Source organism: Alligator mississippiensis, chromosome 2, assembly GCF_030867095.1.
Source record: "Alligator mississippiensis isolate rAllMis1 chromosome 2, rAllMis1, whole genome shotgun sequence".
NCBI classification, from domain to species: Eukaryota; Metazoa; Chordata; order Crocodylia; family Alligatoridae; genus Alligator; species Alligator mississippiensis.
This window is the reverse complement of record NC_081825.1, coordinates 68366245-68438333: the sequence shown is the minus strand read 5'-3', so window position 1 is coordinate 68438333 and position 72089 is coordinate 68366245.

Here is a 72089-nt window from a genome sequence, read left to right as displayed (position 1 = left end):
TCAGAGCCAGGGAACCCAGTACTACTCCATCATATGAACATAAATAGTATCAAACTGGGTGAGATCAGTGGTCCAGCTAGTCCAGTGTTTTGTCTATGTGGTAAGAGTGGATGCTTTGGAGCATAGTTTCTCAAACTGTGGTACATGTACCCCTGGGGGTATGCGAGACACAGGTAGGGGGTATGCGGGTACCCCAACACTTTCTCTCTCTCTCCCTCTTTTCCTCCCAAAAAAATTTGATGTGCCATGCAATGTGTGGTGCTTTAAATTCCCCAGTAATAATCTGGTGGTTCCACCCTCCTAGCTCTGGACAACATCACCTCTAGCCCAGGTACATACTTGAGTTGTGCACCCCTGGTGTAAAAGGTGGCAACTTTACCCACACCAGATCAGACATTTGTCATATCATGGCTTTATATACACAGTCCTTCTTCCAACATATAGCACACATTAGTCTGTAAATATAAAATCCCCTGGAAAATTAAGTTTTGGTGTACTTATTAAAACTTTCAGAAGTTAGGGGGTACTTGATACTTAAAAGGTTGAGAAACACTGCTTTAGAGCAGTAGTGTCCAACCTTCTGGCCCTATGGGCCAGATGAGTGGGGTGGGGTGGGTCTGTGGGCTGGATCCAGTCCATGGGCCAAATCTGGCATGTGAGGGACTGGGGCCTAATCCAGTGCATGTCATGGTAAAGAATCATGCCCAGACAGGCATCTCTGTCCTGCAGGGAGAGCCTCTCCTCTTCCAGTTTTTTTAGGGTTGCCCCTTCACTTTTCTTTTCCTCTGCCTTCCCACTTCTCTTTTCCTCTTCCTTCCCTCTCCCCCACACCCCTCTTTAGGCAATCTATTAAAAACGTGACGTTTCCACCAAGCTAAGGAAACTGACAATATATCATGTTTTGCACAGGTCTTTGTTCCCAGAATGAACCTCATGTTACAAAAATTCAAATTTATAGACATCCACTTAAACCCCTAAGTGTCACTTAGGCAGACAAGGTTCTTTGGGTGAATCTGATATCTTTTATGTCCTTAGACCAACATGGCTACAACCTACACCCCTGTAAGTATCACTTAGACATTTTCAGAGTGAAATGGAATCTGACCCTTCCTCTCTGTGCCTCATAATATGACTACCTTGCCTTAGGATATTGCTCCAAGGATAAATACATTATAGATTTGGAATATGTAGACCTCAGGGTGACAGGAGCCATGATAGTACACAGTCATTCTCAACCAGGACACCACCAGACTCAAGTGTGCCATTAATTATAATATTATAATGTGGTTATTCATACTTTTTCCAGTTTGTCTAAAAAGTGTGTTTCCAGACATTATTTTTATACACTGTAATAAATACATAAGTTTTTTTTAAAAAATGGGGTACTGCCAAATTCAGAAAAATTATGTAGAGTTGCCTCGAGCATAAAACAGGTTGAGAACCACTGTTCCAACTTATGCCAAAGACTGTTTTTATCTCCAAAATCTTGAGAAGTTGAGAAATGATAGAGAATGTTTCTCTCCTCTTTCTGCTATGATGAGTAAAAATTCAGTGCAGCTGAAAACTGCAGTAAATATATTAAATTTCAACAGCCAGCACTTCCAAATAATTTCCCATTCTTCCAAATACAAATAATACACCGCAAGCTCATATTACTGACAACAAGTATTTATATGCAATAGGACTATCAACATATCTACTTTAATCACATGGAGTACATATGTCGTCTTGGTGGAATATGTGTAGTAGCAGCAGGGAGGAGATGGGAGAAAAAAAACCAAAACTGAATATGGACTGGCTACCTGGAACTTGTCATAAATCTTAAAACACAAAGTAGTATGGTTTCTAGTGATCAAAGTAATGCAGTATATTTATAAGTAGAGATGAAAGAATCATCATCATAGCATGAAGGCAATTCTGGGGTTGCTATGATATGGTAAAAAAAAGAACAACAACACTCCAGGGGATTTTTAAATTAACAGCTTGTCTGACATTAAATGTTCCAAGTGCACCCAGTTGCTGAGCAGGTACATAATAATATTCCATTGATCATAGCAATAGGTGATGACAATATAACAGATATAGAGAGTGGTTAAAGAGCCACTGGCTTTCAATTGATGTATAAGGTTTTTTCTTCTATTTTTGAGATAAAAAAGCAAGTTTAATACAGTTTCTTCTGTTTTTTTCTCAATTTTTTTCAGTTTGTTTTCTCCTACAAACTCCTAACTTCTAGTGTCACTGAATTTAATATTGTTCTACACAAAGTTTTTTATTTGTACACCAAACTCATTAATAATGCTACTAAGCATCAGAGTTGTATAAATTACAATTTTTTTTTTGGTTATTGAAAAACCATGGCTATTTATTTGTTTCAAAGAATGTGCTAGGATCATTGAATGATAACGTTGGAAGAGACCTCAGGAGATCATTGAGTCTAGACCCTGTTCAAAGGAGGATCATCAGTCATTGTCCATCTAACCTGCTTTTAAGCACTTCTGACAATGGAGATTCTCATATTGTTCGGAGACATAGGGAGTGTTTCCTGGATGGTATCATGCTGCGCTTACTATTGAAATATAGGCTGCTGGGGTCTGTGTGTTATGGAAGGCTGACACTAGCAAGGAGTCTTCCACATTCCAAAGGTGATGAAGAAAAAATTACACAAATCTGGGTTTGGTGGTGAAAACTCAGAAAGGTTTATTGTCCTTGGACAGTCCAACATTTGGTCTGATTAAAAGTCAGCCCGACTTAGTGAAGCGTACCCTTGATTGGTAACAACACATTGAGCGTGTTTAGATGTGTGCTCATGAAAGGCATGCTGAGGATAAAAAAATGTTCTCCTCTAAATTTGATACCCACCTCCCACAGCCCTTTTTCCCCTGAACCACCCCCCTACAAATCTCACACCCTGCATGCTCAGCTGGCCAAATGGGATGGGATGGGATTTGCTGGCAGGAGCTGTGGCTGCAGGAGTAACTGCCACACTGCAGCCCTGCCCCATGCCCACACTGGTGATGGGACATGTCACCCCAGCCTGGGGGGAGGGGAGCACTTGATCCCAGGAACAACTTGGGGGGTGTGATGAACGGTGGGGATGGGTGGAGGTGGCAGCAGGGAGGTGTGTGAGAGACAGAGGGAGATGGGGTCAGGCATGGGGGAGTGCTCCAGGTAGGAGAGGCTGCCAGAGCCAGGCTTAGAGCACCCCTGCCTGCCTAGAGTAGCTTGTGTAGGGAGACGCCAGCTTGGAAGGGAAGGGGCTTTCCCAGCCCAGTCCCTGAGCCCCAGTTGGGGGCTTCTCAGGAATGGCAGGGGACTGCTGGGGCTTGGGCACAGGCACAGGGAGCAGAAATGCAAGGGCTGGCACTGTTTAGTGCCACAAAGCAGCAGGTGGAACTGCTGCCGCTGCACTCATGTCCTGGTGCTGGGACAGAGCTGCTGCCAGAAGGGAGCTAGTGGGGGGCAGACAGGGGCTGTGAGTTAAGAGTGAGGGGCAAGGGCAGGGGAAGGGCATTGGCATATGAGTGCTGCTCAGTGCCCCACACCCTGGTGAATGAAGGGGACAGGGGCAGCTCTGATTTCTCTATGATAAAAAACCCAAAAGCAAATGCCAAAGTGTATAGGCATTTAGAATTAATTTTATTATGATGATAGAAGCATGGGGTGGCTTCCCAATTGCTTTAAATTGTAAATATATTAATAACACATTGCCTAACTGATCTCTCTCTATATAGTGAAATTTCATTTGAATCATGGAAGAACACAGATTTGGGGGATTTTAATGAGAGAATTTAGGTTTTCTATCAGAGAATTTGTAATTTTTAACTAGGGAACACCAGGATCTCTGCTGGTGAGACAAGTTGCAAGACCTGGGCAGAATAGCCTGCCCAGGACTAGCACAGGGACCCAGCTGGAGGGCAGATGAGGTGGCTGACCTGGCCATTTGTGGCCAGCAGGGCATGCTTTGACCGTTCAAAGCAGGCCGCCACAATGAGCACATTTTCTGGGTGCTAGCTGCCTAGATGGCAGGGCAGGGGCACCAGTTTGACCAGCACAGGGACCCAGCTGGGCATGGGCATTTCCCCAGGGACAAGTAGCTGCAGCACAAGGTGCACCACTGTTACTTGTCCCTGGGGATCCGAATGTCCACATGCTCCTGCATGTGACCATTATGTGTAGCCCATGACTCCCTAAGTTGCTACCAGATACAGGTGTCACAGTCCCTATATTTATATTTGAGTGTCCCTCCCACCCATCTCTTATCAGTTCTTCTCTGTTTGTCAACTGACATTTTCATATCTGTTTCTTTTGCAAAGTTTACACACCTACACTTTGGTTCCTGTTATCTTTGCCTCATTAGTTAATTCTTGAGTTTTTCAGTGGCTGTTTTCTTTGTCTCTTCTTTTAATCAGTGTCATTTTGCTCATTAGTATGTTTTGATTTTTTTCCTTATTAGGTTCTTCAGTGATCAGTTATGCCTATTTCTTCTAAGCTCTTTTTCAATACCTTATCTTATTATAGCTTAGCCCAACCAAAACTCTTACATCTACAAACTTTCTGGGTTGTTGGGTAGCCTATTACAATGTAATTCTTCAGTAATAAGAATTTGCAATGTATAGTATACATGCACAATATATGCAGAACTGTTTATTTTCAATTAATGCATTTTTATAATCTATTACATTATGAAAATATTCAGTTATTGCTATGGACTGTAAAGTAAATGTTTGGGATTGGTAATTTAAGACCAATTATTTTACTAAGTGATGACCTTAAAAGGATTGCAGCATTGTAATGAATATAATCAGGGAAACAAGTTTCCTTACAATTTTATGAGTAATATATTTTTAACACTGAAGTTCAATAATCCTGATTACTGACATGGTATGAATAAACTAGTGGAAAACAATGAAGAAACTCTAATTTGAAGTGATTTCTGTTAAATGAAGACTTCAAAGAAAAGTCATTCCGGTCTTGATTCCATTGGAAGAGCTGACTGCTTCAGGAAGAGCCCCAGCCTAGTTATAAATTATTTCCTCTTTTAACTTTTTGGCAATGGCTTTTGAAATATTTTGACTACACCCAACTAAATTTTCTTCATACTGTGTCTTGCAAAGTCTTACAAAATACTATGGTACCTACTTTCACTTGAATGGGACTCTGAACAGAAGGGCCTGCTTGTCTGGATCACTATATAGGACAAAATCACTTTTTTCTCTTAGCTGACCTCAGGGTGGCTAAGATTCTGGGGTCTTCTGGAAAGCAGCTCCTGTTGGCATCAACATGAGTTCATGGACCAGAAAACTCTCACAAAATATAAAAAGACTGTGAAGCCCAGCTGTGTGACTTTGTTAGACCTTGGAATAGGTGATGATTATATAGAAGGTGTGGGGAATGGTTAAAAAATGAAGGGTGGGGAATGCAAAATTTAAAAAAATATATTGGAAGTTGCCTTCAGATAGAATTGCTGTTCTCCATTAAATTCCAATATGTAATGTTGATGCTGGATCTGATGTTCAAGACATTTTAGGTAGCTATTCTTTCATTGCTGAAATCTTCCTCAGTTACAAAGAAGCTACAACATGAGGTCAAAAGTGTTGGCATAGTCTTTAGTACAATTCCTTTGCTCTTCTGCCACCATTTTTCACAAGAAAGTGAGAAAAAAATTGCAGTTCAGTGACAAAATTATAGGTACTGCCTTAGAAGAAGAAAAATTATCTTAATAAATCCAGACTGAAACCATAATGAATCATTCTGCCAAGTTGCTTGCTCAGGTGTTTAGGGCTTCTCTAACCTTGCTAGCATTTCAGAATCTTAGGACTGTTCATCAATACCAGAAACCCATATAGAATATTTAATATTAAAATGTATGGTCATAGGGATATGGATGCCCTCTTCTAGAAAAGACTGAGTAGACCTCTATCAGATCTGTACTTTGGAGAGGTGACTTTTAGAGCTTTAAGTAAGTCAGGTCTATTAGCTGTCAGACTCATTGGGTACTTGTAGACATGTGGGCACGCTGTTCCGACACGCTATAATTACCATGAGTCAGAGCAGACTGGATTAATTAAATCTGTTGGCGCATGCTAATTAACGCGATCCAGTTGCCTCCGTGTCTCATGTATTCAGTGTCCCTGTGCTTCACTATGCCAGTGGGGGCACCTTAGCTAAAGCTCGTTAAATGAGCTTTAGTTAAAGCACTCCCACTGCCATTTTGAAGTGTGAGATGCTGAATACATGAGACTCTGTAGCTGCTTTAATTAGAGTGGCTCCAAGACCTGCTTTAATTAAAGCGCCTCCCACTTTGCCCCAGAGCACACATAAAGATGCCCATTAAGACTGTTCCTGGAAGAAAGATCCTTTGGCTATCCAGGAAGATTTGCTCCCCTACTAGGTTTTATGAAGAGCTTACTTGGGTTTTCCATACTTCTGGAACAGACTATTTTCTTGCTTTTCCCTCTTTAACTGAAAGGCAAGGTGACCTTACCAGCAAGATCTTTTTACTCATCATGGGGCTTATAGGAATTCCTTTCTGCTTTTCCCAAGATAGATACAGTATTATTTCGCTGTTCCCAATTTTAGAATTTAGCAACTAATTATGTGTTGTAAAGAATGCTATATAAAATACATTGACACTAAGTCTGTTATTTAGTGGAGAGAGTGTTGGGTTTGATATGGTAGTAAAATCCATTCAGGAGAGAGTGTGTTGGATTGGATATGGTAGTAAAATTATCAGTAGTTAAGTTTTGTAAAGTGCTGTCTATTTATAGATGATTCTGTGTCTTGGGTTGTGTGTGGAGCTACTTAGGAATTCCTGTTGTTTCTTTAGACAGAAGTGTTGATTCAGTGAAATAGAAACTTTTTGTAGCGAAGTATCAATTTCAGTATGTTTTTACTTTAAAAATGTTATGAGATTTTCATAACAACAAATTTTGTTTTCAAGTTCAAAATGACAGTTTAAAATATTGTAACAGGTAGAGTAAAAATATAAAATTGCTTCAGATGAAGGAATTATTTTAAAATGATCAAAATGAAATGCTTCATTTGACCTGAACCATTTTGTTTGCTTTGCTTTCTTGCTTTTTGGTTCACAATATTTTTTGAGATTACAATTTTTTTATCTAATTCATGAGAAATCTAATAAAACCCAACCCATATAGGATAGGAAAATGCACCTAGTTCTAGATAAGATATCTGAAATTTTTTTGCATCAGATTAGTGACTTCCAGTCCTTAATATGTAAATTTTACAAAACACAACTAGCTATAAATATTTTTTCTAGTTCTTCTGTCTTCTATTATTCTCCTCAGTTCTTGAGAAGTATGTTGCTACTGTTAGTAATCAACTTTTTATTTGAAACAATCTCCCTCTTCTGTTCTGGAAGTCTTCTTACTGAAAGGATGAGTTGAAGTGAAATCTTATGAGCTTGAGTTTGACAGATATTTTACCATCTTGCTTCCTGGTAGATGGATCCACAGTGATGTCTGGCTTGAGGTATCTCTGTTTTAAGGAAAGATGAAGAGAAGACTAGGACAAAAAGAATTAATGTTTAGTAATTTTCTCTTTACAGAACAACTTAACATATGTATTCATTTTTAATATATGTAGTCATTTTTTCTAACCCTGTATTGAACAGGTTGAGAACACAGGGATATGAAAAGAAAATTTCCAATACATCTATTTCACACTTTTTGCCTTTGCACTTTGTACCCCTTAAATGTGAAAACATAGAACAGATGTTTCATGAATTATGTATATTGCATAACAGAAGACAATTGCCACATGTGTATTTTGATACTGAATAATTCATGACTAATCTGCTACAACTGCAGTGGGACTGATCCACTCCTCGTTATAAAAGACACTTAGATGAACAAAATTAACAGAGTTAATTTTGGTTTGCTCTTTGAGATACTTTAAGCATACAATAAACTGAGTTTACAGCAGCTTCAGAGGTCACTGGGGACAATATAAATCAGCAAAAAACAATGAATTGCTCATCCTAGCCCCCAAACCTACCTTGGGCTTTCCCCTTAATTTGTATGTTGTTGAAGGTTATTAACATTTTATTCGGCCCTGTCACATTAGCCATGTGTCACATATAATTATTTCAGTAGCTAAAGTACACTCAGTTGTATCCTGATTCATGTTATATTCCTGGGCCTAGTGGTGGTGGTGATGCCCCCTTTTCCATAACAGTATAGTGGTTGCAGCACTCATGAAGTAGTGACCTTGGTTTGAATTTCTTAGCCATCTGAGGGAATTCAAGCCAACACCTACTTCCCAAGAGTATGCCTTTAGAACTACAATGTAGAAGAGTCTTCATGGGGGCAAACTCCAACTTCCTACTACATGATTAATATACAAACATTTGAATCCTGACCCATGTCATTTTTTTGTCTGTAAGTAGGAAATTAAGGTTGTTCTCTTGATCTAGTTCTGTTTCACAAACTTAAAAATTATATCAAGACAGAATCTATTTTTTCTTGTAAAAAAAGACATTTCCTAACCTCCTAAGTCTAGAAGGGCATCTGGCCCAGATTTGTAAAGGAGGGTAGCAGTTGTCTGTCAGGTACAAACGTATTGGAGATCTACAATGCATTCCACAGGGTACATAAAGGAAATAACAACTTGATAGACAAAGTAGTTCAAAACCACAGGAACACTTGAATCCAAACAAAGTTCATCTAAAAATGTTAAATCTGTCAGAACCCATTAGTAGCTGGATGCCTATGGCCAAGGTATCAACAATTCGACACACGGAAGAAATCGAAACCGTCACCCCAGAGGACGCCGGAGGAAAGAGCCATGTTTGGTTTCCTCCTAAATCACTCCAAGCTAACCAAACAGCAACTACGCGTCCTGGGGGATGCGGGGCAAAGGCAGCTAGCACACGAATTAGGCTTTCGAGGCTTTCAATATAATGAGAAACCAAAAAACGAATAGCTGCCGCCGGTCAGGCCAGTGGCGACACCCTTGGACCTGACCCCACAGATCTTTGCCCGTATACTAAGCTTATCATTTATAACCCTACCGACCCAACAATACAGCGTGAAGTCTCCTTCCTTCTAGATACAGGGGCTCAAGTTAACGTCATCATTCCATCGACGCCCCATACGAAAACAACGAAGGTTATCATAGTACAAGGGCTAAATGCCACGGCGACTACTGCAAAAGTAAAGTTTTGGGTGGTCAACCATCGAAAAGCGCTCGAAGCAGTAATAGGGAGCATCAACATCTTGGGAATTCCCGGCATCAAGACTCTTCAACTAAAAGAACAGATATTGCAAGCTCTCCCGCTCTCTATAACCGAGCGCAACCGCCACCGACCTACACTTTGCAACACATCCGTATGGTGCTACAAACCAGTCCCGACCAAGGATCCCCTGAAGGGGGCATTGACGGATCTCCTTCGGCGCCTAGCTCGTGTGGATCACCATCCCACATCCGCGTCAATCGCATCCACAAGTATATAAAGGAAGAATCCTCCAAGCAGAACCATATCCAAACACCTATACTGTGTGCTTTGAGGAAGACGGAAAGCCGCAACAAATCCTTGCCCATCATAATTGGTTATCCTGCCACTCACAACTCCACACAGACACTGTAACATAAGCAATTTTACTGCTCAAGTTTTTCTTCACAGGTTTGAGACCCGAGACGCGCGACAGTAACAGAACCAGAGAGAGAGCACGCCACCGTCGATACAAAAGCCGACAAGGGACGTCACCATGCCAAGACCCAGGGCACGTGGCGGCAATGGACCTAGAGAAAGAGAGAGAGCGATACCTGGCAACATCTTCATGCTCGGACTTTTGTTAGCTAACCCAATCTTAATTTTTCCACTAGATGTAGGAGACCCCTCTCACCCTAATACTGTTTTAACTCTCCTATCAGTCTGGGCCGGTGCTGTAGATAACAACACAGGACAGAACGGCCTTACTGCTTGCCTACGTCCCCCTCTCTCTGTCACCGATCCCATTTTTAACCCCTACTTAACACCCTTAAATGTCACCGGGTGGTTTGAAGCCAGATCCAAAGAGCCGCGCCCCTTTGTCAGTGTAAATCAACCTGAGCTGGGGGCGACCACTAACTACGGTTGGCCAACAAATTTCACTTTTGCCCACTTTAATACCACCGAAAGAAACTGCACAGCTACATTCATAATTTCTGTAAAGACGGGCTCAAACGACCGGGAAAACGTAAACATTTCCAAACCACTCCAATGCTCTGAAGTCCCATGGGGAATCAACCCCCAAGGCATAGATTGGTCCAGGCCAGATGACTCTCTGACCTGGAATCCGTGGACCATAACTCCCCCCTGGTACCTCGCACTCCCACCTTGTGCCACTTGTTCAGGTCGCGCCAACCCCAGAATCACCACCTCGCCTCTTAGTAAGCCCCCACCGATAGTTATTTGGAATATATCTTTAGCAGTCGACATATCCGATAACCAAACATGGTATTCATTTTTTTACCCCATTTTGCGTGCAGCATTAACAAGTTCTGCTTGTCATGGCATAATCCTCAATGTTAGTGAACCCAAAAGGGCTTACCAAGCTAATGTCTTGGGTGAATGCGCAAAGTTGTCTACTCCTGCTCCTTTGGGATTGTTATGGGCTTGCTCGGACAGTCGCCTACATACGACCCTCCCAGCTACGCTTTCAGGAATACAATGCTTTTTGACCACTGTATCACTCTGTCCCCCTTTATATGCCAATACCTCTAAGCCATCTAGTCCAATATTGCTCTGCCATCACAAGCGAGAGCAAGTCTGGAGTTCCCTCTCTTCAGAAGAAAAGAGGAACCAATTCCTCAACTGGGGACTAGAAGGTGCCTTTGCCTGGGGAATATTCGGAATAGGCAAAGCCCGAGTAGCTATCGCTCAACTCGCTGAACAAGTAGAGTTGCTTGCCAATCATACCGCCAATAGCCTAAATTTAATTAATCAGCAGTTACAAGCAACGTCTCATATGACTATGCAAAATCGCCTCGCCCTAGACGCAATGCTCCTCCAGCAGGGAGGCTTATGTCAGTATCTTAATTTATCCCGTGACCTCTGCTGTATTAGCATCCCTAACGTATCAATACCCTTAAATGATCAAATCGAGGCAATCCGGAAAATCGCCACCGACACAAACAAAATTTCAGGTATTGGAGAGGGATGGCTATCGAGTCTCTTTAATTGGTTTGGATGGGACACATCCTCATGGCTTATGTATGTTTTACCTCCTCTTATTACCTTGTTAATGCCTTTGTTATGTATTGGTATCTGTATATGTGTAGGTTGTTGTTTTGTACAGTACCTTAAGAACAAACTTGTTTCGTTATCAGCTTTTGTATATACTTGTTTGCCTTATGAGTCTCCTGAACAAGACGACGACAACGTGACCGGCTTGTAAGTGTTATGATTCCAACTGTGCCATCGGCAAGGGGGCATGTCAGAACCCATTAGTAGCTGGATGCCTATGGCACAGTGGAATCTCCCGCCACAGTGGAATCTCCCGCCACAGTGGAATCTCCCGCTGTCAATCATTCTGCTGTCAATCATTCTGAATGCTATGGCACAGTGGAAAATTCCGCTGGTGGCAGTAACTAGGTCACGGTGGAAAATTCCGCTATGTCAGAACCCAATAACTATATGCCACAGTAATGGAAAATTACAGCTTAGAAAAAAGTTCCCACCAACTTTATGCAAACACGCACACCACCATTGGCCGGTTCCAAATTATTCATATTTGACGACTAATGATTGGCTTGCTAGCCATACAAACGTTAAAGCAGTTTCCGCCCACGTTGGAGAACTCCGTGCATTTCTCGGAGTAAACCTGGCGGACTGATCACCCACCAGCGACTCCCCGTCACCGACCTTCCCGACGTACCCTCCGTCCCCGCGCGCTCGTTAAGCTGTTCACAGACATCTCGTACATTCTCAAAGAGCTCTCATCTCGTTTGCAACTGTAACCTAAGTCAGTTTTTGTCCTGCACTGTAACCATCAGCAGTGTAAGTAAAGAAATCTTAGTTCAACCAATATGCTTCGGTGCCTAGTTTCTCTCCGTCTGTCAAAAAGTACCCACCTGCCGTTTCAGGCTACTGACCATAGCCTTGGCCTGCCACTCGACCGCCACAACATCAACTTTACAGGAAAGTAGCTGCTACTGACAGTTGTTATATACCTGAATAGCAAATCATGTGAAGATGAATGGTTATCAAACAGAATAATAACAAACCAAATCATTAGTTATTGCTTATACCTAGAGAAATGCAAGGCCTAATTTTCATGGAAAGTATAATATCCAAATAAAAGTATTAGCAAGAAATGAAAGAACTGAAGTATATCTAATTTAAGATGTATAGCATAGCATAAAGACAGAATGCAGTGGTAAATAAATGGCAAACAGACTTATTGTAATAAATTTAGAGACAGTTCCAAAATAAAACAGATGCCTCACACAGGGTGGAGGGCCATAAATGCAATCTATTTGAATAAAGAATACAACACATACTCCAAAGAAATACAGGTTTAAAGTTAATTAATGATGAATTATAATTCATCTTTGTAGTTAATCTTGAAGAAGTTTTAGAAAAGCTATACATCAAAGTAGAACAGAAGAAATACTAGGACAAGTATGTCAAACATTTGCATCCACTGTTTGTTAAGATCCTCAAAATGATCTAAACCAGAGTTAGGTATTCAGGTTGTAGCCGTGTTGGTCTAGAGAAAAAAACAATCGGGGCTCATAGTAGAGGTGATATCTTTTATTAGACCAACAAGATTTTTGCAAGCTTTTGGGCACAAACACCCTTCATCAGGCATCAGAGAAAAGATTGTAAAAGTCCTCCTGGGTAGAAATGAAAGTTCGTATTTCATAAGATTTCACAGAGGAGTCAAAAGATGGAATACTGACTCCTCTGGGCAGACAGTTCTTAGCTGATAGGTGTCTCTCAGCTCTCTTGTGAAGCTTTGTGGTACAGTTGAACAAAATGAGCAATTTTGGCCACCTGTAACCTGAGATACTGCTCATGCCTTTGCTCAAGGTAATTTGCATCACCACATATGAACTTTCATTTCTACCCAGGAGGACTTTTAAAATCTTTTCTCTGATGCCCAATGAAGGGTGTTTGTGCCCAAAAGCTTGCAATTAAAGATTTTTTTTTGCAAAAATGTTGTTGGTCTAATACAAGATATCACCTCTACTACGAGCCCTGATTGCTAAACCAGAATTTTCGTTGTGCCGTGTTAGTGAAAAATATTTTAAAAAATGTTTTGTTACCTAAAATTGTTTTGGGTCTATCAAATAATTTTGTTTTTATTAAATCAAAATGTATCATTCCAATTTTGACATCTGGAGTTTTTTATTTAAACACTTAAAAAAAAACAAAAATGGTATTTCACACTGGAAAACTGACCCTTTATCTACAATGGTTGAACTGTTGACCATGTCAAACTATGTTTTCACTTTGTCTTTTTAATATAATCTTTCACTGAAATCAGCACATTTCCATAAAGTGTTTCACTTTTTAATGAATTGGCTTTTTTCAAGTGGAATAACATCCATTGAAAAATTCTGACCAGTTGTACTAGCAATTTGTCAAGATTTTTATATGTGTATCATCTTCATCAGGGGCATAGTACATAACCCTCTTTGGGGGTCAATTCTATAGAAGTTAAAGAAGACACCCAGATATAACAAAGGACACCTGTTCTTTGCTTAATCATGAAAACTAGAGTACTACTGGTGGTGCCTTTGTATTATCAGAAATACCACTGGGTGACAATGGCAGAAAAGGCAGGCAAATCTCCCATGTCTGAACAGACCACTGCAGAAGAAATTCCTTGGAGAACAAGTGAAAGTGTGGTCAGAAAATCATTGAAATTAAGAGATGGTAGTTACTCTCAAATATCCAGTATTCTGAACCCCACACTAAGACCCTGATCTAAAATTTAGCATCTGGAGACCCCCCCTCCCTTGTTCTCCTCCTGCCATGGAAAGATCCTAAAGCCTTGAAGGAATTGATGGGTTTTAGATTTTCCATCACTATGATAGCTTTGGATGTATGCCAGAGAAATTAAAATGAAATAAATAAAATGAGCGTTTCCGTGTTTCAAAGCTGGGACCAGCTGTTATTTACATAAAATAAAAGGAGCCATAAATATATAACAAACATGAAAAAGAGCTGAGCGTAATACTGAGGTCATGTATGCTCTGTCTGGGAGATAGGCTAAGGATATGTCTATATTGATGCCACAGCTATCCCCAAATCGTAGTTGAGTAACAAGCCCTGCCTACCTGCTCCCAATTCCATTTGCTTCATGCTGGAAAAAATGTCGTTCCTAAAAGTTACCTGATATGTCCTTGTTGTTACCTGGCACGTTCTTGTGATCATAGTCTTGGGCATGCTCCTGAGAACAATACTGATCACACTTTGTACTCCTCTAAATAGAGAACACATTATGTTTTTCAGTATGTGTCATGTGCAGACAAGGGCAGATCTAGAGGGGACACATTGGCATGGCTGCACCCCTCGTTTCAGACCGTACCGGGGGATAACATCTAGGAACTTTTTAAAGTCCCAAAGCAGGTAAAAATTCCATCTCTCTCAGCTTCCTGCAAATGCTGAAAAGATGTGGTGCAGCAGTGACAGGCGGGTTCCTTCCTCCTGCCCGGTCCCACCCCCCAGGGTGTTTTCTGCAGGCTCATGAGCAGGTTCAGGGACAGGGAAGCTTGCCCACCACTGCTAGCGCTGCTCTTCCCCTGGCTCTCCATACAGCTACTCCCTTTAACACTGGAAGTAGCATCCAGACCATCAGCAGTAGTGGACAAGTCTCCCAGCACCCAGAGGCATAAGTAGAGAATTTTTTAGATGCAAAGAATGTAAATGGGAAAGCTTTCTTAGGGTGATATATTTCATTGGACCAAATGTATTTTGGGGATAGAGTTAGACAAGATTTAAGAATGTCTTGAATTTAAAAACTTGTCAAACTCTATTCCAATTATGCAGTTGGTCCAAAGTATATTACGTAAGAAAACCTTGCTCTCACATAATTCCTAGACTATCATGGCTACAGCACCATTCATACGCTACCAAAAATGTAAGTATCATTTTATTGGTTTTAAGGTAGGCATAACTTTTCTTGAAAAACAAAACAAAAAACAAAACAAAACTCACCTAATTAATTGGATTTATGCACTGTGTGAACAGATTGCTGTACTATATACCCTTCTATAATAAACCCTTAACTGAAGGTGGGATTCAATCTATTTGTTTTAAGCAAAAGTTGAAATTTTCCTTTCTTTCTGGAATAAAAGTCTAATGATCGGAGATCACAGATATAAAACCAGTCTGATACTAATTTTTTTTAATGAGAAATGGCTGACGGGGTTATGCCATTTCTTATAAAAATGGAGACATTCTCCAATGCAAACAACTGAAGCAGTTATACAACCCTGTCTTGCACAAGACATTCTTGTTTCACCTGTGACAAAAATACCCTTTAATTACATACTTTGCAATAAACTTCTGTGCTATTTAAATTTTTTTGGTTCATAAGATCTTATAATGAAGCTGGATTGTAATTACATTTCTGTCTGGGGAAGGAAAACCACATTCATTTTCACTTTGAGGGCAATAACTGATCCCCTGAAACTGACATAAAATGAGTATTATAGAACTACTAAATTTAGATGCTCATATTCTCTGGGCCTATAAACAGTATTTACCAGTTAGTCCGATGCCATAATTTTTTATGAGAACAGACACTTGGCAGAATCATCATAGGGCATTACCTCCGATTGCATTCACTTTTTTGAGTAGATGAAGCAGCCCGTAGCATTTATGAAAACACCCCTTCAAGCCAGAATTAATTTCACTGTAGTTAAACTACCATGCTATGAGTGAGGACCAGTAACAATCAACATATTTTACAAGATAAGTTTCCAAAAATCTATCCTGAATGCCCTTGGACTTCAGTTCCTTACTATGACAGGTGACCTGCTCCAAATAGGAATAAGACATGGCAAATTTCAGTAGGTTCTCTTGACATCTCCCTTACTTTCTGGCAAGATTTTCTCACATGAATTCAGAATAATATGAATGTTTTCCCTTCTCTTCTCTTTCAAGTTCTTTCAGTCATGGAGTATATCCCTGCAGTGTGTCAGACATGTGCTCAAGTACTGAGCTAGGATCAGCACCTATGTAAGCAGACAGAGTTTGAAAGCTTCTCTTTTCTGCTTAATGGGCAGTTCCAGGAGAAAAAAAAGGATGTCAACAGTTAGAGATGACAAATGGAGATAATTGAATTGAGCAGTCTCAGCTTTTGATGAGGTATGTGGATAAGAATGGGAATATAAATGTTGGGAAGAGGTTTATTATATAAAGCCGAGAATCATAGGACAGTGGAAACAATACCTTTATGATTTATGTTACTATCAACTACCTGTACAAATTGTAGTGAACTGTGGGCAGTCACTTTTAAACAGTAAAACATATGCAATAAATCAGAGTATATTTGAATAATGTATACATTTGAGGAAACTGTGAACTGTTTCCAGACAACATCTGGTGATAACCTACTTAAAATGAATATTAATGGGTCATTTTTCTTCTAAATCAGAGTTTCCTGATTTTTTTATTATTTAATTGGAGGGACTCTGTTTATATCTTCAAGAGGTCAACTTTTATCTTAAAAAAAAAAAAATAAGTGAACATTTATAAATCTCATTTGTAGTTCAGAAACAGAGCAAACTTTTTATTTAGAAACTTTTAACTTTTGTTGCTTTCTTGGCTAATACTTCCAGAGAACAAAGTTGTCTTTCTTGGTCTGAATATCTAAAGCAAAATTTTACAGCCGGATAGTCAATACTCAGAATTATAGGTTTTAAACAAGGATGTGAAAACAGCACAAATTTGTAGTTGTTGTTACTGTTTCACTACCAACATACATATTCTGCATTCTTAACAGAAACTGGTGACTCTGCATACTATACGGAGAGATGAAGTAGGAAAAGTGCAAATGCTGAAAAGATGTGGTGCACACTGTTAAAGTTACATAGCAGTTATCTCCACCAACTCATTACCCCAAGAAAAGAAATTCCACCTAGCAGTTGGAATGGGAGTGTTGTTGAGGAACTAAGAGCAAGCAACAATTTTTGACAAAGTATGTATTCACATATTATATTTTTTTCAAATTATAGGAAGTGGATGACCTTGCTGTCTGTGCATTCTTTTTAGACCTTAAAAGATGCATCAGACATTACTAAACAGCCAGGACTGCAAACATCTACTCTTTTCTATATATATGACAGAAATTGCAGTATTTTATCATTATTTAGAAGAGAGTTGGATTTGGGTAATTTGTCTGGTATTGTAAAGGTTTTAAAACTTGAAGGTGCAATAAATGCTATGAAATAACAATAGAAGTGTATTATTCATAGATTCATAGATTCATAGATGTTAGGGCCAGAAGAGACCTCAATAGATCAGTGAGTCCAAACCCCTGCATAGGCAGGAAAGTGTGCTGGGTTCAGATGACCCCAGAAGATGTCTATCTAACCTCCTCTTGAAGACCCCCGGGGTAGGGGAGAGCACCACCTCCCTTGGGAGCTCATTCCAGATTTTGGCCATTCTAACTATGAGAAAGTTCTTCCTAATGTCCAGTCTAAATCTGATCTCTGCTAGCTTATGACCCCCAGGGGCACCTTGGTGAGTAGAGCCTCACCAATTCCCTTCTGTGCCCCCGTGATGAATTTATAGGCAGCCACAAGGTCACCTCTCAACCTTCTCTTGCGGAGGCTGAAGAGGTCCAGGTGCCCTAGTCTTTCCTCGTAGGGCTCGGCCTGCAAGCCCTTAACCATACGAGTGGCCCTTCTCTGGACCCTCTCCAGGTTATCCACATCCCTCTTGAAGTGTGGCACCCAAAACTGGACGCAGTATTTCAACTGCGGTCTGACCAGCGCCCGATAGAGGGGAATTATCACCTTCTTGGCTCTGTTTGTCATGCATCTGCTGATGCATGATAAGGTGCAGTTAGCTTTGCTGATGACTTCGTCACACTGGCAACTCATGTTCATCTTGGAGTCCACTAGGACTCTGAAATCCCTTTCCGCTTCCATGCTACTGAGCAGGTCATTTCCTAGGCAGTAGGTGTGCTGGACATTTTTCCTCCCTAGGTGCAGCACTTTGCATTTCTCCTTGTTGAATTCCATTCTATTGTTTTCTGCCCATTTGTCCAACCTGTCCAGGTCTGCTTGTAGTTGTTCCCTGCCCTCCGGCGTGTCCACTTCTCCCCACAGTTTTGTATCATCTACAAACTTGGACAGAGTACACTTCACTCCCTCGTCCAAGTTGCTGATGAAGACATTGAAGAGTATCTGTCCAAGGACCAAGCCCTGCAGGACCCCACTGCCCATGCCCTTCCAGGTCGACACCAACCCATCCACCACCACTCTCTGGGTATGACCCTTTAGCCAATTTGCCACCCACAGGACTGTGTAGTCATCCAAGTCACAGCCCCTTAATTTGTTCACCAGTATGGTGTGGGATACTGTATCAAAGACCTTCCTGAAGTCGAAATAAATGATGTCTACCTCTACTCCTGTGTCCAGGTATTTTGTAACCTGGTCATAAAAAGAGACTAGATTAGTCAGGCATCATCTACCTGCTACGAACCCATGCTGGTTTCCCCTCAGCATAATTTTTCCTGCTGGGCTCTCACATATATGAACCTTAATAATTTTTTCAAAGACTTTGCCAAGGATGGAGGTGAGACTGACTGGCCTATAGTTGCCTGGATCCTCCTTCCTCCCCTTCTTGAAAATAGGGACCACCGAATTAGATTTGCTTTTAATGGGAAACATACTTAATCAGCATTAGGAGTCAAAAATCTATTTGTGATTCTGCTGTAATCAGGAATACATTTTTTTCTCTTTAGTTTGAAGGACAATATCAACCTCTCTCTTTCTCTGCTCCTCTTTTCCCTCTTTTCAGTCAGGAACAACATTTGTGGAGGAAAAGGCATTCATGTCTTCCCACTGGTGGCCAGAAAGATTGGATTTATTGTCAACGTTTCCCAAAGTCTTACTGAACTAAAAATCTTGCCTTCACTTTTTTCCAGGCAACCCAGGAACAGCAATTAATCCTTCCTGTTAGTGTCTTTCATAAGCAGGTGGGAATTCCTTTTTTTAAAATTTTGGTTAACTTTTCAGGACACAGTGTTATTTCTATGTTTTTCATATTTTTGTTACTACTCCTTTTAAAAAGATTCATAATTCTGGGAATAGTAGCTATAGTAAGGAAACAAATTAACAACATGAATGTAAACATTTATTTCCTAGGTTCCATCCATTGAGATATTTTTTCAACACTTTCTGAAGAGAAGAGCTAATTAGCTTGATTATTTTTCTAATTTTACAATTTTTGATAAAAATCTTGAACAGAATTTGAGTTTGAATAGAAAATAAAACTTAAAAAATTGGTTTACCTTTCTTCAATCTTCTCTAGTGAAGATCCTAAGAAAGTAGCATAGATGAAAGATATATGAATGGACCAATGTTTTAATGTAAGAATGAAATGAAATAAAATGTTATACTTAGGTAGAAAGTTTATTTGGTGTAGTAGTTAATATGTACAGTCTAACTGACTGATTGTCTAATACCCAAGAATTCAAAATAATAAGCAGACATTGAGTACCTATTTAATGTTTTGGTTCTTTATAACATTAAAGAAAACCTAATTGATAGATTGCTTTTACTACAGAACTAAAATAAAAATATGTAATTAAAATGAAAACAAATTAAAAGGCTGTGGGTGAAATTCTGACTGCACTGAAACCAATGCCAAAAATATAATTGACTTTGCTACAGCTAGATTTTACCCTTTATTGGTAAAAAATATATATATATTCACTAAACTGTAGCCCCCCAGAACAGGCATCTAATAACAGTACAGAGAAGGTTGTTTGTAATAATAAAAAAAATCATTTAAACTTTTACAAACTTCCTTGAGTTCTCTATCCTCAAATGATTCAAACATAGATTTGAAAATGTATCTCACTGTTTCTTCTGCTTATAGATATTCCAGTAAAAGAAGATGAGAAATCTTATAACAAAGACAATAATTTAGAAGTGCTAAAATTATAAGAAGCCTGCCTCTCCGCATAAATTAAGAGATATTCAGCAAAATATCAAGGCTAATTGATAATGGAATCCTTATGGGTGGGGAAGAAAAAATTCTGCTTCAACTTCTATTGATATCACAGACTTTCGTATTGTTGAGTACATTTGAAATAAAATACAAGGATTTGGTTTCTGGGCTTGAACTTGATTATATAACCATAATTAAATATAAGGACCTATTTCATTAATCAGTAACACACTAGATAAAGATTATATCTGACATTTGCTCACATGAAGTTCAGAATGAACTAATAATGAGCAAATTCATTGGATTTGGTATTTTCAGAAGTACCTACCTCTGTGCTTTAAGTCTAATGGAGATCCTTAAGATCATCCTTAGTATCATCCCAGTTCACAAAAAGAAGGGAAATTTGTAATGGAAGGAAAGAAACAAAATAAATTATGTTGTCGTTAGTTGGCTAAAATTTACAACTGACTTTAGAAAGCATAGGGTAAACAGGTTGCATAAACACAGTAGATGCTTCAGCAAGAGCATTAACACCAGGCCATGTGATGACTTGTTCTAATAATTTTGATTTGATGTGTGGTGATGTAAAGTCTATGGACAAATAAAATGAACAGGTAGCTTTCTTTTTCATAGATCTAGCAAAAGTCAGGAGTAGAGTAATTTTTAGGTCAAAACCTATTCAAAATTTACAACTGGACCTGAAGGATGAAACACGAATTAAGTAAATCAAAAGTTCAAACCTAAAACAAGTAGTCACATGCACGGATTAAAATATAGTTATAATTTAATCTATATTTTTATTAAAAGCAAACATTTTGAACATATCCAAAGTTCTAACCTGATTTAGGTAAAAGGCAATATCATTCTTACAGATGAGCAGATTTGAATCACAGAATCATAGAATATTAGGGTTGGAAGGGACCTCAGGAGCTCATCTAGTCCAACGCCCTGCTCAAAGCACAACTCTCCCCAATAGGTCATTCCAGCCAGAGAGATTCTACTGTCTCTCTAGGTAGCCTGTTCCAGTGCTTTACCACTCTTCTAATGAGAGAGTTTTTCCTAATACAGCAAAACCGGGCACCTTACAAACCGTTATCGGACACCTTACAAACCAGCATGCTCTATTAACTGTCATGCTGGTTGATGCGGCAAAAGTGAAACTGGAAGTGCCCACTGGGGCACAGCAGCCTGCTTGGAGCCCCCCTCTCTGTCCCTCAGCACACTGATGGGCCTCTCAGGTAACTGGCAGGTTTGGTTATCCGGCACCCCCCCATTCCACATGGGTGCCAGATAACAAAGCTTTTGCTGTATCTAACTTAACCTCCTGAATCTAACTTAACCTTGCTGAATCTTGAGACCATTGCTCCCTGTTCTGTCATATGTCACTACTGAGAACAGTCTAGCTCTTCCTCTTTGTAACCACTTTTCAGGTAGTTAAGAGCTACTATCAAATCCCCCATCACTCTTCTCTTTTGCAGACTACATAAGCACATTTCCCTCAGCCTCTACTTAGAAATCATGTGCTCCAGCCTCCTAACCATTTTTCTTGCTTTCTGTTGGACTCCCTCCAACTTGTACACATCCTTTCTATAGTGGGGTCCCAAAACTGGACACAGTATTCCAGATGTGGCCTCAGCAGTGCAGAATAAAAAGGAATAATTACTTCCCTTGATCTGCTGACAACAGTCCTACTAAGGCAATCCAGTATGCTGTTAGCATTCTAGGTAACTAGGGCACACTTCTGACACACATCCATCATGTTGTCCACTATAACCTCCAGGTCCTTTTCTGCAGAGCTGCTGCTTACCCAGTTGGTCCCAAGCCTGTAGAGGTGCATGGGAGTCTTCCATCCCAGAAATTCTGAAGCAATGTAACATTAGGAAACAAGGGTAACACCGTGCAGGAGATGCCGTGATGGGCAAAAGAGGGGAAGAGTGTCCTTATCAGTATCAATCTTGAAGTCCAAATGAAGCTGTTGAAGGAGGTTGCCACGCCTTCAAGTTGTAGAGCTCCATTGGCTGGAGAAAGGGGAGGGAAACTCAAGCCTGCAGTGCATAGATGGAGATTTGACAACAAAGACAACACTTTTGGAGACTTTTGAGAAGAAAAAACTAGAGAAGTTTTAGAAGAGAAATCGGTTATGAGGAACCTCAGAGCATAGGATCTTAGGACATTTTACAAATATTCTGAAAGATGGCAACTGCTACTTAGTGACCAATTCTTGTTATTCCTTATATTCAAATTTATTTTTATGCACTGCTGCTGATGACAGTTAGTATCTTGAAAATATTTCTTAGAGTATTGACTCTAGTGAGTGCTGCAGGGTAGCTACAGAGTGCTTTCTGACTGCAGGAAGATCAGAAGATTATTTTCATTACAAGAATGAACTGCAGTGGCGTTCTCTCAACACAGCCTAAGACTCAGATGTTCAAATTACAGAGAAGAGTTATTAGGAACAGAAAGAAAATCAAATTAAAACCAAAGAAATGGGATGACATATCTCATATAGAAGTCTGCAGAAGGTCATCAAGATTGGTACTTTTTCTATAGTTGCAGAAAATATGTGATATCTTACATTTCTAGACAATATACCTTTCTGACTCTTTCACAGGCAGCATGTCAGAGACAGACTCTTATTTCAGGCAACTTATATCCCCGACACCATCGCCATCCCCTTAGATCAACTGACTCAGCACATTCAAGATTCTTTAATTTTTCTGACTTATGATTGTACTTCTACTTAAGGGTGTGAACGAATATACATTTTTACTAGCCCTAAAAGGGGAGGGGCAGCTGCTGTTTGGAGCACACGACAGCTATTGTGCTGTAATTGTTACGTATGCATGATCTTGTAGCACCACAAGTGTTGAATTATCCCAACTTTGACCTTGGACAAAACAGGTGTCACAAACCTGTCCATGGGGGGCATGCAGAGCCCCAAGTTTCTCTCAACTGTACTGCCACTTGCCCAAGGAACAGATTGAGGTTGCCCTAGGATAACTCTTTACCCCGATGAACCCCAGGTCCACTGTCCTTATACTGTATTCACAACCGCAGCAAGGAAATCTTTGCCAGCTATAGGTGGCCTCCCCTAATGGGTTATGAAAGAAATTTTATGTCACTCTTTCCATAGAATGAATAGCCTAGAATATCATTCACCCAGAAATCACTCCTTCCATAGGCAATGAGCAAGGAGACAACAACAAAAGAGTTTATTATGTAGGAGAAAAGAGTTATACAAGATAACCTGAATGTCCTTTGAAGACGCAGAAAAGCAAAACAAGTATAGCTTCTTGTCCTCTCATGTGGCTACACCCTAACCCTCCTGTGAGTCCTGCCAAATCAGACTAAGCAGAGACTTGAAGTTCAGTGCGCCAAATTATAGCTAAGTAACTTAGGCTAGGTATAGATATGACACCTAATCCTAAGTGATCATAAATTGAACCAAACCCATAACCATACAGAAGTTCGTGACACATAGTCTGGTATAAATTTGGCAGAACCCAGTCTAAGATAGCCCTGGATCAATGTGCACACAAACTGATTTGACTTGGAATGATGTGGGCAGTGGAGTGTCACAAGACTTGGTCCTTGGACCTGTGCTGTTCAATGTCTTCATCAGTGACTTGGATGACGGCATGGACCACTGGTGCCTCCTAAGTCTGGCGGGGCTCCAGATCATTGACCCGGGGGGGGGGGGGTCTGCTAGCGGCCAATCACCAACAGGGAGGGGGGCCTCCAGCAGCTGGCTGCCGAACTCAAAATCACCAGTGGTGAAACCGGAATTGCACTTCTGTTGGCACTTCTGGTTTCATGGCTGGCACTTCCAGGGGGTGCATGGCCAATCTCAGGGGGTGCACATGCACCTGTGTTCACCCCCTATGTGTCACCAGTGGATGAAGGCATGAAAAGCACTCTGTCCAAATTCACAGATGATACCAAATTATTGGGTAAAGTTAACACACTAGAGGATAGGGGACACCCTCCTTTTATGATACATTTTAGGACTTGCCACTATCCTTTTTCTAAAATATTTCATAACCACTGGCCCACAAGAGTAACTGAAGAGATCACTGACCCATATCAAACAATAATGAAAAAGTTACAGGGAGGCAAATTTTGTATGCAAATATCAGTGGTCCTATAGGTTTAGAATTCTAAGTATGGCAACAACATTTTTAATGAACTAAACTTTAAGAAACTATGTTTGGGAAGGACTGAAAACGTTGGTGTAAAAGTGAGAATTCATATGGGTCCATCAAGTCAGAAAATGGAAGCATACAAGGTAACCTGAGAGTGCCAGGTGACCAAAAAAGCTAATCAGTAGAGCATATATTTCACATATTGGAAGCTTGTAAAGAGCTGCCCATGACCAACATATAATTTCATAATTATCCAGAAGCAAAATTTACCCTCTTTATTAACTTTGCCCCCATAATAGACCCATTGACACAAGTAGCACAGAACAAAGTACAACGATTGATGAAAGTCAAGTTGTTTGGTTAGATCTATTACAAATATTTTAAAAGGAAAGAGTAAATGTTCACTATATTACAAGTCAAATACCACTAAAAGAAGTTGTGTACAGCAACATAAATCTGTCTTTATTTTACGTGGGGAAATAATAAGCATGGGCTCCTGTAATTCTCCATTTTGGTCCCAACACAAGGCATACTGAGACCCATACTTTCTGCAGATTGCACCAAATCCAAGGCCTGCTCCTATGTAAATAATCAGGACATTTTCCATCACTTCTCTGGTGCAGAATCAGCCACTCAGAATATGCAGAGTACAGGTATCTGAATTCTATTCTATTTTACTCAGTTAGGCACGGTTTCCAGCGTGGCACTCAGCTGGGCAAATAAAAGTAAATTTGCTATCTAAATTACAATGTTTTTGACATGGTTTTACAGATTGACAGATGCTTTAGTTCTGGATCAGATCCAAAAAAAGTCATCAGGTATTTTATTAAGATTAATCATTCATTGTCCCTAGTCCAATACCACCACAGAAATTTTTGGCAATGTGGAGCCCTTTTTTCTGAATTCTGTACAGATATGATTTGTGCTGAGGGTTATGAAAAATGACACTACTGCAGATAGATAGAGATTCGTTTGTTTCCATAACTCCAGCTTCCTTCTCTGGTTCTGTACAATTTCCAGATGCTTCAAGGGTTGAATGATAAAGTAGGTGATCTTTCTCAGTTATTTTCAATGTGTATGTATGGTACATTGTTTATGATGCTTTCATGATATTTAGAAGGTCATAAAGTATCAGGAGCCATAACAAAACTTCACTATAAAAATAATTCATGACAGAACAAAGCTTTTAGAAGATACTCAATTATAAATTAGATAAAAGTGGTAAGGCTTATATTGACGTAGACTTCTTGCAATCATGTTTGGCATTGACTTTATTTTAAATTTTTATTCCCTCAGTAAAGGGTTATAGCAAGAATAGATTTTCCTTCAGTTTTGCGAATGTTAAGGCACAGTCAGGAAGAAATTAGTTCTAATCTCCTGTGTTATGATGGAGGGTTATGGCCATTTTAAATAAAATCATTAAAAAGGTGGACATTTTATTGTCAATTTAGTGGCATAGGTTTAAGCAAAAATGCATCAGAAAGCCTATTACTTTGAATTAGTTTAATATGGTTCAACATTATATGAGTTCTTCAGAAAAAGAATGTACTTACTGGAGAAAAAAAAATCATTGTGGTTTTCCTGGATAAAGCGCAGGAGGAGGTGAATGACAAAGCATATGACATTTTTGTTACTTTCCCTTTAAGATAGTAGTTTTCCATATTGATTGTTGCCATTCTAAACTCAATGGCTAATCAAAATGAATCCTACATGCCCCTCAATAAAGTACACTAGGAGATTGTTTTTTGTTCTTTATGAATTATTCTTTAAGTGACTTATACTTTGCTAACAAGGAAGGTCTTTGGAACAGAGATGTTTAACGTGACCTCTCAGGAGACTAAACTGTTTTTTTCTGTTGATGTCGAACTTTCTGACAAAGCTGAGATACAACACTGGATCCGAGCCTTCAAGAGGCCGAGAACTGATAGTATGCACTAATTAATATGTGAGCATTTCCTTACTTGTCAGTAACATAATATTCTATGTGCTGAATATTGTTGCTAAAATTAAGAAACGTTGTTGGTTAAGATGGCTCCTTATAAGTCAAAACATAATAGAAAACAAAATTAAACTGCATTGACTAAGATGGTAAACATGACAGAAATTGGAGTAACATGTATTAAAATAACAAAAATTAGAATAACTGGATATTGGGCCTCTAGTTTCAAATTCCATTTGATGAGAAGCTCCTTTACCCCTCATATGTAAGGATGGGATTCAGGACCTAAACTGTGACATTTTCCTCAAAAGTTCAAATACTTTCAACTTTTACCTCTTTCTAAGCAAACAGCAAAGGCAAGGCAAGCAAAAAAGAAAATAACATGATGAATACCAATTCTGATTTGTTGTGTTAAATCTCATTCAAACTTTGCACAGGTGGGGGGAGAAAAGGGGAGGGGGAGAGATTTGTGCAAATGCCACTCTTAATTTTGGATACTTTGAAGAAGAAATAAGCCTTTTATAAAAAAAATTAAGCTTAACCAAACACAAACACATGACACTGACCATAACAAAAAGGCTTTCTGAGTTGAGAGAGAGAGTTTTATGGGATGAGAACTAGATGAGGGAGATTTGAAATTGTGACTGGGAAAAAAGGCACTGTTCCAAGGGAACAGGATTTTAAGCACGATTACATCAAGAAAATAATCAAGTCTATTGCCATTTATTCCTGCTAACTGTAGTAACTCCTGAATTTTGGCAAACTGCTATGGTCAAAAAAGAGCAACACTAGTTTAAAAAGTAAAGAGTAGACAGAGCATTAAAACCACTCAGGCCCAATTCTTGGCTGGAGAAGTCCCCCTAAGTGATGTTTTTTTTTAAAAGAAAACACACAGTTTGTAGGGCAAATAAAAAAAAAACGTTCAGGAAAAGTCATGCTTCATTCAGACTATCATTATTTAAAAACTTAGAACCACATCCTAAAATAGGATACACATCATTCTGTTTCATCTCCATAGTTTAAAACCAGTGAACAGCACAGAGTACAGGCACATGACTTAATTGCTCCTCTTAAAATTTATGTAAAATATGTAAAAAATATTTTACTTTACTTTTCAAAGATAACAATTAACTTTCTTTTGTTCTGCTTCAGCTACCATGATGGTCAAAAACATCTTTATTTCTTTTGATCAGTTCCTTTCTGGCATAGAGTTGTGCTGTGCTGTGCTGGCATAGTTCTTATCTAGATTACTGAAGTGTTACCCAACTATTTTCATGGCCGAAACATATTTTAGCCCAGAAGGGAGATGCCTCAAACATAATTAAAAGGACTCTAGAGACATTCATCAGGCTAATTACCTAAGGAGCAGAATGGATTTCCTCTTTGATTTCAAAGCCTGAAAGAAACTGTCTGCCTTTCTCTTCAGCTATAAAACAGCCATCCCAGGTTTAGGGTGCAAAATTTGGTAGGATGGGTCAGCAGAAAAATCTGAGAAACGGAAACAAATAATATATAGACAATCAGATCTAATATTCTTTCAATCTAGTAAAAAGGTCCATGGCGCTTTCATGTATTTCCGTATTATACATGGGACAGACATATTTCTAACATATTTTTTAACATGTGAGGTTCATAAAAACAATAAGAGCCTATTGTTTTCTAACCTCTAAATGAATTCTCTCCTTTAGAACAACTGATCCCAGCCTTTGCTTTGGTGTGGAAGGTCTCAAGTTCAGTCCCAGATAACAGTCCATGATGGATAGTATCTCTGTAATATATTGTAAACCATACCCTGAATTTGGGGTGGCAAGATGGTTAAATGACTAGTCAAGTATTGGCAGCTGACTGGTCAATTGCATATTTTTGACCGGTCAAAGAATATAGCATTTTTACAAATGAACTACATTTTAAAAATCGTTTTCCTTTGTAGTTTTCTTAACAGAAATAGGACAGAAACACATTTCTTAATGGGAAATTTGTGCTTTTTCTGTGTATTATGTAGACCTAATGGCAATTTTTGACTGATATTTGACTGGTCAATTGACCAAACTTTATTTGACCAGTCAAATACCCAACCCTACACTGAATTACCTATAAATTTATATTTTAATTATTACTGTTACCCCTGACTACAACTTCCATCACATACTAGGTGCATTTAAGTGCCATGTAATAAATGCAAGGCAATAAACTCCAGAGCAGTTTGAACTAGAGTAAACGATTCCTGGACACAGCTTTTACATGTGTGCTGGGACAGCAGCCATTTGAGATGATGTGGAGCAGGTCCAGACTGGCAGGGGGCACAAGGGGTGAGTCCCAGGCTCCAGGTGGCAGTGTCAGGTGGCAGAGGGGCTGGCTGAAGCGCAAGGGTGCTGCAAGTGTGGAGCTGTATGGCTAGGTGGCAGGCAGGAGTCTGGTTCCCAGCTGCCTTGGCTGACCAGGTGCAATTTACATTCATGGCCAGAATCTACACATGCATTTAATCACAGTAAATTACCTGGGCATAGGATAGTATGGTCCCTGGCAGTACTATCTTACTGCAGTGTTAATTAGTTTACTACAGCCTAATACCATCACACGTATAGACAGTGACACTTTACTCCGCAGCTAATTAGTCTACTCTTCAGTAAAGTGCAGGTGTAGATGTGGCCACTGTGTCCCTAATTACCTCTAATTTGTATTCAATTTTGATCTCTTTTGGCAGGGACTGCCTTTGCTTTGTATATTTCCTAGCACTGTTGGACTCTTGCTCTTATTGTACTTATTAAAATACTAATATAGTAGTGTAGTATCATTCCGCTATCTGTATCTTGGCACATAAAGTTCAGACAACTATGCTCAGGTGTCTACAAAAGAAAGCAAGTTATGTTTAGGGTTTGTTTATTTATTTTATGGCATGGAAAGTGACAGTATTTTTATTGTAGATTTTTGTTGGTACAAAAACTTGGAGTCCACCTTTCATTTCTGCTGCATAGAATTATATGTAAAAAGATAAAGGAAGCCAAAAATGTTCTCAACTGAAAGCTTGCTCAGTATCATCCCACCTTAGTATCATTCTACCATAGTAATGCCCATGTGGTCCATGGCAAAGAGGCTATATTGCTGATGACTGCATGTGTGACTGGGAACCCCAAGCTACTCACACTGAACTGTGAAGTTAGAGCTGCTGCTCTGCTATATGTTCTCTTTAAAATTGATTTACAATTACTTTTCCCTGCCCCCATAGGGGAACCCAAGCTATACATTTTAAAGCAGTAGAGGCTAGCTTTATTAAATGGTTAACAAAATTGATAAAATGTATAGATTTTAAAGACTAGCAGGATCATTAAGAACAGGGGTATCAAAGGTATGGCCCATGGGTTGGATCAGACCCACAGAGCCTTATCATCCAGCCTCCAGTACTGCTGTGGTGTGCACTGTAGGGCTGTTCTGGGACACACACTGGTGCTGCATTTGCAGCTTGGCCCCACTGCTTCTGTGCTCAGGGTCAGTCCAGGATGCATCCTGTTGACTGCTCTTGGAACCAGTCTGGGGCACATGCTGTGCTTCAGGCCAGTCCCAGGCACATCCTACTGACTGAGCTTGGGGTTGGTCCAGAACTCACACTGCTGGTGGTGCCATGCTGCCACTGGGATTCAGGCTGGTCCAAGATGCATGCTGACCATGGCATTGGGCTGAACTAGCCCTGATCCAGCCTGAGGTCTGGCCTAGTACCACTCATGTACCCTTCAGGAGTTTGATGCACCTGATTAAGATCATTTAGCATGACCTCCTGTATAGCACAGGGCACAGGCTTTTACCTAGTCACCTCTGCAGATGACCTAACAATTTGCAATTGAATTAACATATATCTTCCCTGTCTGAAGGACATGGATGATTAATCTAGCTGGGAGGTAGAATGGTCAGGTTGATCACTTGCCAGCAAATCAAAACTGGGCCTTTAATATCTTTAAGAATATATAAGATCTTTATATATTCAGTATTATAGCATGCAGTTCTCCTCTTGCTAAACACACACAATTTTTATTTGCATTTTTGGAAGTGATTCACATATGTAGAAGGGAGAAGACAGATTTCCTAGCATAGAATAGGGCAGAGAAGGAGGAAATTCTACACCTGGTAAAATCAATCTCTTCATTTCAAGTAAACAGTGCATATCCTGGAATAATTCTTACTTACGCTTTTGATGTGACAGTAGTAGTAACTCATTTTCTTTTGTATCATAATTACAGTTGTATATGCATTTGAAATACAAGGCCTAACATGCTTGACATCTAAAACGCATTGTTAAAAAACTGTTGGTTTTAAAGAAGTTTTGGAAATAGGAAAAGGTACCAATTAAAGATGAAAACAAATAAAATAGCTATACTAAACTACACCTTCCACAGCAACTCACTGAATTATGACATCGTACACCACATTTTTCCATTTACGTATTGATCTTCTTTTCCCTCAGAGAATGCTTGGAATGCTATTGTATGGAGCATGTGTCACTCCAACATGTAGGCAAGAACTCAAACCTCTGTGCCATTACCCTCACCACCCTTTGGAGGGTGGCATGGACATTAACTGCTTTTGACCTGGAGCCCGGAGTGTAGGTCAGTGTAGGTCAGTGCTCTTTTGAAGTAATGTTTTATTACTGAGTTTGCAAAAGACTTATTTCTAAGACTTTCTTGCTAAAGGCTGTGGTTTTGTGGTGAAACACAGCAACAGTTGAAGCTGGGTTTGCATATGTCTAAAAAGTAAGAAATTGAAATCACAGACTGGGGGTATTAAGATTCATTTGAACTTCAGAGGAGGAGAAGAAACCACAGGAAAGAGCACTCTGCAGATTGTTGGTCCCTGAGGATCATTGGTCAGTGAGGGAGTGTGATTTTAGTTATCTAGATCCCATGCAGAATGTGTTAATATACTCTCTGCCTTAATAGACAGGTTTTTAAGCCAAGACAGTGAAACTTAGACATCGTTGCTTTAACAAGAGGTAGGTGAATATATTAGTGACCCACCAACACCATTACCAGGGGTTATCACCTCCATCACCATCGCCATAATATGATAATCCTGCACAGCACTCTTAAGGTCACACTGGCTGATCTGGCAGTGATGGTGGAGCTAATAACAATAAAACTACTCACTTCTCTACAAAAGTTGCTCAAAAGTTAGGAAAATCTGGATTTTGAACAGGGACAACACTGTTTGAATCCAAGGTTTTGACTCTACATGCCAATGAAATTTGAATCCTGACATGTAATTCCAATATGGTGTTTTAATAAGGACCTGTCTTTGTTCAAATCTGCAGCTATAGTTTATTTAACTAAAAATATTTATCTTAATTTGTTATAACAAGACATTTTAAGTTGATAATATAGTGAGCTTTGGGAAAAAAAATAACATTGTTCTAGAAGATCATAGAATCATAGGGGAAAAAATGCTCCTCAAGGCAAGATCATTTCAGTCTAAATCATCTCATCCAAGAGTTTGCCTAACCAGTTCTTAAAAACTTCAGAATGCAGAGATTGTACAGTCTCTTTAGGTCATCTGTTGCAATACTTAACCACCCTTATTGTTAGAAAGTTCTTGCTAATACCCATCCCACATTTCTTGCAATTTAAGATTGTTGCTTCTTGTATATCACCATCTTCTTTATAGGCACCCTCAAAGATTGTTATCAGATCTCCCAGTCTTTACTTCTACAGACTAAATAATTCCAGTAATTACAAATTTTCAATGTAAAGTCATGTTTCCTATTTATTTTTTCTGCCAGACTCATTTGATTGGTCTACCTCATTCTTGAAATTGAATTCCTAAAATTAGACAAGTATGTATTTGGTAGTCGTGGTGGTCTGAGACAAAAAGAAATGCAAAACTAGAACTCTTGGTTCAGAGACGATAGCTTTTATTAGACCAACTAAGAAATCACTTTTTTTTTTGCGATTTCTTAGTTGGTCTAATAAAAGCTATCATCTCTGAACCAAGAGTTCTAGAGTTTTGCATTAAAATTGGACAAAGTATTCCAGGCAAGGCATCACCAGTGCTGAATTGATGGGAAGAATCACTTCCCTTGACTTGCAGGCTACATTCATATTAATGTGACCCAGTACATTAGTCCCTTTTTTGAAATAGCATACTGTTAGTTTATATTGTAGTTTTTGGTCCAATATAATCTATAGGTTCTTTTTCTGCAGCACTACAGTCAAGTCAGTCATTCCCCAATTTATATTTGTGTATTTGATTGTTCTGTTCTAATTTTAGTATTTGCACTTGTCCATATACTTTTTAAAATTTTAATATTTTTAGGGCAGTATAGCAGGAAAGTCTGACCCTTTAAGTGAGGCAGCCAGCCCTGGTGTAAGAGCTGTGAGTGATTACCTGGCAGTTAAAAACTCAAGTAGGGAGATGAAAATGAGCCTGAGCTGTGAAACTAGTTTGTGTCTAGGAGTCAGATTGAAATGTAGAGCATTTACTTCTAGGGATGATGAGAGCTAAGAGGGCCTTTTCCTGCTGAAAAGGGAGAAAAACTGAAAAACTGTTTTGCTCTTTGTTTGTTTGTTTGGATCAAGGGTTACAGTTTGTGTTATGGACTATTATTTGGACTTATTGATGGATTTCTAATGGGGCAAAGGCACATGGGAGCAGGCATGCCAAACCATTTGCAGGCAGTTAATTCTTTAGGGACTTATCTTGATCATTTGATTCTCCTGCAGGATTTTGTAAGGGAAATACTGATTCAAGGACTGTATTCATAACTTTCAAATTCTTTTTCTACCAACTTCTTTTTTCCTGTAAACTATACCTGAAAACGTGGGGTTGATTTATATGCAGGGTCATCTTATACTTGGAATAATTTGGTAGCTTCAATTGGAAAAAGTATATATAAATGATGTAAAAAATGAGCCCGTTTACAATTACTATGACCCAGAACACACAGATCATTGTCAAAAGAAAAGAGTAAAACAGAATAGAATAGAAAAAGAACATACCAAATAAGGGTACATTATAATTTAGTTTTATAGAGCACCTCTCCAGCTCACAGGCATTTGAAGTACATTTACCGAAGAACAAGTTAAATACTGGTAGTGAAGCAGTCACTAGGACTGGAATACTCACTGTAGGCCAGCATTTAAAAGAAGTCCCAGTATAAGTCTTTAACTTCACTTGTAAAACTTCAGCTGCAAACAGCTTGGGTAGAACACTGTAATTTCATTTTAAAAGCAGTTTTTGAAATGTTGACCCAATATGCTTAGCAAATGCCTTAGGGATAAGAACTTTTTTCCCCTTTAAAAGAGGAAATCTAATACTGAACACTGAGGGTTTTTTTACTAGAAAAATTTTAATAAGAAGAGGAGTATTACATTTATTTTGAAGGTGGAAAGAATGGGTGAGCCCATGGAAGGGTTGAAATTAAAAATTGAAATGATAAGAATTATGGTTATAATGGGACAAGAGACAATTCTCTCATACTTCATTTTCACATCTTTATACAATGAAATGATATTAAAAGGGGCATTTGTAAGAAAATGATCAGGGTTAAAAAGTTGGGTTTAAGAAAGTTATTCAATTCAAGCTTTTTTAAATGAACCTATATTAAAAAGAATTTGGGGGAATCTCCCTTGTAAGATTTTTTTGCTTTACTTTTCTTTCCTTTTTTAAAAATTTCTTTTTCCTCCTTCTCTTTTGGTCTCTTATAAGGCAATTGAGCAATTGGAGATTGTAAATATAAAAAAAAAAACTGTATTGCATAACTAAAAAAAGAAAAGGGAAGCAACAAATTGACAGCAAGTTCGTAATCCTGCTGTGAATAATCATGGTCCATAATAAACGGATGTTAATAAAAAGGGCTCCCAGTGGGGTGGGATAATTGCAACGGGCTTTCAAAATATAAGTTAATATGAAAGTCTTTCAGACTCAGCATATGCAGAAGGAGGAGAAATTAAAAGGAAAGAGTCCATACTATGAACCCATACCTACGAAATGACAAACAGTCATTTTATTGTGGTTGGTTGTTTTTTTTTAAGGAAAATGCCAATTTGCAGGACCTAAAACTCCTGATGTGAGCCCTCCAGCTTTATTTCAGGAGACATTTCTTAGCTCTAGGAATTGATGATCAATATCACAAGAAGAGAGAGTGATCCTAGAAAAGTCAATAGCTAGGTTTTAGGTCACTCATTTAGGGTGCCTCATTCAGAGGCAAAGTTTGGGATCTGGGTTATTGACCGTTCTGCAAAAGGTCTCTCCCAATCTCTCTTGTTGGTGCTGTGTGATTTTGCATAATTAATTAAATATTATTTGGGCTAAACAGAAAGAGACTGACTGCATAGCTCAGTGGTTTTCTTAATATCCATTATCTATATTAACATCACTTCCCATCTTTTCATTCATACTATCATAGTTTCATAATAGCTAGGGTCAGGAGGGACCTGAACAGATCATCTAGCCTGACCCCCTGCCACAGGCAGGAATGAATGCTGGATTCACAAGACCCCAGACAGGTGATTGTCCAAACTCCTCTTGAATTTGCCCAAGCTAGGGGCGAGGACCACTTCCCTGGGAAGTTGGTTCCAGATTTTGGCCACCCTAACTATAAAATATTACCTTCTGATCTCTAATTAAACCTATTCTCCATCAGCTTATTACCATTGTTCCTTGTCACTCCAGGTGGTGCTGGGGAGAAAAGGGCTCTACCTATTTGCTGTTGATCTCCCCTGATGAGTTTGTAGGCAGCCACCAGGTCCCCCCTCAGCCTCCTCTTGCTGAGGCTGAACAGGTTCAGATGCCCAGAACTGGACACAGTACTCCAACTGTGGTCTGACCAAAATCACATAGAGGGGGAGTATCACTTCTCTGAATCAGTTTGAGATGCACCTTTGGATGCATGGGGTATGGCTGGCCTTGCTGGCTGCGCTCTGGCATTGGCAACTCATGTTCATCTTGGAGTCAATAATGACTCCAAGATCCCTTTCTGCCTCTGTGCTTTCAAGAGGGGAACTCCCCAGCCTGTATGTATGCTATGGATTCCTTCTCCCAAGGTGCAGCACCCTGCATTTGTCTACGTTGAACCCCATGCTATTCTCGTCTGCCCACTTTTGTAGTCTGTCTAAATCTAGTTGCAGCCCTTCTCTCCCTTCAAGTGTATCCACCTCGCCCCACATCTTAGTGTCATCAGCAAACTTGGACAGCGTGCTTTCCACCCCATCGTCCAAGTCACTGATGAAGATGTTAAACAGTGCGGGCCCAAGGACCAAGCCCTGGGGTACCCCACTGCTCACATCTCACCAGGTTAAGTACAACCCATCCACCACTACTCTCTGGGTGCACCCCATCAGCCAATTTTTTACCCATCCAACTGTGTAGGCATCAATGCCGCAGTCGCTTAATTTATTGATGAGGATGGGGTGAGAAACAGTGTCAAAGGCCTTTTTAAAGCCTAGAAAGACTATGTCCACAGTGATACCATCATCCGAGGATTTAGTTACTTGGTCATAAAAGGCAATCAGGTTGGTCTGGCAGGACCTGCCTTTGATGAACCCATGCTGATTGCCCCTGAGCATGATCTCCCCTGCTGGCCCCCCACAGATGTGCTCCTTGATGATTCTCTCCAAGATCTTCCCAAGCACTGAGGTGAGGCTTACAGGCCTACAGTTACATTAATCCCGCTTTTATCTTCTTCAGTCACTACTTTTTCTTGTAAAATCTTTTTACTATTTTATAACTTACACCTCACTTCAAGTAGTCACACTTAGGACAGGCAGCTTTCAGGGGCTATGGATGGCACAAAAAGAGGGAATAGAAGTAGACAAGGGACTTCAGAGGTCAACTAGTCAAACACTGTACAGGGCCAGGATTTGCTATTACGAAACCAACTTAGATAAATTCCTATCCAGCCTTTTCTTCAAAACCTCCAGTGAAGGAGATTCCACACCTCAGAATGGCTTCTTCTGGTTTGCCAGTTTACCCAAGAACATTGACTAGAGGTATTTCATAAAGAAATGCTCACTCTTGTAGAAGGATGGTGCACACCATTCCTGAACTGGGATGTCAAAGATGGCGACTGTTTCCTTCAAAAGAAGTGAAGCTTAATTCTGACAGGGTCTTTAAACAAATCCACTTCCAGATTGTTGGATGTCATGTGTCTCATATAAAATAATTTATAAAAGCCATGCAGATGTTCTGAAAAAAGGTTATAATCTGGGATCCTGGTTTTCTCTGACAAAAAGTTGCACATTCTCTGACAATTCCCCCCCTCCCCAACCTGCAATTAAAATGAAACACAGCTATATATAGGTATCATTTGAACACAATGTTTTATTGATATAGTTACAATTTTAAAGCAGTTTGGAAGCCTACCAGTGCCTCAATTACTTTAATAAAATTAATTCTAAATACCTATAAATTTTAGTATTTAACTTGCGGTTTTTATCATAGAAAATCAGAGCTCCCACTGCCCCCCTTAGTTCACAGAACAAAGGTCCAGCCCCCTCGCTCTGAAGCCATGACCCCTGGCCCTGTCAGTGCCCCTCAATTTCCCACCCACAGCCCTCCAGCCCTACCAGTGACAGTTACTTCCCACCACAACCTGTCTGGCCCTGCTAGTGCCTATTGACCCCCACCCACAGCCTCATTCCCAACTCCCACAGCTCTACCAGAGGGGGCCCCCAGGTGCCAGGGCTATGGGACCAAGGACCCAGGTCCACAGCCACCTGCCTCCCACAGCAGTCCCTAAGCCCTGGCTGTCACCCACAGGAGGTGGTGGCTGCTGCAGCAGAGCAGAGCTCCCCATCCCCCTTGGGTTTAGTTGGGGAGGGGGGGCCAGTTACCCACCACTGCGTGCACTCCTGGGAGGGTCGGGGGGAGCATGTGTGGGGCAGGAGTGGGGGTGGGTGTGGGCTGCCTGCTGTGGGCTTGGACTTCCCACCCTGCTGCCTTCCTCCTGGAGTCTCTGCAGCTCAGTGGGTGGATCCTGGTATGGTAGGGCAGAATGGGGCCTGGTGTGGAAGCTCCTTCCTGCTGTGAGCTTTGTGCTACCCTGGAGATGCATTGGAGATGCCCTGTGGCCCACCCTGGAGCACTGAGGGGTACAACCCTGCACTGCTGCCCCTGATGCTGCTGGGTACACAAGGTATGCCTTGCTAGGGTGATGCAGGCTTCCAGTGGGAAGGAGATTCCCCACTTGGCCCTGATCTGCCCTGTTGCTCCAGGTCCCACTCACTGGGAGGTGGAGGCCTCAGGGAAAGGGCAACAGGGTGGGGAGCCTGAGTCTGAGTAATTGTAAATGGCACATCCCCCCCCCCCCCCCCCGGGAGTGCATGCAGTGGTGGGGAGTCAACCCTGCTCCCACCCCCTCGACAAGCCACCCATGGCCCTATCCTGCTCCCCACCAGGGCCCTACAGCCACACTTACCGGCCCTGGACCCCAAGCCCCATGCACTGCCTGGCTGGGCAGCAGCCCCTGTCCCAGCTCCAGCCCCAGCCCCAGCCCCAGTCCCAGCCCCAGCCCTGCCATGCCCAAATCACTCCCTCCCTCCCTCCCTATGGGGGCCTTAATCCCCACTCCCCTTCCTCCTGCCAGACTTACCTGTGGGAGCTATTCTCCAGGCTGCCTGGTGGCCATGTGCATATACATGTACATGGTGCCGTCTACCTGACTGCCCTCTTCCCACTCCCTCCAGTCCCTTGCAGGCTGGAATTTTGCCAGGCTGCAGAGAGCTCTTTGAAAAAGTGCAAAATTCACACAGTTCTCCATGAAAAATCTGTGTTTTTCTTGGACAAAAAAGGAAATCCAAATTTTTTTTCTGTGTTTCCATGGGAAACAGAAAACCCGGATCCCTGGTTATCATCAAAATTTCTGGTATCATGGTCCTCTCAAGGAAATATTGGAATGTGAAACTAAAAATGTTAGTGAAAATAAATTAATGAAAAAAAATCTTTTTGCAATGGATATACAGATATATGGGGACATTGGATTGTAGTGTTCTTAGTCTGATTTTGTAATTTTTTTGAGGAGTTTATCATGTTATAAATCAAAAAAACTTTGACTCTGTTACCCAGTTTGGAACACCCTAAGGGTGTGAACAGATGAACATGTGTGTTGAACAGTGCTTCAAAGCTATTTGTGGTGCCACAAACCACACACGGTACATATTTGCAGTGTGGCACCACTATTTTGCAGTGTAGCACCAAAATTTGATACTGGGCCCAGTTTTGGCTTAGTGTTAAAAAAATGCCATGAAAAAAAACAGTGTGGTGTACATTGCAGGAGCATGATCACTGAGAAATGGAGCGTGGCTGTCCAGAGCCATGCTCTAGCTGCTGGCCAGGCTCTGTGCAGCTGGTTTGGCAATGCTGCTGCCCTGGGAGGCCACCAAGACCCCAGGTAAGGTTTCTGGGGCCAGCATAGGTGCTAGCCCCAGCCTCTCCTATACCACCTGAGACAATTTGACATCTGTCAGAGTGCACATCCAGGGGTGTACCCTATGGTATAAAGTGATGGCACAGATATGTGGTGCTTCTATTTGTGCCATGGCAAACTCATGCCCTTGCATTTGCGCACTTGTCTGGACATGACCTAAGAGGTTTTCTTGAATCTTGATTCTGGAGTAATATGTTTTCTATATTAGAAAAAAATAAAAACCAAAGAAGGGATGAAAGACTTTTTAGACCTTTATTAGAAAAATGTAAAAACAAAAGGTATAAGTACACAGGTCCAAAAAGAGCTTGCCATGAATACATTTGTCATTAAAAAATTACCATTATAACTAGAGATTGAAACCCACTCCCCACATGCCCTTCATGCAATGACAGTTTTATGACTAGTTGGATATTTTCCACCATGCAGAGTGCCCCCTTGATGGCCCAGCACAACACAAGCTGGTCCATGTTCTGTTGCAGGACAAAATGTCCAAACTGAAAGGAGATGCATGTACAGCTGAGGAATTAAAAAGGGTAGAGGGTATCATCAGAGGTGGCCCTTGCAAGTCACTTCCTGAGGCTCGTCAGGGTCTTTAATTTGGCCTGGACTACCAGGAAATGTTAGGCAGATCACCCTGCCCTTGGCCACTTGGTATGGGACACAGAAAATGTACAAAGAAGAAAGTAAGAAGCAAAAGAAGAATTTTTAACAGTCTTTCAAACCACGAACTTGACTTAGTATTAAAATACTATCAGAAACTGGCAGACTAACTTCGCAAAGAAAGGAATAAAAGAAACTTGACTTTTAGTGTCATGTGAATGCTGTGATAGAGAGAAAGGAAGGAAAACCATTAAAAGAATGTTCTGAAAAGTCAAAAAGCATTAAAATAGAACACCCAGAATCTAACCAACCTTCAGAATAAAATTAATCAAAGAACTTTGTCTAGTCACACTGTACTGTACAGATGCATAAAAAGTCTTAGATGTTAACTAGACAGTTGTCAGAGAGATTAGACAACATAACAAATAACTGTCATTGAGGTGCTTTAGCACAGACAGACTAAAGGAAATGATCAGTTTGAATATGGATAGGAAAGTCTGCACATTGTGTGTGTTTTAGAAACTGTGTGCAGATAGCCTATGAAATATAATGTATGATATAGTTTTGTATGCTACACAATGTACTATGTGCAGCCTCAGATGAAAATTTAGGATGGAAACATTTAGATGAAGTAATTTTAATATATATTTAGTCTGCTCTTTCTCTGAACTACTCTAGCAACATGGTATATCTGTATTCATTCTTTTATCTCTGGTTAGCCAATCCCCCTCTTACCTCCCTCCTCCCAGTTTATACAGTCATAAATGTATTAATTATGGAAACTCATTACATATTTGCTCTGAACTTCATGTTTGTTCTTTATCCTAGGGATATGTCTTGAGTAAACAACAAAAGTTTGTAGCATGTTCAAATGTGGAAAGTCTCAGCATTAATTTTTACAAATGATTTAAGTACTTGGAATTAATCAATCAGAAATCCAATAAACTCATGGTAAAAATGACTAGAATAAAAACAACCCAAAATATGGGGTTTGAAGCATAGATGAAAGAGAAACAATGATATGGTTTTAAAAATATACATATACCCATTATGTCTACTCTTAAACAGGTCAGATATGTCATGATTCATAAACAACATTATTGTAAAGGAAGAAAAATTGACCACAAAGGCAATCCAAGTAACATGTAGGTTAGTTCATTTCCCAAAAGGCAATGACTACTTATTTTCTTTTTAGTATACTACAACTGGCAAGAAACTTTGTTGCGCCTATTACTTATGTTCCATTGCTTGTTATTAAGATAGCCATGTATTAAGAAGACTTTGTAAGTTTAAAACAATATTTAATTTTTTTTTGCTTAGTTAGTACATATCACTACAGGATCATGTAGGGACCAGTTCTTACATAAATTCAAAAGTGACTTTTTAATGTATGTTAGGAACACTGTGAAAGAGGGGCACCAGGAATAATTTTTCCTTGAGTATGTTCCCTTTAATTCATCAGTTACTTGAAGAATTTGGTGCTATTTCTTCTTTAATATTTAAATTAAAACTTTGTTTATTTTCTAAAGATTTTAAAGATGGTTATTTCAATGCTTTAAATGATGCAACATGTATTTGAATAGCTTAATCAAGCATGTATTGGAATATAACTTAATAAAAAACTTAGATGCATGAGCTGCACCACAAGAACACACAATTTTATTTTTGTCAAACTGAAAAAAATAATCGTTACATTGACACTGAAACATAAATTTTGTTTTTGAAATGAGATATGGTGCTCCAACAGTCTGACAAGACAGACCTAGAAATTATGTTTCTTCTAAGATTTGAATTTTTGCTACTTTTTGCCTTTGTTGTCCATTGGTTGTTGTCAGCTCATTAGGAAGGTGAAACACCTTCTGATGTTATTTTATATTTTATATTATTAAGTATTTTTTAAGTTGCTTAGGATCCGAAGCTGCCATTCAAATAGCTGTCTTATCAAAAGTAGACACTATCTCCTGTTGAAGCCAGGATGTCCTCAAGTAAGTTTGCCATCAGCCTCCTACAACTTTGCAAAAGAGAGGGGAAACTGGAGAAGAAAAAAATAACAACAATAGAAAAACCTAAAGATGTCATTACTGGGATAAAATAAAGCAGCACAGTATGGAGAGAAAAAGAATTAGGAGGGAGGACAAAAGGACAAAAGAGAGCGCAATGAGGAGAAGAGCAGAAATAAGCAATTTCTCCCAGTGAGTTATCCTTTTTTTTACCACCAACAATCTAACAAATGCTCAGTTATTTCAGTTCACTTGATCCTGGAATAAATGTTGTCTGAAGAACATTTTAGAACTTGGCAGGTTGTGGAGACTTAGATGTAGAAAGGAAAGAAAAGCAAATGTAATGTGAATGCCAGAATAGACTGAGAATGACAGAAACTGCCTTCCAATTCTGCAGAAAGTGAGAAGCCAGAAGAGGTTTAATGCACATATATTAATTTAAAGTGGAGACCATTTACCAGGATATACATTAATTCTTGACTGACTAATGTTTTTGAACAATTCGAGACAGAATTTTATATTGAAAGTATTGGACTTCTTCCAAAATGTATAGAATTAGCATTGATGGCAATGACTCTTATTGAGGTATAGTGCAAAGAAGAGATCCTTAGCACATATGGTATTCATGTCTTTATTGTATCATCATCATCCGCCTCTGGGATAGGAAATGTGCCTTTATGCTCCTCTTGCTTACCCTAAAAGATGCAGACAGGGCAAAAGCTAGTAGAAAACTTCTACTCTTCTCTAGACTTGGTTCTCAGAATAGACAACAGTTCAAACTGGAAGAAAGGCCAGCAACTGTAGTATGGTTCTGGTAACCTGGGTCATTAGTCAGTGGCTCTACTTCATGCTTTCTTTTGTCTTCACATTCAGCAGTAAACCAGAAACTACTGCAATTATGCCATCCTCCCACAAAAGCCAGCTCATATCCATACCTAATGGGATGAACAGAGCATATCATGGACTTAATCAAAGAACTATAGAGTTAGGGATGGAAGAAATCTATTGAAATCACTCTGTCCCCATCTTCAGGCTAAAACACAATTGCACCTGACAATATACTTCCTAGCCTGTTTCCCAGACTCATTTTAAAAATCCCAAAAAAGAGGACTTGCATTACTTCTCTCAGTGCCTTCCTTGCAAACATTAATTTTAGTATCCTTCATAATATAATTCCTATGCAGTTTTGGGGAAGAAGACAAGAAGATGGCTTGATTTTTATAAGAGAAGAGAAGCATCTATGTAGAGAGGAGGGTGAGCATTGTATTTAGCTACCTCTTTTCCCCCTCACTGTGGTTATAGGATTACAAAAAAGTAGCTGGCAGCTAGCTAGCAAGTTAGAACCTAATTGTGTTGCTGAAGTTAATGGCATAACTCTTTTTTTTTGTTTTTGCTCTATTATCCCTAGACCCTAAGGGAGAGAACTGCAACAATATGCACTTTTAATGACAAACTTACTTATTTTCCTTATGGAGAAGTCCTACAGAATTTAATAACCTTTCTATGAACCATCCTCTAACATCTAATAGAGAATTATATCCTGGTTCTAGAATTGAAAGGCTATGGTGAAAAACACAGTAGAAAGGCTACCATTCTCTTTTAATAAATGCAATACGTTTTTTTCTGAGTAATTTTTATACAACCCTCTTACATTTCTATTGACATCTGGTTTTATTTACCTCTGCATGATATTATCATGAGGGTGACTTGAAATGGTATGTAAAGATAGTTTCCTATAAAGTGCCCCTGATACACTTTTCTGCTAGCACCAGCATTTCTCCTTTTTGTCATTTCTGTAATTTCTATTTTTGGTTTTCATTCAGTATTTTGTTCTTGGTTTTTTTTTTTTTTTAATTCTGTTCTCATACAGTATATATTATCTCCTCATCTGGTTCTTTAATTGATATTGCTCAGTTAAAGTCACTCTGAATTTTCATGCTAAATTCACACTGAAAAGCTTTTCTCAATGTTTTGATGCTTTATAAAGTACAGTAGACATTTTTAGTACTAAATGTAATGCTCTACATTATTTCAGTCCTTGCTATTATGATTCCCTATATTAACTGTTTTAATTTTGCAGGGATACAGTCCTCTTCCCCTATGTGCATAGCATGTTCTGAGTACTTTCTTTATTCACATACAGTACTTTCTTATACAAGAATTCTGGATAAGGCATATCTCCTTATAATTAAAGCTTATTAATTTGAATACCATAAATATTCCTGGTGTTCAAAACTGAGATTCAAAATGAAGGCTAAATTATACCAAGTGGTTGTCAAAGCAATTGTTTCATTATCTTGATGAGCTGGTCAACAAACCTCGCTACTGAGTGTGTGTATCTGGAGGAAGGGAATTATATAAAGAGGAGTGCTTTTAGAACTGTATATTCAAGAGCCTTTGATAGTGTTAGCCATGCCATTAATTAAGCAATAACTATCACAACTCAATGCATTTCCTACACATTAATAACTGATAGGGAGATTTTTTGGCCCAAGGTGAAGCTGAGCACCATTAATTCTAGCCAGTCATTAATTCCCTAAGAAAATATAGTAGGATGAGATCTTTTGTTGTTGTTGTAGCACAAACACGGTGACTAAAACAGATAGAAAAAAATGTCATTTTTCTTCTGTTGTCTTCTTTACTACATGTATACAATATATGTGGTTTCAATTCACTTGGCCTATCTGGAGAGCCGTTGTCCATAACATTAGTCAATATGGTTTGTGGTTTGCTTCTGAATAATCCATTTGATTTATAACCATCACTTTGTTTTCCAGGGGTGAGCCTTCCATTCTTTGTTATCTTATTTCCATTGCACAAGTAAGGTAATCTCTGTCCCTTATATTCATGTCTACTTAGAAATCATTTAAATTGATGAATAGGGTATACATATTTCAGAACTTTACATTGGTCCTAGTATTTGTTGAGCATATTTGGAGTTCTCCCACTAATTTCTTTACAAAGGTATGGGAGAATCTACCCTTAAATATTTCTAGTAGAACAATAAACCACGAATGGCTTGAATGGTTTCTTTTAACATATGTGTTTTTATACACATTCCTACAAATATGTATGTATACATGTATGTATTTATATAGAGACTTTTGACTTAAGTCTTTTTTATAGAAAAGTTAAAAAACAAAAGGTGAAAGTGCAGAGAAGTTTGTTGCCCTCTCAGGGGCTGATTATGATAAACTTGTTAATAACAAAACACCTGGATCATCAGAGACTGAGATACCCTTCACTCCAACACCCTTCCTGGAGGTTACACATTTAGAACTAGCTATCTGTCTTCCATTTTGCAGAATGCCGCTTTGATGATCCACTGAGAAACAAACTGGTCCACATTTTGTCACAAGGTGAAGTGTCCAGACTCAAATGGGACATATGTCCAAACAAGGAAACAGAGCAGTTGTATGGTGTTGTTGGAGATGCTCCCTGTGATTCTGTTTCTGCAGGTTTTTAAAATGCTATCTTGGCCTGGCCTGGCAGAAAATTTGCCAAGTAGATATCACTCCCCTCAGCTACTCAGTGGGTGTGTCTACAGCTTCATTAATGCACCATAGTCACTGCATATTAAATTTAGTACTTGGCTAACCACGTACTAAATCAATGTGCAGTAACTTGCACTACTGCGCAGTAGCACCAGCACACAAGATTTTTTTGAATGTTAATTGCACAGTAGCCTAATACTACTGCACAATAGCATATTATTAGCACAGGTTTTTTCCAGCATACTACTGTGCAGTGTTATTAGGCTACCATGCAGTTAGTGTCTTGTGTAGGTGCACCCAATATAAGATAGAGAAAATGTACACAGTTTTTGGGGAAGTTCAAGTCCAACACACCACAGAGGATGCTGAGGGCAGCAAAGAGCAGTCATAGCTATAGACAGTCCAGGAAAATGTTTTCCCCACATCCTTCTTCTTGCAGAAAGAGCAGGCCATTAATACTGCTTGGATTAAGTGGCAGAAAAAAAAGTCAATGGCCAGAGCCCCATGCAGCAGCTGCCATTGTAGGTTGCCAGTTTTCTTGTTGATGGGCTTGTACAGGCGGGCTTACTCTCATACTGCTGCCTCTAGGTGCTGTTCCCATGTCATGTCAGGGTGAGTGGCAAGACCATGGACAGGTGGATAGGCCATGCTTGAGAATGGCACCCCTAAAAGCACTGGTTAACCAGTGTAGAAATACCCCAAAATAGAATAGTTCTATACATTTTTGAAAGCTTTGTATAGTACAGAAAACAATGGTTCAGAATATGTCTAATAATATCAATTCCTATTTGAAATCTATGGGTTTATTTTGTGAATCATGGTAGAATTGTTAGATGTGCAAACATTGTGTGGTACTATGGGCACCCTTGAAAGGAACTAAAGGTGACCCAGGGTGCTGTAGCACCCTGGTTGCAAATCACTGGTGTATTATTTACAATAGGAATTATTTTTACTAGGACAGTCAAATGAAACTATAAAAAAGGGAATCTTTACCCATTATTTTATAAATGTATACATATTAGACTCCACAATTCATGCATACAATTTGGCTATATTTCATTAAGAAGAAAAACAATTCTAGCCCCATAGTTAGATTAATCCCTAAAGCAAGAAAATTAAGTGTAAGAGAGAACATGACAGATGGCCTAGAAATTTTATGAGAGTCTAAATGAAATGAAAAAGAAATTCCATATTTTAAAGTATTGCTCTATGGTTGGAGAGCAGAGAGGGAAAACATGAGAAAAAGATATGGCAAAATGGATGAATATTCTTCCATGTGTTCAATATGCATTATATACATGTGTATATATAGTTATATATAATGATAAATTATTCAGCGGAAGCTCATGAAATTCAGAAGATGATATTGTACTGTACTGAAGATGAAATGGCTAGAAATTCATATAGAATTCATTAAAAAAGAAACATAACGTGAACTATAATTCTGTTCTGTGTCAGAGGCAATAAATGAAAGCTCAAATGCCTGATGTACTGTATTGCATATACTGTGTGCGGGCTGGTAGTGATCCGGGCCCTTTTTCGAACCGCGCGGGCTGTGGCCTGCAGCCCGGGCACGCTGGATCGGAGAGAACAGGCGACACGCTAGAATTAGTCACGGATGCGTAATGGTTGATTCAAGATTGTTTACTTACACCGAAGATGGTTGCGGTGTAGGCTGGACAGTTTTCCAGGCACAGCTCCAATTAAATCCTCGTTTGAGGACTACAACAAGCTTGGGTCTCTCCCACGGAGTGGTTGAGGCTCTGTGGATCCTTTTGCGCGCAGGGAGACGGATACATCGAGGATTGCGAACGGCAACGGGGAGAGGCTAGAGGCTGATCAGACCTCTGTTGCCTGCTTGAAATGCGCTGGGTCCGATATGCTCCGCAGCGCTTAGAGATCTTCACACAGCATGAAGATCCCTCCTCCTGGTGTTCGTGGAGTCCTCCAACTTGGGCGGAAACCACTCAAGCTTTTTATACGGCTAGCAAGCCAATCACTAGCTGCCACGTGTGAATAATTTCACACGAGCCAATAATGGGGCTCGAATTAGAATACAAATGGCGGGAACTCCTTGCAACGAGCATTTCTTAACTGCAAAGAAGGAATGCACACTGCAAAGAAAGCTACAATTTGGCGGGAAAATAATTCAGTGATGCCAAAGCACACACAAAACAAAAATCACACCCTTGGGTTGTGACATACTGTACCCAATACTAGTGCCATATTATTTAGGTTGGAGCAATTTGTAAGAATGAATCTATGCCTAAATGATCTCATGCTACTGTTACAGTATGCACAAGGTATCATCAAAGAAAAATGATAAAAGTATCCAGATTCTAAATTCACTGGTGGACTTTGATTTCCCCCTTTAGATATCAGTGGTTGTCTAGTTAAGGTTTTACACCTTGTATTTAATGAGAAAATTATTTTGTTTTCCATAACTGTGCAAGAAATGAAGGACTAAATCCCATTTCACTTTATGTGCCTAAATGGAGTGCACACAGCCATGGTACAGCAGTGTTTAGCATTTTCTTCAATATTTGAGATTTAGCATTGTCCACTGAGCATGCTCAATAAGGCTGTGCTCTGGTTGGTCAGATGTGCTGGCAAATAGAACCACCCGGGTATGTATGTAATGGACAGTCAAGTCCTGAAATACAATTAGTAGCACTCTAACAGGCAAGAATGGTTGCAAGGCTTTGGCCTTGCAGCTGTGTAACTTGGACAGCCACACTGAAGGCAGTAAGCCGGGCAAATGAGTACCAGCTGCTTTCCTCTGATTGGTTCTGGGGTTGCTTTAAGGGGCTTCTCTAGCGCCTGAGCCCTGCTGCACAGTTTACTGGTCTCAGACCTTTCACAGCTCCTGCTTCAGTCACTCTGGCTCCCTGATTTCTGGTTCACCCTCTGAATCAGTGTTTGGACTTCAGTTTAGACTTCAGATTTCTGACCTCTGAACCCTCCTTAGTTTCTGGTTCAGTTTGGTCTTCTGGGCTTCAGCCCTTGCCCTTCAGTTGGAGCTTGAATTGTCCTCAGTTGCTTCCAACCCACAGGTCATCCCTGCAACCCTTCTGGTCCTTACTCCTAGCTCTACCCACTAGACTTGACCCCCTTGGGAATCCTGACACTGGTGAAATTTCTGTCCCATTGGGAACAGGGAGATAGACTATCACCAGGGAGACCCTCCTCCTAGACCAGCATCTAGTTCACTAAGCCACATACTCTTGATTTTTTTTTTCCTGATGACCCACATGATTTGGTTAGGCAAAAATGATGACTAGGAAGATGATGAAGGCCCTCCTACCTTTAAGCTCAATAAGCTTCCTCAGAAAGTAGTAGATATGGGTTCTAGCCCCTTCCCTGACAACTTTGAGCCTGTATGTCTTCCTTCACAGCCAAGTGATCTAAGCCACTAGATCATGGCCAAATGCCTCACCAGTGCCTCTTGACACTGGTCCACTGTACAGCTAAGTGAAGGAGAGATGTGGGTCAAGAGGAAAAAAAACCCAAAACAAGTACAGGGTGTATGCCTTAGTCAGCTGGATCCTGCACTGGGAGAGAGAATCTCTTTGGTGATAATCTACTTCCCCGTTCCCAGTGAACATTTACCAGTACTGTTTATCCATTTTATCCAATGAATATTAAATGCAAATGTAACCCGGGAACACCTAAGGCTGTGCCCGTCCTCAGTTGGAAGGGATAGATGAGGCAGGCAACTGTGTGAGAGAGACACCTGTGCTTTGAGCTCTGGTCCATCTTTCTTCTATAGAGTCAGCCCCACGCCAATGCTCCTATTTACAGTTTATTAAATTATTATATACATACTATTTTTATCCAATATATATAGGTAAGTATTTCAGTAGGTATCACCCAACAAATACAGGAAAACTTCCAGTAAGTATTCCCAATGATATCATTCAACAACACTAAGGGTATACAGATAAGTATTTACAATATGGTAAGCCAGGAACCACCTCCTGGGACTGCTTGTCCCAATGGGCAACCCACCTTGGGGATGGCCTTCTCTGAACCCTGCACCCTACAAAGGCCTGGTGCAACAGGTGAGTCCTCAGGCTGCCTGTGTGAGGAGGAAGGGCAGATACCCAGATGGGTGAACCAGGTAAGTTAGGGTCAACAGGTAGTTTTCAGGGAACCCAGAGGAACCATTGGCAGAGTACAACTGGGTAAAAAAGGAAGGTGGGTGGGAAGGTGTGAGCAGGTAGCACACCAATGAGGAACTAATTATACAAAACTAAACCAATCCCGTCACTTATTGTACAATATATCCATCATTATGATAACAGTCTAATAAAATATACGGTGCAGCTTTACACGATATAAGGCGCATCTACCCCTGGATTCCTACCGGGGCTAACCTGAGCAACCTCAAGCTGCTCCCAGAGGCGACTCTCCGTGTGCTGGTCTCACACTGTGTGGGGCCCGAGCAGCCTCAAGCTGCTCCCAGGGCTGGCTCTTCATGTGCCAGTCTGCACACCGCTCCATCCGGCCCCCTGCTGGGGATGCAGGCTAGAGCTGCCTCAATGCAGCTCCCAGAGCCTGAGCCTCATGTGTGGATCTGTGCACCACTGAGGTGAAGAAGGGATCCTGGTGGAGGCCCTCTTCGGGCTCTTCCCTCTCCAAGGTCCCTTGCTGCAACTCCTTCTGCGGCTCGTGTTGCTCCTTGTATACCCTCAGGGGGCTCCACCAATCAGAATTGAGAATTCTTGAGCCTGGGATGCACCAGGGCTCAAGCAGGTAAGTCCACCACACAAAGTATAGGAATTAATTTAAATATTACAAACTAGGTTAGTTTCACTACTATAATCTACAATACTAGTGGGTTTTACCAGTGTTGCTTTGCTAATGCCTTAAAAACAATATAGATATGGTAAGATATATAATATAGATAACAATTTATGCAATGTGCTTTTTTAAGGTTAAAGTGAGTTTTGCATCATCAGGGCTTCAGGATCTGACCCTTCTCCCTGCACATCTATGTATAGATTCTGCATCAAAACTAAAACAAAGCAAATCATCTCTTTGGGAAGAAATAGATATGGTGAATTTAGACCCTGCTTTTTTATTTATTACCTGCAAAAGCACTTGGGGCCTGATGATTATCCATTGCCTTGTTCCTAATTTTGTCATTTACACCCAAGACAATTGTGTGAAAGACATTACCATAACATCATGATTGCACTTTACACCCATTTTGCTCTCACATGACCTAGGTGTTAATGATTTTAATGGGCAGTGGAGGATCAAGCTTGTGGGTTCTTACAAAGGTGTTCACAATTGGAAGGCATTTGATGTATGTTGTGTGAAAATATATTTCACCCTATGGACTGCTCATTAACAATCTGCTGCAATGTCTCCTTTGGTGAATTCATTATTTGTAAATTGCTAAGGCCCTTCAGGAGGAAGGATTTATGTCATCCTTCCCAGCATGACTGGCTTATTTGAGTAAAATGCTTCCAGAGCATTCCAGAAAAACATCCAAAGTTCTGTATTTTAGACAAGAGAAAAGACTGATACACCAGCCGGCAGGCACAGATATTGTTCAGGAAGCAATTTTTCCATCACTTACTTCCAAGTTTCACAAAATCGGACCTACTATAAACTGACTCCAAAACTCTTTATCAAAGGACTGAGTCCTTTTTGCTGATCTGACTTCTGGCTTGATGCCTAAACAGACCTACAATCCCACTCCCACTTATTCCCATAGTCCCTTGTAAGAATTATCTGTGCATTATCCAAATTATTCATTCATGGAGGTATCCAGCTGAGACAACCCACCAGAAGCAAGAGTGAGGGAACAGTCTGAACCCTGCCCACAGCTGGTGACTGGTTAAGGCAAACATTTGGAAGGAGGTAACTCTTAGGAACAGATTTAAAATGTTATTAGGAAATATTAAAAATCATGGCTATTTACATGGCTTTGTACAGTTGGAAAGAATGCTAGCTACATAGTTGGTCTATGCTGATGCCGTCTAAAACATGCAGTTAGTCATGCAGCCAGAGGTAAAGGAACTAAGATGCTCCAATACCATGCTATGATAGGAAGACAGGTAAGACCCCATGCATGGTGACTGAATCAGTATAGGGTTACAAGGTGGTAAGACTTTCTTAGACAATGATTTTAATATGTGGTGTACAATACACTGGGGCGTATTGCTGGGGTGGGGAATATTCAAAGGCATGAACTCTTTGTAAGTCTATGGTATTTGTGGGCAGGGTTCAGACTGTTCCCTCACTCTTGCTTCTGGTGGGTTGTCTCAGCTGGGTATCTTCATACTGGCAATGGCTAATGATGTGCTAAATGTAAATATCCCTTGATCATCTATGGTTTCAAAAGTCAGTAAGCCAGCTGCTTTAGTGGGGAAGCATTCCATTCTCGAATAAGGATATGGAAGCTGGTTACAAATAGGGAGAGCTCATTATTTTGGAAAGAAGGTAGGGAGCTTGGCCCACCTTTGCCTAGAAGAAGCAAAAGAGCTGTATCCTGACTGGATTAGGCAGCACCATGATAGAGGGTTTTCTGGCCAATCCAGCTGAGCTCTTCTAAGAAGGCTCCTCTTGTTTTCTTGAGGAGGCACAAACGTACTCATGATCCATACAAGATGCAGCGTGAACACTTCCAGTACAGATATTTGTGAAAATATATGTTTGTACAAGTCTTTACAATATTAACCAGTAGAGCTCTAAAAAAGAAAATGTTGCTCCAGAAAAACACATTTTCCTGAAAAGAATAAGAGTTTGTAAACATCATGGGAGCCGGCAGCTTCTATACAAACTAATGGGAGTGAATACTCATTTGCACTTAGTTCTAAACAAAAAAATAAAAAAGCCAAACTTTCTTCTATACTCCAGGAACTGAAATACAAGAAATGTTTTCCTCTTTTAGTGGATAAACGATTCTATTATGCCTTCCCCAATGAACTCTTCAGCTTTCTTTACAAGACATTGAATTAAAGAATGAAATGAATCAACAGTTTAACATCAGCAGATACAGGAAATTGTGTATGAAACTCTGACTCAAAGGTAACTTATTGCAAGAAAAACAAGAGAGAACAAAAATAGTGTGTTTTAATTTCCCACAGAGGAAGACAAGGCAGTCAGACAAGCAGACCGACACACAGATCATATAAGAAACTGCTACTGCTCAGTGATGAATAGTGTAAGTATTTCCTCTATGTCTCCCTTGAAGCACAGAGCTGAATGCAAAAATATCTCATTCCTCAACAATAACCAACTGCTTGAAAGGCAAGATGAAAAAAGTTACACTTCTAAATGTACTTTCTGGCATCTCAAAACTCTGCAGAGTATTTCCCCCTCCCCCTCCCCTTTTCCCTCTACAGCTTCCAAATCCTTAACATTACACAGAACGTTTCTTTACTCTTTCCCATGGACGCTGCACATTTTTCCTCTGTAGGTGCTTTGAAACAGAAGTCAGCAGAAGACCATACTGGGAATAAGATCATGGTATACTAGTCAGAGAGCTCAGCCTTGGATGAAGAGTTTGTTGTTAACTTGGCTTACGCTATTGTTTCTATCAAGATAATATGGATTGGGCCCTATTTACCTAAAGGAACACCTCCTCCTTTATATTCTATTGCAACCCTTAGGGTCAGTTGAGAGCAACCTTCTACAGGCTTCATCTGTGTTGCAAGTTTGTTTGGTGAAAATATATGGGAGTTTGCTCTCACTAGTCTCTCCTGAGCTTTAAAACTTCCTCCCAAAGGCATAGCAGGACAGCTCTGTCTCCTGGGTAGTGGTAGTGCATGGGGCAGCACTGTCCGTGGCAGTTCCAATGGAGGCAGCAGGTCCAGCTGCCACTGCAGCAGCTGCAATTCTTGTGTCCTCCTCTTCGAAATGGCAGTACCTAAGTCAGGGGCGGGCAATTATTTTGAGCGGAGGGCCGCTTACTAAGTTTTGGCAACCCATCGAGGGCTTCATGACAGGCAGCCAGGGGGCAGATAAATATCAATTTTCTAAACTGTTTAGGGGCCCCACGGGCTGGATAGAAAGGTCTGGTAGGCTGCATCTGGCCCCGTGGGCTGCATTTTGCCCACCCCGACCTAGGTGCTGCTCCAGTCACTCCCCCACTCATTTATGCTACTATTCCCCATTTAGGTCTGTCAGAACCAGAGCCTGGATATCTTCTGCAAGCATTGTGAAACTTATTTGGGCAGTTTTAGCATAAAGAGTTACATTTTTGGGGCATTGATGGGTTATTGTTTGGGAAGTTGCTTTAGTACTTACTGTTTCATGTTAATAATTTTTTTTTTGTTTTTTTTAATGAATTTTATTTTTATTGTAAGCTGCCCTGCTCCTTTTGGGGGGAAGATGGATATATAAGTCCAATAAAGAAATGAATAAAAGCATGACCTGAGACACAGAGATATCACAATCGGTTTCAACCATTAAAATGATATTGGCAGCTTGGGCAAGTATTATGATTAGACAGTTTGTGGTTCCAAAACCAAGCTTTGGGTCAAATGCCTTCAGGTTTTCAGATTAAAATGAAATCTGAAAAGTGATATTTGAAGACGCATGACTTAATTTTGGTGCCCTGGGTGGTATGTGAGGGGGGAGGGATGGGGGAGGGGGAGCACTGGGAAAGCGAGTACTTACCTCAGTCACATAACAAGCAGGGTTGGCACCCAAGGTAGGCACACAGTTCTGAGAGTATGTCGGAGAGTAGGAGGTGGAGGAAGGCAGAGGGACTGTCTAAGAGCAGGGGGTGGGAGGACTATACAGTCCCAGCTGAATTCCTGCTGCTGCCATGTGTGCTCTACCCTCCCTAGACATTGCTCTTCAAGTAGCAGTTAGAGACTATTTAGGAATTCCTGGCATGGGTATGCTGCCAGGAGATGGACTCTGTGGGGATTGGGGAGGGGTGGGATTGATTCTGGCACCTTTCTTAACTTGGCATCTGATGAGTGTGCCCCTGTTGCCCGCCCCTAGTTATGCTATTGACTTATGTCATTATGCATGGGCTGCTGCAGCTGTAATGGTGGTGTGGAGTGCTGGTCCCTCAGGACAAGCTCCTCAACCCTGGGCTGTTGTGGTGCCAGCAGTAGGGGCTAGGGTTCTCTGGAAGCTGCCATTCTGGTGCCTCCTCTGAATCAGCAACCAAGGCTGGTGCCCTGCTCACCCCCCTAAATACTGGATATTTGCATTTTGTTCCTTAGAAACTGTTAATCTGACACTCATGTTCTCTTCTTAGGTATACTTTTAGTTAGCTCATGTTTTCCTAAATGTGTTTGGAATGTACTGACCTCATGTTTGCATGAATTTCCTGAATATTATTGTTTGGAGGATTAAGGAATGGGTATTTTATGGACTATTACATAGGATACATTTGCCTTAAACTTCAGAGACCAGTTGAAGTCCATATTACCTCAGCCACCTCCACTGGTAGTAAGGATCTGAGTGATTCCATGATACTGATTGGCCACTTGGGTTTCCAAAAGAGAAGATTATATGTTACACATCAGCTAACCCATAATCTAAAGTGAAGCTCATGCAAGCCCTAGAATAGACCCACAGTTTTTACTAAGACAGATGCTACAAGACCATTGTGAGACCACCAGGCCAAAGTGAGAAAAATATATTTTGATGATATTTGTACATAGCTGATATTTGTGATCTGGCTAATTGCTAAGTCTTTCTCCTCCCCCCTTTTCCTCCCTCCCCGCTATCCACCCCCCTCCACCACCTAAGCATAATTCCTACTACCGTTAAATAGAATGCTCTTATCTAACCATCTAATTCTCTAATTTTGTTTTTCTCCAATTCTGTAGTCGATGTGCACAAGAGAGTCTAATTACTGGTACTTAGGCTATCGGTTTGTACACGTTTTGAACTGTGAGTTTTTATTTTGGCTTATAATAAAGTGTATCCTATTCATGCAAATTACTTTTGCCATAAAAATAAAAGGCAAAGGGCTGCAAAGGTAAACTAGACCATTTTTCATACAGGTATAGGTTGTACTATACAAGAGTGGCTTAAATTCCTGTGAACAAAAGTCAGCCATTAATAGCTCTGAACTATTAACTGCTTAATAGTATTTTAAATAGTGATCAGAGGGAGAGAGAGAGGCTTGGGGACCATTTCTCTAAATTTAGCCTCCTGTTGGTATTTTATGCAAAGCACTATTAGTTATGCATTGAAGAGCTAAGTGGTATTCACCAGTGATTCGGTACATGAGTTTGATTAAGTTAAATGTTAAGCAATCTACTTCTTGTTAATATAAATGGAGCAGATTACAGCTGTAAATACAAGGGCAGATACAGTAGAGGAAGCAGCACAAATATCTCAGAGTAGCTGCTGTTATGCTCTTAAATGGTTGGTGATGCTTTTCTTTCTCTGCTTAATTAATAATGACGATGTACAGCACCTAAGGACTTTAATGTTCTGTATTAGATGTGTATCTCCTTGGACCACATCCAAAAGGTTGCTGTATAATGAGAAAAAGTTTAATGCACAATAATCAGGGATGTGTGTTTGTGATTAACCAGCAAGCAAATGGCTACATACTTGATCGTTTTGCTAATAAATCAGGAAAAAAAAATTCTGCCATCTTCAAACTCCTCTGCTTCCACATGTGTGCTCGTTCTTTTAATTGTTTTTGTCTGTTTTCCCTCCAAGTGGAAATTTCAGTAGGTTTCCAGTTCTTGCAGCCCTTAGAAGGAAAGCACAGGAACTAGTGATGAGAAGATACGTCACAATTCAGGACAGCAAAGCTGACAGATTGGATCTTCTCTTAGAAGAGTCAACAAATTCACTGTCTTAGAGGGAAATGGCTAGAGACTTTCTGAAAGAGGGGGCTGTCATCCAGGGCTCCCACTGATGCTTTTTTTCTCCTAGCAATGAAGAATCATGAAAACCTTGGTAAAATTGACTCAGAAGGTTTGAAATATCTTTGAAATGCTCTTATCCCGTAGGTCCATCACTTTTTACTCCCATGACTTACTAACACCCATTTTTACCCCCGCCCCTTTAAGGTTTTGTATTTTTGGGATATTTTTTTAGATTCTGATATGTGAGTTTTCTATAAAATTTCCCTAGCAGCTATAAGTGGTGCATATGACAACCTGAAAAAATATGTCTATATTAATTATATGTAAAATACATAAAACGAGAGATTTGTCTCTTACAGATCAGAAATTTGATTTTAGAAAGCAGAAATGACAGTGTGCTTGAAGCTCCAAGGAGAGTTGTCAGGGTAAATATATGGTCAGCACCTAAAGCTTTTCACAGCTGGTTTGAGAATGAAAATACCCTGGCTACCTGCAGGGTGGTCCATTCCATTCTCAACATGCTTGGAAAGACCTGAAATTTAACTGAGTTAGTTAGCATGTCTCTAGGCTAAATGTAAATAAGATTTCAAATGCCATAAGAGACATAACAGTATGTGCCCACATTCCTTAGGAAATTTAACCCAGTAGAAACATTTTCAAAACTGTCTGTTTTCAGGCTGCATAAAAAGGGAGAATGCATAGCATGTGGCTGACTATAGCTGTTTGTTTTAAATTGTTCTTTTAAATGGCTTACACACAATCCACAAAATACACTATATTAAATTAATACAATGAGCTCATCCCTTTCACTCCATCACATAGTAGATAATTAATTTTAAGTATATACATTGCTTAATGGAGCATGTGGACATTCTAAGTTCCCCACAAAATCATCGACATATATTTAACATAGAATGTATACTGGGACCCTTCATTATAATACTAGTGGTTAGGCAGACTTCTGCTGTATCCTACTCCATTCATTTCAATGAACTTTGGATCAGGCTCTGATTGAAGACAGATACATTATTTAGTAGGTAATTTATATCTAGTGGGAAAAGTTCAGAAATCAACTATAAATTTTAAACTCATTTCGAATCAATGAGTGCACAGAGCTAAGAGTCAGGACAATGGACTGCTATTCAGGCTTAGCCAGCCGACCCACTGTCTATCCCTTGGCAAATCATTTCAATTTTTTATGCTTCTAATTTCTCCTTTCCATTTATATACTGCTGTTTATTTGGAGTGTGTATTCAGATACGTATCTGGAATGAGTATCTTTGTCAAGTGTATCTTACCATGCGTTGCCCCAGTCTTGCTTAGGGCCTTGGTATTTGATGAAATGTAAATAATAAGAAATCCCACTTAAAGTACAGGAGAAGATAGAAACATATATTAAAAAAAATCAAATCCTGTTTAAAGATAAAGTCATATGAAGTACTATGTTAAAAAAGTTCAAAATAAGCAATAAAGAGGACATCCTTATACTACCAATTCAAATGCTTCCTCAAAAGCATCATTTCAAAGAATCCAAATTCAGATTCATAAGTCTGCTAGATAGTAACTCCCCAGGATCATAGGGCTCTTACATGTTATAATAATACAAATTAAATTCAGTTATGGATTTCTACTTTAAATCAGCTATCTATGGTAAAATTAAGATTTTTTTCAAACAGAAGTACTTTGCTTTCACTGGCATTGTTAAAGTTGATCTGTTTTGTATTTGTCTTAAATGTTTTGATTGGCTTTTTTGCCTCCCTCCTTTTGTGATGTCACATCCTTTGCAATTAGCAGCCATGCAAGTTAGCATACCTAATTTAAAGGAAAAAAACTGTTGTCAGAGTGTATTTGGATTTCTCAGTAACTCAGAGGAGGGGAAATCTGATGTTGTTATCTTCAGGACATGTTACATGGCATATTTTCCACAGCTGGGGTTGGGCACAGTAGAAGAAACGGTGAACTGCAGAGCTTTAGTTCTACATTTTTTGTATAATAAGATGGAAGAGTATTTTGTGGAAATAATGCATGTGACAGAGTAACACGCTTCTTCTGCCCAGGCCCCTATGGAAATGATAGAGAAATACTTAACCATATGGTCCTTCTTTTGTATGTTATTATTCTTTGGAGATAAATCAATGTGTTAACTTTTAAGAGAGTGGGCAATAAGCCTAGAGTGTAAGTATGTATTTTATATTCAAAGCATAAATTCTTTTGAAGTCCTGTACTAAAAAAAACCCTACTGGAATGTAGCTAATTGCAGAGATTACCTTTCAAAAGACAAAAAATAAAAAGGAGAAGAAAGAAAGAAACGAAAAGTATCTTAATTATGAAAGGAATGAAACTGTTTCAAGAATATCTCCTGTGTACTGTATATGTTACGATAAAATATAAATAAATGAATACCAATAATGGTATTGTTTAAAGAAGATGCATTGTAAATTGAGATTATGGTCAGGAGTTTTCTACAATGAATAAAACTGGGAACTGATTTCAGTAACCCAGCAGATTTTTTCCTGTTCTATATTCTCTGTTCTTAATTGCTTGACAAAATAACGAAGAAGAAAGATTTTGTCATTTCAAAAGAGCTTTGGAAAAAGACTGAAAATAGTCTCTAAACATATACGGAGAACAAACCTTTCTCTTGGATGTTACAGGATGCTGCTGTGATTTTTTTTCTGAAAGACTTGTTGCATTACTGAATTTTGATTTTTCCCTGGGAGTTTACACAATTTATAATATAACCCCCATAGTAAAACTGTTTTCAGTGATTGTTAGCTGGAAATTCCCTGTGCATTAAAGGAACTGCATTCTTTTGTTAGTGACAAACTCCCCATACATCCAGGAATGCCCATCATATAGGCTTTGAACACAAACATTACGACAAACATATTTTTAAAGGATGTTAAATGTTAAGGCCATTTTTCCACCTTATAGCAGACCACGTCTCCTAAAAGTTGAGCTTATGTTGGTGGGGAGTGAAGCAACAAATCCAGAGATCCCAAACCACGATGCTGCCGTTGGCTATCTCATATCATGGTTGCCATAACAGTATTCATTTCTAGTGGAGCAAGGTTGCTTGAAATCCCTTTATTTTTCTTTCTCTCCCTAAGGCCAAAACTCTGAGGAATGAGGCATGAAACTGTATATCTAGATATGGAAATTTATTGCCACTAGCTCTGTTCTCTCTTGATGATGTGATGGGAATAAGACAGCTGAACAATGTCCTCTTGGATACTGCATATTCTATACCATTGAGATCTAAGAACTCTGTGTCAACCTACGGGAAACCTTAACATTTCAGTTTCTCTTGAATATCACAATGCATAACAAAGAAATAGTTAAATGAATCTTTGGGTGGATTAAAAATATTCATAAAATTATATGGCCATGAGGTTGCCAGATGTGTTTCTCTTTAATAATTATCTTACAGGGAAAATACATTTTTCAACTGAGTAGCTAACACATTTCTAATTTTTTTTTAAATAAGGAAAGCTAATCCTATACACAGAGAAAACAAAGTGTGCACAAGATAACATTTCTGGCTACATTCTGTGTTGACACTGGATTAGGTAATAAAGATAATAATATTGCCCTACTTCTCTGCAGAGAGCTTTCATTTAAAATGATAGGATTCCTATACAAGGAGAAAGAAGCAACATTCAATGGTTTAATGTGTTTGCTATTCCTTATTCTCATTTTCATTTCTGTTACTCCATGGATTTATTTAAGTTCTTTCAATAGAAACACACGTTTCCCCGTATCTGCATATGGAATGAGCGATCTCTGCTGACATCAGTGGACTCCAACCCTTCAACATAAGGCTTTTCCCAGGAAGAACAAAATGAATTTTGGCTCATTTTCTTCAGCATCGTTGTTAAAGTCCAATCAGTTTATTTGAAGAATGTTTTTGTTGGTCTCAAACCGCACCCTCCTCCATAAAAAATTACCAAAAAAACCCAACCAACCAACCAACCAACCAACCAACCAAACAAAAAAACCAAAAGAAAAAAGAAAAAAGAAAAAAGAAAAAAAACCCCAACACCCTACTACTACTGCAGGAAATAATAATAATAATTAAAAAAAAAACAACTTAAGGAGAAACATATTTTTTCTTTTATTTACATTGTTTAATTTTCACCACCAACTAAATCCTAGTTTGAAAATATATTATGATAAGCTTGGCACATATCCTTAGAGACCTTAGGGGCACTTTGTTGGTTTTGCTGCAATGACATGCCCCAGAGAAACTGTTGCTTTGCTTATTCAATATAGTTTCATAGTTAGTAGGGTCAGAAGGGACCTGAGCAGATCATCAAGTCGGACCCCCTGCCATGGCAGGAAAAAGTACTGGGGTCAAACGACCCCAGCAAAGTGTTCGTCTAACCCCCTCTTAAAGACCCCCAGGGTAGGAGCCAGCACCACTTCCCTTGGAAGCTGGTTCCAGATCCTAGCCACCCTGACTGTGAAGTAGTGCCTGCTGATGTCTAGTCTGAATCTACCCTGCCTACTGATGTCTAGTCTGAATCTACCCTCTGCCAGCTTGTGACCGTTATTTCTAGTTCCTCCTGGGAGCGCTCGGGGGAACAGGGACTCCCCCAATGCCTGATAGTCCCCTCTGACTAATTTGAAAACAGGCCACTAGATCCCCCCTCAGCCTTCTCTTGTGGAGGCTGAACAGGTTCAGGTCCTTTAGCCTCTCCTCGTAGGGCCTGTCCTGTTGGCCCCTGATCATGTGAGTAGCCCCTGATCACGCGAGTTTTATAGTTTCATAGTTGGTAGGGTCGGAAGGGACCTAAGTGGATCAAGTCCGACCCCCTGCCATGGGCAGGAAAGAATGCTGGGGTCAAAGGACCCCGGCTAGGTGATTATCTAGCCTCCTTCTGAAGACCCCCGGGATAGGAGTGAGCACCACTTCCCTTGGAAGTTGGTTCCAGATCCTAGCCACCCTAATTGTGAAGTAGTGCCTCCTGATACCTAGCCCGAATCTACTCTCTGTCAACTTATGGCCATTATTCCTTGTTACTTCTGGTAGTGCTCGGGGGAACAGGGACTCTCCCATAGCCTGCTGGTCCCCCTTGGCCAGTTTTATAGATGGCCACCAGATCCCCTCTCAGCCTTCTCTTACGGAGGCTGAACAGGTTCAGGTCCCGTAGCCTCTCCTTGTAGGGTCTGCCCTGCTGCCCCATGACCATGCCAGTGGCCCTCCTCTGGACACTCTCAATACTGTCCACATCCCTCCTGAAGTGCGGTGCTCAGAACTGGAGACAGTACTCCAACTGCGGCCTGACCAGTGTCGCATAGAGGGGAAAGATCATCTCCTTGGACCTGCTCGTGATGCATCTGTGGATGCATGACAAGGTGCAGTTAGCCTTCCTGACCACGTCCTCACAATATTTTTTGTTGTTCCATTTTATTTGAAGTAATGGTGATAGAGGGACATATTATTCAGTGAAGGTGCACCCTTGCCTGAATTTGACCCTAAATGTCTGGAGGCAAACTATAAAAAAAATTGTAGTTTTAATTAGAGACAAATTAAAATTAAAATTACCAGAGGAGGAACATTCCAGCTAATACCAAAATTGTATATGCATAGTTCTCCAGCAAAATATTAAATGATAACATGTTCCACCAATAAAATGCAACAGAAAAGCATTACATCATTATTACAACTCATTAAGAGAGTAGACTATTATCTAGGAAGTGCCAAGAGCTACTGATTAAAGCCCAGAAGAATTTTTCAGGGAAAGTCAGTCAAATCTTGAGTAAGCTTACATAGATTTTCAGAGAATAGAAGAAAATTCAATAGCAAATAAGCCAGGCTTGAAAATTTCTGCTGAGCCTTGAGATTTCATGTTCATATCTGAAATTTAGGAGATGCAAATCCACATGAACAGAATATTCATGCACACTCACACACACACATAGAGATAGAGAGAGAGGTTTTCCTTGCTTTATGCTGTACATGCATTCCTGTGAAATAGCACATAACTTCCATAAAGGGAGCCCACTTTACAATGTAACAAATAGGGATACTTTCCAAGATCTCAACTGCATGGACCCCAGACCCATTTCTACCACTTTTACAAGACAATTTTGGTACTCACCAACTGCAGACAGTACACACAAGTACAAGGCACTATCATAATGGGGATGGCAACTAGAGAAACACATGTCCCAGACAACAAGCGAGGAGCACAGATCCACACAGGAGAATATATTTTAGTGCACATCACTCCCACAATGCACTGCACAAAGCAGCTGACTGTAGGCTTCCACCACACCGATTGCATAAGAGTGAATTTACCTCGCATATAACAATTTTTTGGCATAAAAAGGGTTATTGCATAAGAGCAAATTCACATATACAGAACCCGCATAAAGCAAGGGTAACCTATATATATATATGTGTGTGTGTGTGTGTGTGTGTATGGGGGGGCATGTTTAGAGCATTATGTTGAGGAAATATGAGTGAGGCATATTCAAACTTTCTGTAGGGAAGGAGGACATAGCACACGAGTTTCTCTCTTCCTGGACAAATGCCCTAACCAATCTGCAATTAGGGCTAAAACATGGAAAGGTCCCTTCCGCCTCCATATTTTCTTGGACTTATACTTGCATACTCTTGAACATGGCTGTGCATGTACCTGGACAGTGCATTGTCCTACTGCACATGTCTGATCTATCCGTGTTCGCATCACAGAGACAGGATCCAAAATAGTCAGGTAGGCAGCTAGAAAACTGCCATTTAGGTGCACAAGGGAATAGAATTCTTTCCTTCGGATGCATCTATATGCAACATTTACTGTGGAGCTGCCTAATTAGCTCTGCAGTAAAGTCTCTGAATCTATACATGTGGCCCTACTAGGCTGCAGTAAACTAATAAACTGTAATAATAAGTATTATCCTATGGTGTAGTTATTTACTTTGCAGCAATGCATGTCTAGATGCTGACAGGGCTGGCTGGGGCACAACAGTGCTTCAGTGCGGTGGCTGCCTGCTGGCTAGCTCCACACTGAAGCACACTTGTGCCCCAGCTATCACCTCTGCAACACACTGAGCCAAGGAGGAGCACCCTGAGGCTGGCAGGCTGACCCCTGGGCCCCCTGCCAGCCAGGGTTGCTCTGATCTGGCTCATTGTGTTGCAGTTCTAGGCACATTTGCAAACGGTAGGCCTGGAACAATAAAATCTGCAACAATAAGCTCCAGAGTTTATTACTTAGCATTATATGAATGCATAGATGTGTTCTTTATGTCTACAAATGATTTGGGGAACTTTTTTATAGGTTTTGGGTATACAAGAAATCTATGTTTGAATATGGACAATATTTAAAGAAAAAGACAACTGTGTCTTCTAATTTTCTCAAATTTCCTCTTGAATTCAGAAAGCCTTCACTGTGACACTCAAGCCCAGATTTACCAAAAGTTTCAGAATCCTCAGCAATTCTCAGATTCTGATTTATAACAGACTAGTGTGACCTACATAAAAGTATTAAAAATAAGTTGTTTAGATTAATATGTGGGAAAGGCTGATTGCAAATTAATAGTTAATTACATTCATGGGTGACTGGTGCCTCCTGAGTCAGGGGGGTACTTGCCCCCCCGGTGGCCAGTCAGCGACCCTAGAGGGGGATCCCCCCCACAGCTGATCGCACCAACTGGTGGTGTGTGTCCTCCTGTGGCCAATTGTGCCAACATGGAAGTGCCAGGGGTGTGATCGGCCGCAGGGGAACCCCCACCCTGGTCGGCATGATCGGCTGTGGGGGGACCCGTGGGGCTCGCTTTTCCTGGTGCCCCTCTTTCTGGCTGGTGTTCTCAGGGGGTTCATGTGCACCCCTGTTCAGCACCTATGCTTCACCACTGATTACATTTGTATATACAATTAATCTTCTTGGTATGTATCACCCTCATAAAGATGAGCCCATGCATTAGTTATGCAATTGCCTTCACATTTTGCACTAACAACAGTAAATTGCTTGTGATAAAACCTGATTAAAATCAGGTCTTAGAAACTAAGATGAGAGGGCAGAAAAATACTTGCTTCAATATATTACATCTTATGAATTATTTTGTAATGGCAGAGGTTCCTTCACATATTTTAAAATTAGAGCAGTTGCAACCATGAGTTTTACCAGTAATTCTTTTTCTATAAAATATTCAGTACAACAAATAACATACCGATTCAGGCTATTTTAAACTTACCAAGTGAAATACTTCACATTTTTTCCCATAGCATGTTCTCCAATCATCGAGGGAAATAAGTGTTATGAAACAAACCACACTGAAACAATTCAGATACATCAAAGCCTGGGGGTGCCTGCCAAAACTTGTTTTAATGTGTGTATTTTGTTAACTTTAAACAAGGGACAAAATATATATGCTTACCCTATCAATATATAGTTTGCCTTTGTTAAACAGTTCTTTGGGCTAGGTATTTTGCAAGCTATATAAAGAAAAATGTTTATGAACTAGATTGTAAAATGACTTTATAAATCCTGTGCTTGCTTAACGCACAGGACTGTGAGTCAAGAGAGTAAAGCACTAGCTTTGAATCAGTTACTTACTTGCTGTAAGCAGCCCTCCTGCAAGCCTGAAGTTTAATCATTCAGGAAAGAAATAATGCATAAAAAGAAGGGTATAGAGCTACAGTGAAGGAAGGGACTTCGGAGAAACATGCTGTATAACTTACCAAAACAGAGTTTTACAAACTCATGATAGAAGACCCCACAGCACAAGGCCAGAAGGAACTAAATAAACTCTTAAAGACACTACCTCTGGAAACATAGCAGGGAATTACTGCTTCCACCTCCTGGGAACCCAGGCTAGGTGACTTTTACTTATTACCCAAGATCCACAAACCTGGCAAACCAGGATGTCCCCTTGTCTCCAGCATTGGCACTATGAGGGAGGGAGTTCCTATTCCCATATGGTAGTGGAGCTGCCAAGCCATCTATCAAACTGCCCTGGACTCTTGTGGTACCTTGCATCTCAGCTCAAATGATTGGTTCGAAGAGAACTCATCTGAATTGATCCCACTCATAGAAAAGAAATGGGCAGCTTTAATTAAATATAAGCATGACCCTAGCCACTCCAACTTACAGTCACTTCAAGAGATCCAGCAAAAAGTCAAATGTACAGTGAGACAGTGCATAAATGATTATTGGTTACAACTGTGTCAACGTATCCAAAAAGCTGCTGACTGAGGTGACATGCAAGCAATGTCTGGGGGCATCAGGAAAGCTCTTGGGCCTGTTCCAAGGTAGACCATTCATTTAAAATTCCCCTCAGGTGAAGTCATCAATTACCATAATAAGCAGATGGATTGATGGGCTGGACATTCTTCAGAACAATACTTTCACAAAAATGTGGTCCATGATTCTCCTCTCAATGCACTTGAAAACCTCTCAAGCCTGGCAGCGCTTGACCATGAACATACTGTAGATGAAATAGAAAAAGTCACTGATCACCTTGCTTGTGGTAAAGCCCCAGGTGTGGATTGCATACTGGCTGAAGTTACTAAGTGCGGGAAATTTGTCTTCCTCCTCCATCTTCACAAATTAATATGTATGTGTTGGAGAGAAGGTGAAGATCCTCAAGACATGAAGGATGCAAGCATAGTTTTTCTCTCCAAAAACAAAGGTGATTTGAGCAACTGCAATAACTATCACGGTGTATCTTTATTTTGCATCACAGGAAAGCTGCTCACCAAAGGTGTCCTGATAAGATGGCAGACCCTTGCAGATGGAGTCTACTCCGGGCATGTTTACTTGAGTCTAGATTTACTGCGCAGTAAGCTATGTGTCTATTCCAGCCCTGCTATCTGCCCCTCTGGCCACTGGGGGAGCTCCAAGCTCCAGCTCCAGTGGATAGGTACTAAGATAGTACCAGCAGCCTGGTAGCACTCTTTAAAACCCAGCCCTGCTCTGTGGTCAGTTCCTGTGCTCAGAGGAGCAGCATGGCAGATGCAGTGGCAGCATGTGGCAGCTGTGTTCCTGCTCACCATGACTCCCTGTGCTATGTCTGCTCCAGGCCCTGGCCCTGGCAGTGAGGAACAGGGCCCCAGGATCCTGCTTGCCACCTTGGCCACTGCACTGACTGTAGCCTGGCTCATGGCCATCTCGTTCCACCCAGCTCCCCTACACACAGTGACCATCTGCCCGTCCACAGCGTGCCCTCCCAGAGCTCCCACCACAATGCAGCTGCTGCCACCAGGGGTACCAACAAGGGGCTCAGTGAAGCCACTGTTGGGGCTGCCATTGCCTTCCTGGGCCTCCAGCTCTGCCACCTCTAGGCCTACTGTGTCAGCTAGTACTTTGTGCAGCAGAACTTGGATGACGAGCAGTGGGTGGATGCCTTGCAGTTGACCTGGGCCACCTTGGGGACCTGCTCCACCAGCTCTAGTCCCGCCAGGAGTGCCAGGACACTGGCATGAGCTTAGCTCTCCCTGTCAACACCCACCTGGTCCTGGTGCTGCTCAAGCTGGCCATGCCTGCCAGACTCTGGTATGTGGGCAACCTGTTTGGCATGGCCAAGGCCACCATTGGGGAGGTCATCCTGGAGGTGTGCCGTACTCTCCAGGATGTGCTGGTGGACACTGTCCTACATGTCCACAACCCCCAGGCAATGATGGCAGGGTTCTGTGCAGTGGGGTTCCCTCAGTGTACTGGGATCTGGGATGGGCCCCACATACTGATCACCTGCCCACCTAATGGAGACCTCCCTTATTATAGCCTCAGGGGGTTCCATTCCATCATCTTGTAAGCTACTGTGGACCATTGGGGGATGTTCACATACATGAGCACCAGCTGGGTGGGCAGCATGCACGATGCCCATGTGTTTCAAAACTCCAGCTTGGCTGTACTGGTGGAGCGTGGGTGCTTCACACCAGGGGTGGCAGACCTGCAGCTGGGTACCATTGTCGTCCCACCCCTGCTCATTAGGGACCTTGCATACCTTCTCCTGCCCTAGCTGATGAGGCCATACATCAGCCACCTGGACGGACCTGCACCCTCATCGAATGTGCTCTAGCCTTCCTGCCCTGCCATCCACTCCCAGCACCACTTGCATGCCAGGCATGAATCCAAAGAAATATTTATTCCCCTCACAATACACATCCCAACCCTCCCCCCTCAACACAGAGTCCCTTCTATCTCCAAAACACAAAGCCCCTCCTCCACCCTTTCTTCCCACTAACAGTAACAAATCCTCTTCCCAGTTTGAAAACTATGTAGAGATCCTATGTTTTTGTGTCCTGGAGTAGGGGTTGTGGGGTTGGGAAACCAGGAGGCAGAGTCCAGGGACAGACAGCTAGCATCCCAGCCTCAGGCTGTTCTCCCATGGGTACACATGTCAGGGGTGATAGTGCCTGGTGCTCGTCTGGGGTAGGTGGCTCCCCCTCTGGCTGATATAATCCAGGCCTAGCAGGGCTGATGTCAAGTCCTGGTGCCACTCTAGGCAGCTGTGGCTCTATGCCCATGTGGAGCTGGGGTGAACAGTGGGCCTGGACTCAGGTGGGTGGTGGCAGACCCAGGGTGGGGGGCCGGGCCGGGGGCTCCTATAGATGGAAGGCAGCAGAGGAAGGTGGGGGCTGTGCGGGCCGGGTCCCGATCCCGCCGCCAAGTGCGAGTCGGGGGGGGGGGGCGATCCGCGGCCCGTCTTTTGCGCATGCGGGCTGTGGCCAGCAGCCCGGGCACATGGGGTCGGAGAAAACCTGTGGCAAGCTAGAATTAGTCACAAACGCGTAGTGGTTGATTGAAAAAATTGTTTACTTACACCCAAAGATGGTAGTGGTGTAGGCTGGACAGGTTTCCAGGCGCAGCTCCGCTTAAGTTCTCGCTAGAGGACTACAACAAATTCGGTTGCTCCCACGGAGTTGTTTAGGCTCCGCGGGTTCAGTTCGGTTCCCTGGTCCCCCAGAGTTGTTTAGGCTCCGTGGGTTTGAAAATTGGGTTTACAGGAAAGGGATACATCTTGGATTGTGATCAGCGACGGGGAGAGGCTAGAAGCGAAAGCTCCGTGGGTTTGGTTATTAAGCTTGAGAGAGGCGCGTTGGGTCCGCAAGGGTCCGCAGCTCTTGGAGATCTTCACAAAGTACGAAGTCTCCTCCTCCTGGCGAGTTCTATCTCTCTTTCCAGTTTTCTCTTTCTCTCTCTCTCTCTCCCTCTCCCTCTCTGACTTGGGCGGAAACTACCCAAGCCTTTTATACGGCTAGCAAGCATATAGCTAGCCCCACGTGTGCCTACATTTGGAACTGGCCAATTATGTGGCGCAAATCCAAATACAAATGGCGGGAACTCCTTTGCAACGTGCATCACTAGTATGCAAAAGAAATGCACCCTGCAAAGAAGCTGTAATTTGGCAGGAAACCCCCCATTGCACCAGAGTTCTCTCCCGCAGCAGAGAACTCTATCGTGCAAAGAAAGCTACAGTCGGCGGGAAAATAATTTAGCAGTGCCAAAGCACACACAAACAAAAAACCACAACTTTGGGTTGTGACAGGGGCCTGCTGTCGGGTGGCGGGTGGCTGCCAGGGGCCTGTGCTAAAGATGTGGGACAGGCAACAGCAGACATGCATGGGACTGCCAGGCCCAAGATGGTGTACAGGTTCTGGCAGCCTTTGTCTGTGGCTCCAGGGCCAGAAGCTTAGCCCAGAACACATGCTCCTGGGTATCCTATACCCACCACCTCTCCTCCCAGGACAGGTCCTCCTGCCATGAGGCCCGGGTGTCATCTGACAACTCCTCCACCACTGCCACCAGCTGCTGCAGGGGGATTGTCTAGTCCTGTGTGCACCCCTGGTGCAGCTGCTGCATTCAAAGGGCTCCAGCACTGGGTGGCAGAGTCCCTGAGACTGCATCCCTGCTGGGCCCTGCAGCCTCTCCACAGCGTCCAGATATTGGCCCTGCAGAGCCATGAGAGACAAGCCTTTTGTGAGAGTTTGTAACATTTCAGAGATTAGATGCTCTGCACCAGGGGCCATGTGCTGCTTGGCCTCAGATTGGGGGTTGACCATGCATGGGTGCCCAGGGACCATGATAAATTGGGTCAGGTAGGCCCAGGCCTAGGTGGCCACCAGGTGGGCCCTGCACCCCATGTGCTCCCCTGGGGCTAGCAGTCTGTTGGGTGCTAGCCACAGTCAGCGTGCCACCACCACCCCATCCCCAGGGCAAGACAGGCCAGGCTCCTGGCAGCAACTGCTTTCACAGCTCCAGACCCTGATCCTATCCTTTCTCCCTGCAGGCCACCTGCTCTGCTGCACTGCCACTCAGCCCACAGCACCCAGGTGCATAGGGTGCATGCGGTTCTCAGACAACTGGGATGAGAAGCTGACCATGCTCTTGCCTCCCCACCCTTTTCACAGGGGTGTTTTCTGAGGAGGTGTCCCAGAGCCAACCCTCTCTCCCCCATGCCACTGCTGTGCCCTGAGTGTGTGCCTGCTGTGGATGACCTGGGTGGTGCATGATGAGCTATTGTGGTGGCTGATGGGTGCCTGACCCACTATGCCTTGCTGCTGCTGATCCTTATGGTGTCCTGGGTGAACCTGCACACCTGGTACAGGACTGTGAGCTACAACAGTGAGGTGAGGAGGAAAAGCCTGGGCTGACCGGCAACCTTTGCCACCACCTGGAAGTCTACCTATGACAGTACTAAATGCCCCTGCCTCCTACTACCAAAAAGGACATTGCCACTGGCATCGACCTTCATTGGGGTGTGAAAGACCCATGCCTGCCTAGCTTGAGTGGGGTGGTGGTGTTGGGGCTGCTCAATAAAGTTTTGAACTGTATGCCATCACTCTGTGCATGCTGCAGGTGTGGTGGGGAAACCAGGGCTAGGGGAGTGCAGGCAGACCAAGCAGGGAGGGGGAGTAGAGGCAGGGTTTAGGCCAAGGGCAGGGGCAGGGGCTGGAGCAGGGGTGAGGGCTGAGAGGGCCCTCCCCACAGTGCAGAGCTTACCGCATGTTCACGGCTGGCATGGCTGGTGACTTGGCACAGTCCTCCCCATTGATGACAGCATCCAGCTGCGCCCAGTCTCCTAGGCCAATGTGTGTGTTGTGAAGGTGCCCAGCCAGGGGCCCTGCTTAGGAGGAACTGGCACTGCTGATGGGCGGCAGTGCCATGTGTGGCCATTCCTCATGGCGGAGTCTGGGACTGTGCAGCTGCTGAGGCAGGCACTTGCTGGGGCTCCCCAAGCTGCTGGTGGAGGCTGCTGCTAGGGAGCTGTGTGAGACAGGGTGCTGAACACCTGAGGACCTCTCATCCAGCAACATATCACTGGAGGGGTCAGGGCAGGGTGGGGGCTCAGGCAGACTTCCTGTGCTGGAATATATGGCCTGATTGAAGCCTGGGGTGCCAAAATGTGGGTCAGCTACAAAATAAAGGGCATGGTTTTGCAGGCATGGCCAGACTGATGTTTGTGGTGGGTCATGGTCACCCACTGTGCCTGTAAGGCCTTGATCTTTTTGCGGCACTGCCACACCAACTGGGGGTGCCCTCACTCCCACATCCCATGCTAAAGGGCCTCATAAATGTGGGTGTATGAATGCCCACCCTGCTTGAACTGGTGCAGCACCTCTGCATCACCCAGAGTGCCACAAGTTCACCAACCTTCTCCTGGCTCCAGTTGGGGCCCTGGGTAAACAGCACAGGTGTGTGCATATAGTCAGTGGCAGCTTGAATGGGGAGGATGAGAACATTGTGGGTCCCTTGCTGGCTCTCTGGACCCCCCACATGCCTGTCCCATTGCTGATGGCCCTGGGCAGCTGCCAGCAGTACCCAGCATGGAAGCAAGGGATGGGACTGGGAACTGTTTGGCTGAGGCTATGCCCCAGAGCAGGTGTAGGCACAGGCTGTTGGGGGTGTGCAGCAGGTAGGTGGTCCTGGCCCTACTGCCAGAAGCAGCCTGCAGACAGCCCTGGGGTGCTGACAGGCTGGCCAGGAGCTACAGCAGCCTGCAGCAACTGCTGTGCACCCACCTGCTGACAGCAACAGTGCCCTGGAAGCTGCAAGGCTGTGAAGGACTAAGCAGGAACACAGGCTCCAGGAAGGCAGGTACAGCTGAGCTGTGGCCTGCCCAGGGGGACACACAGGGCCTGCAGTGCCCTCAGGCTGCCTCTGATGTGTGTCCCAGGAAACAAAATGGCTGCAAGCTTTTATAGCCCTGCAGCAGGAGAAGCTCCTAGCTAAATTTGCTGCTGGGTCATATCTACACATATGTTACTACACACTTATTGTGATCAAATTTAAGCATGATTAAGGGTTTTTACTGTGCAGTAAGTGCATGCATGTGTAGATGTGCATGCTTGCTGCACATTAAATTAGGTAACTGTGCAGTAACGTGTTTCATGTAGATGTGTCCCCTGAGTCTCAATGTGGTTTCTGATCCAGTAGGTCCATGATGGGTATGATATTCTCCTTGAGACAGCTACAAGAAAAATGGTGTTAATAAAGGAAATCTCTGTACATAGCATTTGTCAGTCTCACCAAAGTTTTTGATCTTGTCAGCAGAGATGGTTTGTTCCAAATCCTGAAGAAGATTGGCTGTCCTCCTAAGCTTCTGAACATCATCAAATCCTTCCATGTTGGTATTTGTGGAATGGTGCAGTTTGACCGATCATGTTCAGAAGAATTTGAAATCAAGAGTGATATCAAACAGGGCCGTGTCCTAGGTCTGACAATTTTTCGGATTTTCTTCACTGCTCTACTCAAATATGCACTCAATGCCTCTTCAGAAGGAGTACACCTTCTGACCAAATCCAATGGGAAACTCTTTAACCTCACTCATCTCAAAGTGAAAATAAAACACTGAGAATTTCTTGTCCATGAAATGCTCTTTGCCAACAATGTAGCAATTGTTAGTCATTCAGAAGTAGGACTGCAAAGTCACATGGAGTGCTTGTCTTGTGCTTGTGATGATTTCAGTCTGATCATTAGCCTAAAGAAGACAGTAGCCAAGGGTCAATAAGTTGATCACCCTCCTGAAGTTAGAATAAATAATGCAAGCCTGGAAGTGGTTGAAAAATTCACTTATTTGGGCTCCACTGTCTCACAAAATCTTGGCTTGGAAGCCAAAGTTAACACTTGCATTGGAAAGGCAAGTAACACCATGGCTAAACTGCAAAAGAGAGTTTGGAAAAACAGAACATTCACTCTGTTGACAATAATGTCTGTCTACAGAGCTTGTGTGCTTAGCTCTCTATTGTATGTCAGTTAAACATGGACTCCTTATGCATTTATGCTTTGATGTCTCCACTATATCCTGAGTATAATATGGCATGACAAAATCTCCAACTTTACTGTTCTGAAATGCACCAAGATATACAGTATGTTTGTGCTACTGAGACAGAGACGCCCCAATTGGTTAGGACATGTGAATTGTGTGAGCAATGGCAGAATCCCCAAGGACATACTCTACAGTGAGCTGACCACTGGAAAATATCAACTTGGAGAGGCCAAAATTTGTTTCGTTTATGTCTGCAAGAAAAACCTTCATGAGCTGTGCATCGCAGAGCTGGGAATCAATTTCTTTGGAGCACTGTGAGTAGAAAGTCACTATGAAGCAGGGCCTACG